At 43.1% G+C, this 72,089-nt stretch overlaps 2 protein-coding genes across 2 annotated transcripts; one reads left to right on the forward strand and one right to left on the reverse strand.

The window, feature by feature from the left end:
- Positions 1-21,849: 21,849 nt before the first annotated feature.
- On the reverse strand, positions 21,850-40,157 carry LOC122923613 (heme-binding protein 2-like). Its single transcript, XM_044274480.1, has 4 exons — positions 40,034-40,157; positions 33,532-33,661; positions 32,442-32,613; positions 21,850-22,078 (listed from the first exon to the last, which is right to left on the reverse strand). Exons 1-4 carry the CDS (start codon positions 40,115-40,117, stop codon positions 21,853-21,855), a joined length of 612 nt encoding a protein of 203 aa, XP_044130415.1. The 5' UTR covers positions 40,118-40,157; the 3' UTR covers positions 21,850-21,852.
- Positions 40,158-42,727: 2,570 nt separating this feature from the next.
- Positions 42,728-55,042, forward strand: LOC122923617 (heme-binding protein 2-like). Its single transcript, XM_044274484.1, has 4 exons — positions 42,728-42,874; positions 45,225-45,354; positions 51,952-52,123; positions 54,817-55,042. Exons 1-4 carry the CDS (start codon positions 42,728-42,730, stop codon positions 55,040-55,042), a joined length of 675 nt encoding a protein of 224 aa, XP_044130419.1.
- Positions 55,043-72,089: the final 17,047 nt, after the last annotated feature.

Below are 72,089 nucleotides of genomic sequence, written 5' to 3' on the forward strand. Positions count from 1 at the left end.
AGTAGGCCATTTAAAAAATAAAATAAAATTGTCATTTACATTTTTGGGGGAAATTCACCAATTTTTGGGTGTATAGTACCACTGCTATACCTAGTAGACCAGTAAAAAAATAAAATAAATTGGCAGTTAAATTTTCTGGTGAAATTCAGCAATTTTGGGGTGTGATGTACCACTGCTATACCCATTAGATCGGTAAAAAAAAAAAACATTTGTCAGTTACATTTTAGGGTCAAATTCGCCAATTTTTGTGTGTAATATACCCCTCCTCTACCTAGTTAACAGCTTAATAAATGTCAATCATTTTTATTTTACATTTTCGGGTGACAATAAACAATTGTTTTCTGTCATAGACCCCTGCTATACCAAGTTGACAGGTTAATACATTTCAGTAATTTTTCTGTTACATTCTTGGGTTGACATTATACAATTTTAGATGTGAATAAACCCCTGATCTGCATGGGTGACAGGGAATAAAATTTCTGAACTGCTTCTTTAATTGATGCGCGCCACCTTCTTTGATTCAATGCTTAAACCTAAACAAGTTGTACCACATTTGCGCTTCAATAATTTGTCCCACAATTCTGCTTTACTCTTTTGGCAAACATTTTTGCTTCAATAACTTTTCTCACAATTCCGCTTGACTCTTTTGGCCCACATTTGGGCTTCTGTAATTTGTCCCACATTTGAGCTTCAATAGCTTTTCCCACATTTCTGCTCCATCCCAAAATTGTTTTATAAATTTATCTCCCTTAAATTTGGTCTCTCTGACCTGGAACCCTGATTCCCCACGACCTGTGATCACCATGGTAGGCGCATAAAAGAACATCGAAAGTTGCTAGAGCAGATATCAAATTGGATCGTGAACATCACGGGGAAGTGGGGCAGTAAGTATACACACGCCTACACGAACTAACTGACAGGGGTGAGCCCCTGCAACTTCTGGGTCTCCAAATAGGGCACACGGCCTGAGCTTTCCCTTTACGCATTGGAGGTGCTGGGATGCCCTGCAGCCGGTGTATTGTCTGAACGTGTGTTTTGCACGACTGGAGGATTATATTTCCCAATGTTTTGGGGTGAAGCCTAATTTAAAAAAATAAAAATGTATTTAAAACCAAAAAGCAGTGTAGGCTACCTCCTCCTCCACCGCCACTTCTACCTACACCGCCACATCCACCGCCTCCTCAACCTCCTACTCCATATGGACCTGGTCTTTCTAGATTAAGATTATATTTTTTTTTTTACGTATTTTATGTTATTTTAAGTCATTTCCCTATCCACATTTGTTTGCAGAGCACTTGCCATGCTCTTAACCACATTTTGACGACATTTGCAGCCCTCTAGCCCTTTCCATGACATTTTTACAGCCATTTTAGTGCTCAAAAGTTCGGGTCCCCATTGACTTCAATGGGGTTTGGGTTCAGGTTCAAGTTCGGGTCCCGAACTCGAACTTTTTTCTGAAGTTAGGCCGAACCCGAACACCCGTGTCCGTTCAACTCTAGTCATGAACCCTGACGAGCTTTTCAAATTAGCTTTTGTACAGTATTACAACCTCTCTGAGGTTAATTTCATCGATGAAGAGACGGCCGTGGTCAATTGGCGCTATGTAAAAGAACGTTACACCCGCAACAAAAACACAAACATTTTTATTGCCTGTTTTACAACCGCCTATGCAAGACTCGAATTATACAATCTTCTAGACAGACTGCAAGAACGTTGTCTTTACCACGACACAGACTCCGTTGTATTCGTAAGTAGAGACGGAGATTGGACACCTCCCCTGGGTGATTTTCTCGGCGCTCTAACTAGCAAAATACCCGATGTCCTGTACATTACCGAGTTTGTATCCGCGGGTCCGAAGACGTACGGTTACAAACTCAACAACGGTAAAACTGTATTAAAGGTAAAGGGTATAAAGCTCAATATCGCTAACACCCGACTTGTTAATTTTGACAATTTAAAAGACCTTGTACTGGACTACTCACGCAACTCCGATCCCGAGACGCAGAAAACAATAAGTATCGAGCAAAACTGAATTTTCAGAAACAGAAAACGTTTGACCATAGAGACAAGACCGTTAAGTACCTTGCGGCGCTTGCGCCGCTGTTTTAAGTCAGCCAGTGTTGGTGTAGTTAGATCGATATTAGCCGGCGGTTTGTTCTCCTTTAGCTCGTCAGAATTGTTGGTGGTACTACCCGCCGCGCTTAAATACGTTGTTTTTCTCCACCGGTAATGCCGTTCAAGGTTCTTAGAATGTTATCAATGTGCTCGTCTATAACAAACATATGAAATATAACAAGCGCCGCTATAAACTATGTATATATATAATAAAAGATTATAACGGTTACGCTTAACGGCCTGTTGCAGCGACGTAGTCATGTAGTCAACGTCGTCAATTGAAATATGTTACTGCGCTAATGCCGGACCGGCAGGCGTCGCTGATGAAAGATTCATAAAAGTCTTCCTCCACTATAAGCATTTGAGCATCGGGGATGATATCATCGCCCTATAAAGTATCTTGGTATGCTGAAATCTAAAAACTATTTGAATATTGTAAATTATTGTATAAATAACAAAAATAATATACGGTCCAAATAAATGCGTGGTATATAGCGGTGCAATAATAGTTGTGAAATAACAAAATTATACATGTATATAAAAATAGTCGGGCGTTATAAGCAGTTAATACGCCCATATAGCTATTACATATTACAACCATTTTTCAGACTGTGTTAGATAGATAAAGTGGATAGATAGATAGATAGATATATACAGTAGATGGAAAGTTCTATAGATAGGCTAGATAGATACAATGCATGACACGACCCAACGTAATAATAGCAGAGAAATTTGTCAAATGTTGCGTGTTATATTGCATCAATAAAGAATTTAAAACAGGCATGTTAAAAATAGTAAAAAAGAAGGGTCATATGGTAATACTCTTACCTTGAAATAAGTTTTCTTGCAGAGCCTCAATGTCAAATGATTATGTCCTGTGGTGCTCTGCCCACATGTATATATACAGATCCTGCCTGGGTTTTCTTACCATTAGCATATGCAATAGGTGGTGGAGGTGATACAGACAATCACAATCATTTTGTTTCCATATAAAAATATGGATAGATACTGCTTAGTGTTTGCCGCAGCTGTTGCAACGATACCAATAGTTTTTGTGTTAACTCTGCTATAGACAGATCCTGAGTAGAGATTTTGCAAACATAAAATTTTCTGTTCGCGAACGGCGAACGCAAATTTCCGCAAATGTTCTCGAACGGGCGAACCGCCATAGACTTCAATAGACAGGCGAATTTTAAAACCCACAGGGACTCTTTCTGGCCACAATAGCGATGGAAAAGTTGTTTCAAGAGGACTAACACCTGGACTGTGGCATGCTGGAGGGGGATCCATGGCAAAACTCCCATGGAAAATTACGCAGTTGACGCAGAGTCTGGTTTTATTCCAAAAAGGGCATAAATCACCTAACATTCCTAAATTGTTTGGAATAACGTGCTTTAACCCCTTAAGGACTCAGCCCTATTTCACCTTAAGGACTTGGCCATTTTTTGCAAATCTGACCAGTGCCACTTTAAGTGCTGATAACTTTAAAATGCTTTGACTTATCCAGGCCATTCTGAGTTAGTTTTTCCGTCACATATTGTACTTCATGACACTGGTAAAATGAAGTAAAAAAAATACCTAATTTTGAAAAATTTGAAAATTTCAAAGTTTCAGTTTCTCTACTTCTGTAATACATAGTAATAACCCCAAAAATTGTGATGACTTTACATTCCCCATATGTCTATTTCATGTTTGAATTATTTGGGGAATGATATTTTATTTTTTGGGGATGTTACAAGGCTTAGACGTTTAGAAGCAAATATTGAAATTTTTCAGAAACTTACAAAAACCCAATTTTTATGGACCACTACAGGTCTGAAGTCAGTTTGCGAGTCTCACATAATAGAAACCACCCAAAAATGACCCCATTCTATAAACTACACCCCTCAAGGTATTCAAAACTGATTTTACAAACTTCGCTAACCCTTTAGGTGTTGCACAAGAGTTATTGGCAAATGGGGATGAAATTTGAGAATTAAAATCTTTTGCCTAATTTTCCATTTTAACCCATTTTTTCCACTAACAAAGCAAGGGTTAACAGCCAAACAAGACTGTATCTTTATTGCCCTGACTCTGCCGTTTACAGAAACTCCTCATATGTGGCCGTAAACTACTGTACGGCCACACAGCGGGGCGTAGAGTGAAAGGTGCGCCGTTTGGTTTTTGGAAGGCAGATTTTGCTGGACTGGTTTATTTACACCATGTCCCATTTGAAGCCCCCCTGATGCACCCCTAGAGTAGAAACTCTCTAAAAGTGACCCCATCTAAGAAACTACACCCCTCAAGGTATTCAAAACAGATTTTACAAACTTTGTTAACCCTTTAGGTGTTGCACAAGATTTAATGGAAAATAGACATACAATTTCAAAATTTCACTTTTTTGGCAGATTTTTCATTTTAATATTTTTTTTCCAGTTACAAAGCAAGGGTTAACAGCCAAACCAAACTCATTATTTATGGCCCTGATTCTGTAGTTTACATGATCGTAAACTGCTGTACAGGCACAGAAGGAAAGGAATGCCATACGGTTTCTGGAAGGCAGATTTTGCTGGACAGTTTTTTTTTTTTTTACACCATGTCCCATTTGAAGCCCCCCTGATGCACCCCTAGAGTAGAAACTCCCAAAAAGTGACCCCATTTTAGAAACTACGGGATAGGGTGGAAGTTTTGTTGGTACTAGTTTAGGGTACATATGATTTTTGGTTGCGCTATATTACACTTTTTGTAAGGCAAGGTAACAAGAAATAGCTTTTTTGTCACCGTTTTTTTTAATTTACAACATTCATCTGACAGGTTAGATCATGTGGTATTTTTATAGAGCAGGTTGTCACGGACGTGGGGATACCTAATATGTATAGAATTTTTTTATTTATGTAAGTTTTACACAATGATTTCATTTTTGAAACAAAATAAATCATGTTTTAGTGTCTCCATAGTCTGAGAGCCATAGTTTTTTCAGTTTTTGGGTGATTATCTTAGGTTAGGGTCTCATTTTTTGTGGGATGAGATGACGGTTTGATCGGCACTATTTTGGGGTGCATATGACTTTTTGATCGGTTGCTATTACACTTTTTGTGACATAAGATGACAAAAAATGGCTTTTTTTTTTTACCCCATTTTTATTTTTTTACGGTGTTTATCTGAGGGGTTAGGTCATGTGATATTTTCATAGAGCCGGTCGATACGGAGATACCTAATATGTATACTTTTTTTTTATTTATGTCAGTTTTACACAATGATTTTGAAAAAAATAAATAAATCATGTTTTACTGTTTCCATAGTCTAAGATCCATAGTTTTTTCAGTTTTTGGGCGATTATCTTGGGTAGAGTATGATTTTTGCGGGATGAGATGACGGTTTGATTGGTACTATTTTGGCGTACATGCAACTTTTTTCATCACTTTTATTACCTTTTTTGGGAAGTAAGGTGGGCAAAATTTCAATTTCCTCATAGTTTTTATTTTTTTATGGCGTTCACCTTGCGGGGAAAGTAACATGGCCATTTTATAGATCAGGTTGTTTTATCTTAACTTTTTTCACTTTTTTTTATATTTTCTTGACCCAGACCCACTTGGTTCTTGAAGATCCAGTGGGTCTGATGTCTGTATAATACAGTACAGTACACTATATAGGGTATTGTACTGTATTTTACTTACACTTTGTCTGAACAGATCTATGCCTTTACCACAGATCTGTTCAGCACCATGGACAGCAGGATGCCTGAGAAGGCGACCTGTTGCCATGGGAACCTTCCCCGTCTGCTCAGTTGTGGCCACAACTTCGCAGACAGGGAAGGGTAAGGAGGGGCCGAGGGGGGCTGTCTGGGGGATCCCTCCCTCTGTCACCCCATCCTGTTGAGGGGCTGCAAAGGCACAGCAGCCCCCCAACAGACCGCGGTATGGAAAGGGTTAAACGGCTGACATCGTGGCACAGATATCAGCCGTTTATACCAGAGTGTCAGCAATGTGCTGACACTCTGGTATAACCACTGGCCACCAATGATTATTCAAGAGGAGGCGGGGTTGTGCAACACCCCCCCTCCTGCACCACCCGCCGCCAGGGTGATCAGAATAGGCAGAAAGCGCAGCAAACCGCAGGTCTGAATTGACCTGCGGTTTGCTGCGATCGCCTATATGGGGGGTCACATGACCCCCCCCCCGGCGTTGTGACAGGATGCCGGCTGAATGATTTCAGCCGGCATCCTGTTCGGATTAACCCCCGGTACGTCATGGGTCCTTAAGGACTCGGGAAACATGCCGTACCGCTACGTCATGCATCCCTAAGGGTTTAAAACATCAGGTATGATGTTGTATCGATCATGTAGTGTAAGGGACAGTAGTGTAGTGTATGACAGACCAAACTCCCCGTTTAACGCACCGCAAACAACCGCAAACAGTCCATTTGCACAATCGCAAACTCCCCATTTGCACAAGGTTGGATACCAAGCTAGCCATGTCCCGTTCCTTGTCCTCACTGACGTCATTGAAGGTCTCTTCCTCCACCCAGCTACGTACAACACCAAGGGTCCCCAAAAGGTGACAACAAGCGCCCTGGGACGCCTGCTGTGGTTGGTCTTCCACCTCCTCAAAGCAACCGTCCTCCTCTGACTCCTCTTCTTCAGACTCCTCTCTCTGCGCTGCCGCAGGTCCAGCAATCGACGACGACGACAAGGCTGCTTCTGGTGGTGATGGTGACCACAACTCTTCCTCTTTATGCTCATCTACGGCCTGATCCAGCACTCTTCGCAGGGCACGCTCCAGAAAAAATGCATCTGGGATGAGGTTGATGATGTTGCCTTGGGTTTGACTGACCAGGTTTGTCACCTCCGCAAAAGGACGCATGAGCCTACAGCCATTGTGCATGAGCGTTCAGTAAAGCGGCCAAAAAATACCCAGCTCCGCAGAGGCTGTCCTCTTTTTTTTTAATTAAAAAAATCTGTTCTTACCAGTTTAATCTCTGTTTTGTCCCCTATCAGGGGCCGGTGTGTGGAATAGATTTTAGGAACCGGGAGATGGAAAAAGATGGTTGGTTGGTCCTCTTACTTCCAATTTGGGGCACTGCGTGTGCACCGTGCAATGTACTGTGCCACTCTATATGAGTGGTGTGTTAAGTAGTACTATTCCTATCAGTTTAATCCCTGTTACGTCCCCCATCAGGAGCCGGTGTATGGAATAGATTTAAGGAACTGGGAGATGGAAAAAGATGCTTGGTCGGTCCTCTTACTTCCAATTTGGGGCACTGCGCGTGCGCCGTGCAATGTACTGTGCTACCTGATCTGAGTGGTATGTTAAGTAGTACTATTCCTAACAGTTTAATCTCTGTTACGTCCCCTATCAGGGGCCGGTCTATGAAATAGATTTTAGGAACCGGGAGATGGAAAAAGATGCTTGGTTGGTCCTACTTCCAATTTGGGGCATGGCGCGTGCGCCGTGCAATGTACTGTGCCACCCCATATGAGTGGTGTGTTAAGTAGTACTATTCTTATCAGTTTAATCCCTGTTACGTCCCCTATCAGGGGACGTGTATAGAATAGATTTTAGACAACTGCAAAGAGTTGTCAATAGTTTACACACTCATGACATCAATTTTATTCCTCTATGCGTCAATCTTGGTGTAGTGATGACTGTGCTCGTGCGCACGTTTGGGAGATTGCAGGCGATGGCGGTTTTTCAAAGCCTATGGTCATGCTGAGGTAGTTAAGTGACCCAGAAAACAATGATTCTGCAGTGTGGGCCCATTGTTGGCCTAGTAGGCTTTAATGATCACCTTAGATAATCACAAAGAAAATTAATGTTTTTTCTATGCAAAATTATCCAGCCGATCGCTTTTGGTCTGTTCACAATAAAGCAACAACCTTTTCATCTGGGGTGTGCCAACATTGCCATTGCCAACACACTCATAGAGGTGATCGCTTCATTGTGATACGAAAGCCCCTTCACTACAACAAGTTAACGATCACGAAGGGGAATTGACACATGTATGTGCCTTTTGTTTTGTTTTGTTTTTGCAGCCACAGTGCAGCACCAGAGGCCAGAAAAATTAGGCATGTACACATGCCTGAAAAATTAGGTATTGTTGCAGCCGCTGCCTGTATGTTTTCCAGGCAGAAAGTGCACTAAAACATTGCGGCTTGAACCCTAGTTGGTGGCGGAGAAGTCACGCAAGTCATCCGGCATGCAGAGATTAAATACAGCAGCGTGTATTTCATCAGGCCTTTTTTAGTCGAATGTATCGCCCACTGTCAGTCCCTTCGGGATCCATGCCTTATTCATCTTAATAAAGGTGAGGTAATCTGAACATTTTTGACCTAGGCGACTTCTCTTCTCAGTGACAATACCTCCTGCTGTGCTGAAGGTCCTTTCTGACAGGACACTTGAAGCGGGGCAGGCCAGAAGTTCTATCGCAAATTGGGATAGCTCAGGCCACAGGTCAAGCCTGCACACCCAGAAGTCAAGGGGTTCATTGCTCCTCAGAGTGTCGATATCTGCAGTCAAGGCGAGGTAGTCTGCTACCTGTCGGTCGAGTCGTTCTCTGAGGGTGGACCCCGAAGGGCTGTGGCGATGCATAGGACTTAAAAAGCTCTGCATGTCCTCCATCAACAACACATCTGTAAAGCGTCCTGTCCTTGCCGGCGTGGTCGTGGTAGGAGGATTACTTTCACCTCTTCCCCTGTTACCCGTTGTGCTGTGACATCACCCTTATACACTGTGTAAAGCATACTTTTTAACTTGTTTTGGAACTACTGCATCCTTTCCGACTTCAGGTAATTCGGTAACATTTCAGCCACTTTCTGCTTATACCGGGGGTCTAGTAGCGTGGCCACCCAGTACAGGTCGTTCTCCTTCAGCCTTTTAATACGAGGATCCCTCAACAGGCATGACAGCATGAAAGACCCCATTTGCACAAGGTTGGATGCCGAGTTACTCATGTCCCGTTCCTCATCCTCACTGATCTCATTGAAGGTCTGTTCTTCGCCCCAGCCACGTACAACACCACGGGTACAAGATGGGTGACAACGAGCACCCTGGGATGCCTGCTGTGGTTGGTCTTCCTCCTCCTAAGAGCCACATTCCTCCTCTGACTCCTCTTCCTCAGACTCCTATTCCAGCGTTGCCGCAGGTCCAGCAAGCGATGCTGATAAGGCTGTTTCTGGTGGTGATGGTGACCACTCTCTTCCTCTTCCCGCTCATCTACGGCCTAATCCAGCACTCTTCGCAGGGCACGCTCCAGGAAGAAAACAAATGGGATGATGTCGCTGATGGTGCCTTCTGTGCCACTGACTAGGTTTGTCACCTCCTCAAAAGGACGCATGACAGGCATTGCGCATGAGCATCCAGTAACGTGGCAAAAAAATTCCCAGCTCTGCAGACGCTGTCCTAGCACCCCGGTCATACAAATACTCGTTGACGGCTTTTTCTTGTTGGAGCAGGCGGTCGAACATTAGGAGTGTTGAATTCCAACGTGTCGGGCTGTCGCAAATCAAGCGCCTCACTGGCATGTTGTTTCGCCGCTGAATATCTGAAAAGTGCGCTATGGCCGTGTAGGAATGCCTGAAATGGCCACACACCTTCCTGCCTTGCTTGAGGACGTCCTGTAAGCCTGGGTACTTATGCACAAAGCGTCGTACGATCAGATTCAACACCTGTGCCATGCACGGCACATGTGTCAACTTGCCCAAATTCAATGCCGCCAACAAACTTCTTCCGTTGTCACAAACCACTTTGCCGATCTCCAGTTGGTGCGGAGTCAGCCACTGATCCACCTGTGCATTCAGGGCGGACAGGAGTGCTGGTCCAGTGTGACTCTCTGCTTTCAGGCAAGTCAACCCCAAGACGGCGTGACACTGTCGTATCCGGGATGTGGAATAGCCCCTGGGGAGCTGGGGGGGGGGGGGTGCAGTTGATATGGAGCAAGACGCAGCAGCAGAAGAGGACTCAGCCGAGGAGGTTAGCGAAGAGCATGGAGTAGGAGGAGTAGAAGAGAGGGCAGCAGGCCTGCCTGCAAGTCGTGGCGGTGTCACCAACTCCTCTGTAGAGCCACGCATTCCATGCTTGGCAGCCATCAGCAGGTTTACCCAATGCGCAGTGCACGTGATATACCTGCCCTGACCGTGCTTTGCAGACCAGGTATTAGAGGTCAGATGGACCCTTGCCCCAACACTGTGTGCCAGACATGCCATGACTTCCTTTTCCACAATAGAGTACAGGTTGGGGATTGCCTTTTGTGAAAAAGAATTTCGGCCGGGTACCTTCCACTGCAGTGTCCCAATAGCTACAAATTTTTGGAAGGCCTCAGACTCCACCAGCTTGTATGGTAAAAGCTGGCGGGCTAAGAGTTCTGACAAGCAAGCTGTCAGATGCCGGGCAAGGGGGTGACTCTGTGACATTGGCTTCTTACGCTCAAACATTTCCTTGACAGACACCTGACTGAGGGCAGATGAGCAGGAACTGCTGAAGGTGACAGGCGGAGTGGCTGGTGGTTGAGAGGGGGCAAGGAGGACAGCAGTAGTTGACGTGGCTGAAGATGCTGGACCAGGAGGAGGATGGTGGCTTTGAGTTTGTGTGCTGCTTGTACTCATCATGTGTTGATCCCATAGGCGTTTGTGATGTTAGATCATGTGCCTTCGCAAAGCAGTTGTACCTAGGTGGGTGTTGGACTTCCCACGACTCAGTTTCTTTTGGCACAGGTTGCAAATGGCATCGCTGTTATCAGAGGCAGACACACAAAAAAAATTCCACACTGCTGAGCTTTGCAATGATGGCATTCTGGTGGTGTCCACAGCATGCGTTGATTGGCGTGCTGTCTGGCTGACCCCAGGTGCCGATACATGCTGTCTGACTGTGCCACACGCTCCTAGCGACCACCTCCCCCTGCTTCCAACTCGTCTCCTCCTCCTCTCTTTCTCCCCTTCTGAACTTTCCCCCTGTTCTTCTTCTCTTTGAGCGGGCACCCACCTGACATCCACGGACACATGGTCATCATCAACCACTTCACTTGTATCTGACAACTCAGCAAAGGAAGCAGTAGCGGGTACAACATCATCATCATCATCATCACACCGTACGTCCATGTGTGTAATGCTGCCTGACTGAGACATATCCCTGTTATCTACATCCTCTGGCAATAATGGTTGCGCATCACTAATTTCTTCCAACTGATGTGTAAATAACTCCTCTGACAGATCAAGTGAAGCGGCTGTGATGCTAGTGTTGGTGGTGGCGGCGGGCGGGCGAGTGGTAACTTGAGAGGTGCCCGAAGCTGAGCTGAAGAATGGTGCGTCAAGGTTCCGAGAGGAAGCTGTAGAAGATTGGGTGTCCTGTGTTAGCCAGTCAACTATGTCCTCAGAACTTTTTGAGTTCAGGGTACGTGGCATCTGAACACTGGGCATTATTCTAGGGCCAAAGGAAATCACAGAACCACGACGGCCCCTGCGGGGTGGTCTGCCTCTGCCTGTAATTTTTTTTTTTTAGATTAGTGGTACTATGCGTACAAGGTACTGTGCCACCCGATATGAGTGGTGGTGGGCAGTGGGCACAGTACACTCTGTGAGCCTGACACCCACTGGCAGGCAACTGCAATTATATTACAGAGAAAAAAATTGTATTGCTTTTTTATCTTCAAGGTACTGTGCCACCAGATATGAGTGGTGGGCACTGGCAGTGGGCACAGTACACTCTGTGGGCCTGACACACACTGGCAGGCAACTGCAATTATAGTACAGAAAAAAAATTGTATTGCTTTTTTATCTGCAAGGTACTGTGCCACCAAATATGAGTGGTGGGCACTGGCAGTGGGCACAGTACACTCTGTAGGACTGACACACACTGGCAGGCAACTGCAATTATATTACAGAGAAAAAAATGGTATTGCTTTTTTTGGTATTTGCTTTGCAAACCCTTTTGGCTCACTCAGGGATCCGTAGCTCCTTCTCCTCAGCTGTTCCTTGTCCAGCACTCCCAAACCTCCTTATATTCCTCTCTCACACTTCTCTGGTTGCCAGAGATAGAGCTTCCTGCCTGGACATCTATTCTGACCCACTGGAGCTGTGTTGCTGCGTTCTCGGATGGTTGTTTCAGAACGCTACCCTCCGGATCCCTGTTGGACCTTTGTGGACTGCTGTGGTCGCCCACCTGGGTGTTTGTGTTTGTTTGTATTTGTCTGTCCTCTCCCTGGTGTTTCCCTCTTAGTGCAGTGGTGCGGACTAGCGATCCCACCGGCCCGTTCACTATCTAGGGCTCATTTCAGGGAAAGCCAGGGTTTAGGCACGTGAACGCCGCACGGGTGAGGAACCCGTCTAGGGACGTCAGGGCAGTCAGGTGCCAGCCGCAAGGTGAGTTAGGGGTCACCACCTTTCCCTCTCCCTTGGGCAGGGCTTTCCCTGTTTTCCTCCCTGTGTGTGACGCCGGTCATTACAGGGAGGGAGGGTATGCTGATTGGCTGGAATGTGTCTGCTGACTGTGAGGTACAGGGTCAAAGTTTGCTCAATGATGACGTATAGGGAGTGGACCGAACATCGCATATGTTCGCCCGCCGCGGCGAACGCGAACAAGCGATGTTCGCCGGGAACTGTTTGCCGGCGAATAGTTCGGGACATCTCTAAACCTGAGAAAATTAACACATCTCAGTTTGTCACAGCTGCGACCTGAAACTCATGTGTGTGGTCTTGTAGGAAATAAAAAGTTTGATTTGGACCGTGAGTTTCAGGTAAGTTATTTCAGGTTTTTAATTCAAATGCAGGCACTCACAATGGAGGTAGATTGAACTTACTTTTCATAGACATGCATACACTGTAAGCTGTATATGAAAGGCTGCAGTTATAAGAGCGCTTTTAATTTACATGGTATAGCATTATAATTAAATTAATAAAACTTTTTAAAATGATTTCAATTTTGTCATCCCTGATGCAGCTGTTTTACATGGACGACAGGGCCTTGAAACAAAAGTTCTTGCCTCTCCGGGAGAATCCAAGAGTCTGCTAAGGAGAGTTTCCTCAACCAGGTGAACCAGGTTCTTCAGGGCCTTAATTTTTGGAGAAACCTTGGAAGGAGTCTTAGCGGAGAAAAAGCGTAGAGTAGCTGATTCGGCCAATGGAGGGAGAAGGCATCTATCCCCGTTGGCGAGTCTTTTGACCTGAGAGAAAAGAAAAGTTGGCATTTTCTGTTCTCCCTGGTTGCAAACAAATCTAGTTGCAGACGACCCCAGAGGAGAGTTATTTGGTTGAAGATTTTTTAATTCAGACACCATTCCCCCTGGTCCAGTGTGTTTTCCATTCCCTTTAGCTGTACCGCCTTGATAGACGGAACGCAAGGTATTACAAGAGAAAAAATGTCTGCGGCCAACATAAGACTTTCTGATTTGGTTCCTCCTTGTCTGTTCAAATAGGATACGACTGTGGCGCTGTCGAGAAAATCTTTAGAACTTTCCCCTGAAGGAAGAAATTATTTTAAGGTAAGAAGAACTGCTCTCAGTTCTCTCATGTTTTGAGAGTCTTGACTCCCCTCCTTTTTCCATACCCCTTGTCTTAAGTTTCCCTGACAATAGGCCCCCCAGCCGAAAGGACTTGCATCCGTGGTAAGGGTTACGAAATTCTGTTGATTCCAAGGGAGACCTTGGGACAGATTTAAAGGATTCAACCACCAGCGTAAAGATTGAATTACTTGAGGGGTGAGTGGGAGTGGTACATCTAGTGGAAAAAGGGCGCCCTGCCATTCTTTCAGGATTTGCCATTGGAAGGGTCTGACGTGAAGCTGACTCCAATTGACCGCCGGTATGGTGGAAGTCATTCTGCCCAACACCGCCATTGCCTGCCTGATAGTACGGTTCTTTGCCACTATCAGGGTTTAACTCCTGGTAATTTCTGTATCTTGTTCTGGGGAAGGATACAACAAGATTTCTCTGAGTCCAGGATCATTCCAAGAAAAACACATTTTTGGGAGGCTATTACATGCAATTTTTCCCAGTTTATCTGCCAACCGAGTTTTTCTAGGATCCGCACCACCTCTTTGAGATGCAAGTCCAGACGGTTCTTTGACTCTGCCACCACCAGAAGATCGTCTAGATACGGAATTACTAGAACGTCTCTTTCTCTTAGGTAGGCCATGACTTCTGCTATTACTTTTGTGAAGAGTCTGGGAGCCTGAGAAATTCCGAACGGAAGAGCTGTATATTGTAAGAGATTAATCTGATTCTCTATTGAAACTGCGACTCAGATATTTTTGATAGTCTGCGTGAATTGGGATGTGGTAATATACATCTCATATCTATTGTGGCCATGAAACAGCCCTTGAATAGTTGTTTTAAAACTGACTGAATTGACTTCATTCTGAACTTCTTGTAAGAGAGAAACTGATTTACATCTTTTATGTTTATAATTGTTCTGAACGTGCCATCTGGTTTGGGAACCAGAAAGAGGGAAGAATAGAAACCTTTTCCTTTCTCTGACTCTGGTACTGGAACCAGGACATTTTTCTCTAAAAGAGAAAGAATCTCCTGTTGCAAAGCTAGGATTTTTACAGAATTTCTTAAGATGTTTGTGACTTTGAATCTCTCCAGTGGGCGAGAGACAAACTCCAGACGAAAACCTTCCCTTATAATGCCAAAAATCCAGAGGCTTGAGGAGATTTCCTCCCAAGCGTGAAGGAAATGAGAGAGTCTGCCGCCCACTGGAGAGAAACCATCATTGTTGAGTGGGTCTGGAACCTGAGCAAGATTGGGAATTGAACAGGAAACCCTTGTCTTTCCTATTTTTATTTCCTGCTCCGAAATCCTTTCTTTGCCCCTTATAAAATTCCTTTTTGTTCTTCCGAAAAAAACAAAACAAAAAAAAAAAAAAACGCAGCTTTTTGGGGGGTCTGAAGACAGGGAATCCTTTTTTATTATCGGACACCTTATCCAAAAGGTCATCTAAAACAGACCCAAAAAGATAATCGCCCTGACAAGGTATAGCACAAATTTTATTTTTAGATCCTGTGTCTCCAGACCATCCTTTGAGCCAGATAGCTCTCCTTGCTGAGTTAGAGAGTGCAGCCTCTGCTGAGGCGTCTGAAATGAAATAGTGCAAAAAACAGCTAGCAATTGATCTCTCTGGGTTTTATTTTGGATTCCAATTCTTGTAGCCATAATTTTAAAGATCTGGCGGTAATATTCGGCTTGATGGCCTGAGCTAAGGTCTCCTAAACTTTTTTGAGGTAAAAGTCAGCTCGTCTATCCATGGGATCCTTAAGTGTGCCAAGGTCCTCAAATGGTAAGGCCGACTTTTGAGATTTTAGCAACTGGTGCATCCAGTTTAGGAGGCCTGTCCCAATTGGTAGAGTCCGCCTCATCAAAAGGATATTTCCTTTTTACATTTTTTGAAACAAAACATTTTTTATCAGGTTTTTTCTACTCCTTTTGGATCAGAAACTGTTTTCATTTACGGGAAAAACTCTGTATTTTTTCTGTCCTAAATCACCAAACATAATATCCTGAACGGAATTCGGATCTCTGGATTCATCAACTTTCATCGTAGCACGGATTGCTTTTAGTAAAGCCTCCGTATCAACCAGGTGAAAAAAGTGGACTGCCAGTGGATTCCTCATCCTGCGATGAGTCTGAACTATCTAAGATTTCCCCTAGCTCACTTTCTTCTGACAAATCCAAATCTGACGTTTTAGTAGCCATGCCTTGTTTGCCTGAGATTACGGAAGGGAGGCTCTTTTTAAATACTTTCATGGAATCAGATACTTCCGATTTACCCATATCTCTAATATTGTGAAGTAGGGATGGGGACTCCTCTTCCACTACTTTGTCGACACAATGTTAACATAACATCTTTGGCCAAGAGGGGGCAAGCTTCTTTTTACACATAGCGCATTCTTTCCCTCTGGTCTTTAAGATAGCCTTTCTAGGCCCCTCTTTTATTGTCTAAACATCAAGACGAGAAAAAGAATGCCTTAGCATAACAGAGAAAAATAAAAAAGACTGGGGAATTATCCCACCAGGAGTACCGGTCTGACTTCATAACCCTCCTGCAGCTCAGCACGCTGGCCACTCTCATCCTCCATAGCAGATACAGGATAGAGCTTTTTCCAGAGGAGAATCCAGGAACTCTGTAGGCAGGCTGGCTGGCTTGCTCCTGACCGCGCACTATAGGGAGTATGGAATCCCTCGGTCGGGTCCCTGTTGGTGCTTGTTCCGGCCTTTTAGTAGGGAATTCACTTCCGGAACGCACGCTGCGTGCGTTCCAAACACCGGAAGTTACATTGGGCATATCTGGTTCTCGCCTGTCGCGCAAGATTTTCAGCCCTCTCGGATGCCAGTACCGCTTAGGATGAAGGAGAGGGAGGGCCCCCCTGAACACTGCCAGGAAGCGCCAGCGTGTCGGACGCACCTCAGTGCGACCGGGACTGCAGCATAGCACCAGCGCAACAAATTCCAGGACCCCAGAAGCCAGCACCAGACTTACTCCAGCGGCTCCTAGAGGAGGCTGACCAGGTAACCCCTCTCCACCACAATACAGGGGCCCTGCAGACTAAATCCTTTGCTCTCCCCAAGGCCGTCCTATCCCTAGGACAGGAAACAGGAACTGGTGGTCTAGGGGCCATGCTCCTCCTCAAGAGCTCTCCACGAAAGTTCCTGTTTCCTGTCCTGGATAGAGGCGGTCTCTCAAGGGTGCTGTCATGGGCGTAAGGGAAAAGCAGTTTCCGATTTTAGGAGTGGGACACAATTTATAATATCTTCCCTGGGGGTCTTATTTTTTTAGATGTTCCTCCAATTCTGATAACCAGAAATACATAGCTCTGGCTACAGATGTAGCAGCAATGTTAGTCTTGACGCCAAACATTGCAGCTTCCCAAATTTTCCTTAGGAGGGAGTCTGCTTTGCGTTCCATCAGATCGCTAAGTTGCAAGGAATCCTCAAACGGTAGTGCAGTCTTTTTTACTACCTTAGCCACCTGAATATCGATCTTGGGAATGTAAAATATTTTACATTGTCACATCAAATCTTAATCTACTCCTAAATTCTCTTGATACTCCTAGCCTTTTTTCTGTCTCGATTCATTCATCCATAATCATGTCCTTAATGTTTTCATTGATACTTTAGATTTTTTCACTTTTAGACCTCCAAACATCTTATCCTGTACGTGGTTTGGGAGTATCTTCTATACCCTTAGTGGAGGAGAAGTAGTATTTTTTTTATCCTCCACAATTTCTCACTCAGACAAGAGATCCTCTTCAAAGATTCGTCTGGAGGAAGAGGCATCCTCGTCAATGTCCTCTGGCTCAGTCTGGTTTTTTTGGGATTTGGAGTGGGACTACCTGTTCTCAGCGACACCATGGAAGATCTGATCTCTTAAATAAAAGATTTCATATCAGAATAGATGGCTGCTCTTTTACGATGTCCAAAATGCAGACTTTACATACTTTCTTTTTTTGTAGTTATCAGGCAGTCTCTTGGCACAAGTAGCTCACTTTAGGGGCCTTGCTCTAGATTTAGATTCTCTTGCTCCCTAAGGAACAGAGAAGAGCAACCAAGTATCATACATTGGGTTAAGGAAAAATACACAAATGCAAAAATCATACTCCCATAGGGGAACTCACGGGAGGTATAGCCAGAGAGGGATCAGAACGGGGTGCAGGAGCATCAAGTGCAGACATGTTGTATAAGTGAGCGGCTTTCAAATACAGGCGTCAAATGTGTGCCTTGCATGGTACGCTATAGCTCCGCCTCCCTCCGCTTCTGGTATGTGAAGCCGGAGGTGCGCATCACAAGCATTGCACACGTGTCCCAGGTTTCAACAATCGTACCCTTTAGAAGAAGGATAGCAATCTGGATAGAACTCAGGCCCCAGCATGAACCGGAGCGAGCGTCCCATGACCTAAAGTATCCGAGGTCTGCTTCCTACATGTAGGGCAAGGAAGACCCAGACATGGATGGAGCGAGCATCCATGTTGCTCCCGCTGCCTAGCCTTAGCTCCTGCCACAGGAAGGTAGCGGGAGATCTGAAAGTAAAAAATTTGAAGTCTTCAGACTCTTCACCTCTCTCTGTATCAGGGGCGTTGATAGGTTAAAATATCACGGCCTGGGCTCCTGATGTTTTGTCCCAGGCCCCGAATGTCCTGCCTGTGAGATAGATACAACTGTATTGCTGTCCTGTATCTGCTACATGAGGAGAGGTAAGTGAAAGGTGAGGCAGAGCAATGCTGGGAGTTGTGGTTATTTAACTGGGACTGTTAGGGCTGAAGGGAGGGAAGTTTTTTTTTACATTGGAATGCATGTTGGAGGTTGTAAGGGCAGGGTGATGTTATATAAATGGGACTATATGTTGAAGGCAGCTGTGGAAGGGAGTGATTTACACAGGACTGAATGTTAAGGGGTAATGTTATTTACATGGGACACTATGTTAAAGGGGGTGATGCCATTTATGTGGGACTGTATATTGGGAGGGGCAGGAGAGATGTGTGATGTTATTTACATAGAACTGTATTTTGGAGGGGGCTGTAGGTAGATAGGGATGTTATTTACATGAGACTGAGGACACTACAAGAGGCAATATTAATGTGGGGGCATTTTAATTCCAGGGGACATTAGGCATTCTTATTACTACTGGGGGCTCTATTGGAGGGACATAGATCTGCATTATTTCTACTAATACCACTGTGGGGGCCTTATTACTACTGGGGGAACAGTTAGGGGCCTTTTGTCTACTTGGGGCTCTGTAAGGGCATTAATAATGGAGGGCTCTTATACTAATGGAGGCACTCTTGGTGAGCACTATACCTAATGAGGGCATTCTAGAAGGGAATTCCTATTGGTGGGGCTATGAGGAGGATTATGTCTGGCACTTATTTTTCTTCAGAACAGTATTTGGGGATATAGAAAAGTGAGGAACCCAAGATGTCCGCGTGTCACTCTGCAGAGACAAGGCGGCTGAGATCAGTTGTCCGGAACAAATGGAGAAGATGACAGAAGATCTACATGAGAGGAGACACTGGATATGAGAGGTATAGCAAGTACAGTAAAATGTCTTCAGTGCTAGTTTGAGGTGGTTGGTTGACTTAGAGAACTGGTCAATATGCATTGTGGCTTCGGCCCCAGATCTTTTGGGACCCTAGCAACACCCATGCTCTGTATATGGCAGTCATAATGAATGGAAAATAAGTTATGGCTTTCAGAAAATGGAGACAAACATGATTGGTTTCAAAAATTCTATTGTTAAACCAACTACAAGACAAATTTAGTATTGCCACACCCATAACAACCTGCTATATCAAAATTGTGATAAAAAGAAAAAAAAAAAAAAAAAAAAAAAAAAAAAAAAAAAATAGTATGTACTCCAAAATAGTACCAATCAGTCACCTCATTCCACAAAACTGAGCCCCTACATAAGAAAAAATAAATAAAAATATGGCTTTCAGAAAAGGAGAAAAAAAAAAAATTTACTATGTAAGGCTACTTTCACACTTATGGCAGGACGGATCTGACAGGCTGTTCACCCCGTCGGATCCGTCCTGCCGCTATGTCCCCATTGACAATGGGGACGGGGCGGAGCTCCGGCGCAGGATGGCAAAAGGCTGCCAGACTAAAAGTCCTACATGTCTGACGACCTCTCACCGTGAACTGCCGTGCTGCGCCCCATCCCCATTATAGTCAATGGGGACAGACCGGCGGTCTGGCAAAATGGTGGAAGGACGGATCCGTCAGGGTGAACAGCATATCAGATCCGTCCTGCTGCAAGTGTGAAAGTAGCCTTAACTGAAACTGAAACTAAAATATAAAATTATATATATATATATATATATATATATATATATATATATAATTTTAGTAGACATATTTGGTATTGTTGTGTCCATAACCTGCTCTATAAAAATAGCAGATGATCTAACCTTTCAGGTGAACACCAAAAAAGAAATTCATTTTACCTTGCCTCACAAAACACGTAATGTAGGGTCATATATACACAAAAATTGTACCAATAAGAGTGTCACCTTATCCTATCATTTTCAAAATGATCTTTTCACTTTTTGGGAGTTTCTACTCTAGGGGTGCATCAGGGGTCATTATTGTCATGGCAAATTATCCCAGTGAAATCTGCAGTCCAAAAAACCCCAACAGCGCTCCTTTCCTTCTGCACCCTGTCATGTGCCTGTACAGCAGTTTATGACTACATGTGGGGTGTTTCTGTAAACTGCAGAATCAGGGATTTTATTTGTCTGTTAACCCTTGATGTGTTATAGAAAAAAAAAAATAGACAGACAATTTGCAAAAAAGTTAAATTTAAAACAATTTCCTTGTGGAACACCTAAAGTGTTAAGTTTGTAAAATCATTTTTGGATAACTTGAGGGGTGTAGTTTCTACAATGGGGTCATTTATGGGCGATTTACACTATTTAAGCCCCACAAAGCCACTCTAGAATTGAATCTAGTGGTCCAGAAGGCGGGTTTCAGAAATTCTTAAAAATTTGCTTCTAAAATTCTAAGACCTCATGCACACAAATACATTTCTTTCCGTGTCTTATTATATTTTTTTTAGGGATAATATATGGAACCATTTGTTTCAAAAGGAAAAAAAAAAAAAAAAAAGTGCGCATTGCATTGCAAAATACGAACATGTTTTATTATTGTCCACATTATGGACAAGGATAAAACTTTTCTATTACGGGCCAGCTGTTCTGCAAAATATGGAATGCACATGGACATCTGTATTTTTGGGGACTGCAAAATACATGTCATGTGAGGCCTAAGCCTTATAAGATCCTAAAAAATAAAATGTATAAAGTTATGCGAACATGAAAGTGGACATATGGGGAATGTAAGGTAATAACTCATGATGTACCACCATCTGCCTGAAAAGCAGTTTTGAAAATTCCCAATTTTTCAGTAAGTTTTGGATTTAATAAGGCGAATTATATCAACAAAAATTTTTCACCATCATGAAGTACAATGAGGCAAGAAAACAATTACAGAATTGCTTGGATAAGTAAAAGCAATCTGAAGTTATTACCACATAAAGTGACACGTCAAGTTTCCAAAACAATCCTAATCCTTAAGGTGCAAAATGGCAGGGTTTTAAAGATTTTCCAAGACTAAATTATGACCTATCCTCAATAGGTCATCAGTATCTGATCACAGGGGTCCAACACCTGGGACCCCCCACTGATCAGCTGTTTGTGGTGCTCACAGAAGCCTTTGTGCCTGCTCATCCACATTCTATAGGGCTGAGCTGTGGCTAGGCCACATGACTGATGGATGTGTCATTACTGGCTTAGAGAAGGTTGTGGCATTACTGCAAGCGCTGCAGCCTTCTCAAACAGATGATTAGTGGGGTCCCCAGGTGTCAGCCTCCCACTGGTCAGAAAGTCTTGGAAAACTCCCTTTATGTCTGTCACAAAGACTTCTGAGGAAGTGCCAAACTTGCATAAGGGCTTTTGACTACACAACTTGTGCTTCTTCCAGCAGAACAGTGGGAGTTGAGACCATCTTGGAAAACACTGGTCTTAATAAAATGTCCCCCTGCTAGCATATATACGACCCCACATTGATTTGTCACATTTCATCCGCCAGGGGCTATTATGTACAAAGAAAATCCCCTCAAGTATATAAACCAAGAAAAGCCACAGTATACAAATATTTTATTGCTGCAAAATCAGTTACAAAACAGCACATACAGAACACTTACAAGGCAATGCTGACGATGTAACAGCCATACTATTTTGCACGTTTGGATCTGAGCTGTATAGAGAGAAGGCATGAGGATCACAGCCAGGGCTGAGCAGCAGAAAGATCAAGAAATTCCCACTGCTGAGGGGACTTTGCCATGTACCACACTTCATTGTGGCGGCCGAAAAAGTCTAAAGGAGAATTGTAGCCAGCACGTACGAAGTATGTATAATCAAACTGCAGACCAAGGGCAGCCAGGTTCTGTGCTAGGGCTTTAGCTTGCTCGACATACATCGCGTTAGAGGCGTATCCTCCAAAAGTCCTGGAAGGGGAGGAAGAGAAAAAAAAAAAAAAAAGTGAATATCACGAACATTCAGCAGAGAAGAAACAGTATATAATTACATGTCATGTTCTAACACACACACACACACACAACCTCCTTTACCCAAAGAATCCACAGATGTAGTAACAAAGACTTCACATCCAGAATCATTAAGTGATTGACCATGGGGAAAAGGTTAATGGACAGATTTACTATTGAAGTTACACCAGTTTGGAGGGCTTAGCTCTGTCTGAGATGGCTGCACTTGAGGAGCTCCTCACAGCTACAAGCAACCATACATGCAGCTCCAGGCCTCCAAACAGGACAACTTGTCCTCAGAAGACCTTCCAACCTGAAACTGATTTATGCCAGTCAAGTCAAACCAAAGACTTACAGTCCATTCCCAAGGATCCATGACAACCGTAAGCCATTAACACAAAATGACTATTAAAGTATTCTCCTTAAATGTCAAAGGACTTAATCATCCATATAAACTGGTTCCTACATCGCCCTGAACATTGTAGGCTTAGGTCAAGCCCAGGAGAAGCAGTTCTGTTAGTGTTAAGGACCCATCTGCAGAAGCCACCTTGATGCCTGGTAGATGGGCCTGACATTTGATCAAAAATGTGCACAAAGCTTCTATTTTTCCCTCATTTACAGTAGGTATTGTTGTGGTAAAAATATTAATAGTTGTAATCAGCTCGCATCAAAGTTGTGCAAGGAAAAAGGCAAGTCCATCCTCCATCAGCTACAGCCAGAGAACCACCCAAATGCTACCATCTTGATTCAATTCTCCTGAGCATCTCCTCCCTCATTGCCCAGTGCGTCCTTTATTGACTAAAACAAAGGTGTAAAAGGGGCTGGCCCAAGACAAGGATACAGGAAGTGATGACATATCAAAGGACAGGGAGGGGCAGCCAATGGACACACCCCATACAAACACATGTATACAATAATCTACCATTACCACTGAGAGACATGATGACAATCTATAAAACACACACTAAGATAAAATGTCCGCATAATAAAATTTCCACAACAGTATAATACCACAATAAGTATAATCCCCATTTCCCAGTTTTATTGTTTGTCTGAAATGTTGTGCTGCCATACTGGTTTGTTTGCTTCCTGCATGCTAGCTTTTTGGATGTGCCCCTGCAACTGAATGTCCTAGTCTAATTTTCTTGTAGTCATCCATATAAATGCCATTCTCTGGAAGAAAAACAATGGAGCAGACATTATCTGCATTCAAGAATCCCATCTACTGCTAGGAGATGCCTCTCGAATGAAGCATAAAAAAGTTTCCACCATACTTACCGCTCATGCACACACCAGCCTTTTTGGTGGTTTGAGCATTACAATTTAAGACCACGTAGCATTTGAGAATATGTCTATTGAAAGATAACAGGGGAAGGGTTGTCATGCAAGCTGAATAATATAACATACAATATGTATGTTATGGCCCCAATGCTTTAGATTTTTTAAATAAATTTGCCAAAAATTAGCAGCAGTTCAAGAGGATCATCTAGTAATATTTAGCAACCTGAAACATTATAGCTAATCCAGCATTAGACACTACTAGCCAGAACATGAGACCTACCTCAGAGATATATTCTCTATCAGGTATGGCCAACCTGATGTTCTCCAGCTGTTGCAAAACTACAGCATGCTCAGACTGCCTACAGCCATCAGCAGGGCAAGGTGGGAGTTGTAGTACAACAGCTGGAGAGCCACAGGTTGGCCATGCCTGAATATATATTCTACACACAATAGATTACCGTTTAGCTAATAGACCAGGGATGGCCAACCTGCGGCTCTCCGGCTGTTGCTAAACTACAACTTCCAGCATGCAAAGACTGCCTACAGCTATCAGTCTACAGCAGGGCATGGTGGGAATTGTAGTTTTACAACAGCTGGAGAGCCGCAGGTTGGTAATCCCTGCAATAGACCTTCAAATATCTAACTCCCATAGGACAAATCACATGGTCAGACCCTGCCCCTCCAAATCACTAGTATAGAAAACATACCCAAGCCAGAATACATTTGCCATATTAATTACCCGATTGCCAATAAAGAATGTGTAAATTAGAAAGCTCTTCAGGAATATTTCCAGACCAATGACCTGAGACTAACAAGTCTACTCTCTGGAATACCTACAAGGCTCACACCAGGGGGTTTGGGTTCAGTATGGGGGGGGTTTCCTACAGAAACAATGCAAGCAACTAATTGCAATCCCAATCCCAAGCCCGACAGGGACCTCTCATTATTAACCAACTATTGCCCAATTTCTTATTAATTCAGATGCAAAGAGAGACACAAAAATAACCTAAGATTAGAAAATATCATCCTTCTTGTAAAACCAGATCGGGTTGGGTTTGTCACCAGAAGGCAAGTCCCGAGAGCACATGTAGATTTCTAAATATCTAGAATTGATAGAAGTTTAAAGAATGCCTTCTCTGCTTTTATCTTTGGATGCAGAGAAGGCATTTGACAATACATTGGAATGATATGGTCAACATGCTTAAAAACTTGGTTTTACTGGCCCCATCCCTAAAAAAAAAAAAAAAAAAAAAAGCTTTATACCTCAATCCTACAGCTAGAGTTTAACATAGATTATCCAATATTATAATCTATCAAACCTAAATATGTTCTAGTTGGCCATCTTTATTTCATCTAATCTCACCTACCAGTTCATGTTTTCTCTACACCTTTGACCACATGAAGCATGCACCAAGTAGAAGGTCGCTTCATTGAAGCATAATTGGATGATGCTTTACATAAAAGGAATGTTCTGATTATACTGGAGTTTCTCCTTTGAGGACTTTATTATAATGGTATTCTGATTTACACTATCAAACGTAACAGTTAGAAATTAAAAACACTACTGAAACAGAAAATACATCAGTTCTGGAACAATCGGCACTTAGTGTTGTCTAACCCGTTTTAGGTCTTGTCCATCAGGTGTGGTTTATTGGAAATGTGCATAGGTTTGTAGTAGGGATCGACCGATTATCGGATTTACCGATATGATCGGCCGATATTCAGGATTTTGAACGCCATAGGTATCGGCATTTATTTTGCCGATATTCCGATAGCGTATTGGGAACACAGATCGCGCTGCTCAGTGTTCCCTCAGCAGCAGCACAGGGGAGAAGGAAGCAGTGTCTCCTCCCCCTGTGCTGCTGCCGCCAATGAGAGGGCAGGGGACAAGAGGGGAGGAGCTATGGCCACTGCGCCACCAATGAAGCTTAATCTCATTTATTCATATACAGGAGGCGGGAGCTGCAGAATCATAGCCGGCTCCCGACCTCTATGAGCTGTAGCTGCTCAGGTGCCGCGGATCACAGCTACTTGTCATAGAGGTCGGGAGCCGGCTATGTGATCCTGCAGCTCCCGCCTCCTGTATATGAATAAATGAGATTAAGCTTCATTGGTGGCGCAGTGCGCCCCCTCCCCCCCAGTATTAAGCAGTGGTGGCGCATAGGGCCCCCCACCCCAGTCGCAGTGCGCCCCCCCCCCCCCCCACAGGATCCCCTCTCCCCTGCTCCTCCGATCGGAGCCCCAGCAGTGTAATGCTGGGGCTCCGATCGGTTACCATGGCAGCCAGGATGCTATTGAAGCCCTGGCTGCCATGATAAGCTCCATGCTGCTGTGTGCACAAAGCACACAGCAGCAGGGACAGTGTGAGCTCCTATTCACCCTGATAGAGATCTATCAGGCTGAATAGGACAAGGGTTCTAGTCCCTAAGGGGGCTAAAAGTAAAAAAAAAAAAAAGAAGTTAATAAAAGCATCAAAAAATTAAATATAAATGAAAAAGAAAGATTTACAAAAAAAAAAAAAAAAACGACATTAACAATAAACATAAATTTTCAGCAGATGTGGGATTTTTTTTATTTTTCTTCAAAAATGAAAATTCCCAGAATAGCGGTATAAATTATCGGCTATCAGCCTGAAAGTTCACAAATTATCGGTTCTAAAAAAAAAAAAAAAAAATTTATATCGGTCGATCCCTAGTTTGTAGGAAAGTGTGCGGTTTAACCACCTCCGGACCGCCAAACGCACATGTGCGTTCGAGGTGGCAGCGCTGCGCACAGTCACGCATATACGCGTCATCTCGCGAGACGACGCGACTATGCGTTCGCGCCGGTATTTAGTCAGCAACCTGCCAGCCAATGATCGTGGCTGGCAGGTTGCTGATTTTTTAAAAATCCAATCAAAGTGCCAGATAGCAGATCATATTAGTAAATATGATCTGTTATATGGCTGCCTGCTCCTCTGCTGGTTCTTTTCGTCGGTTGGATCCAGCAGAGGAGCAGGCTTCACAGTGAGTACACCAAACACTACACTATAGCCCCTGATCACCCCCCTGAACCCCAATTAACCCTTTGATCACCCCTTTGATCACCCCTGTCAATCACAAGTCAAAAGAAAAAAAGTGATCAGTGCAAACTGTCACTTTTTTTTCACTGTTATTGACCGTTAGGTTTTAGGTATAGTTTAGGTCCCTTGGTTAGGTAGTTAGCGATCAGTTAGCGCCCAGCAGTCCGTTATTCGCTGATTAGCATATCGCTAATCAGCATTTGTACTTTTATAGTATCTGGAAGTGATCAAAACTGATCACGGTCAGATCTATAATAGTACTAGTGTCACTTTAGTTCGCCCTCCACCCAAAACGCAGTGTTTGCCCGATCAGGCCTGATCGGTCGCCCACACGTGCGTTCGCCCACGCCCGCCCCACCGCAGTGACAAAAAAAAAAAATCACTGCACATTCACTTTACACGCACTGCGGCGATAAAAAAAAAAAAAAAATCAGTTTTGATATTTTTTATCAACCGCAGCGGCCTCCGGTACTTCGCTAGCCTCCCCTTTGTAAGACAGGCTTGCTTTTTTTTTCTTGGGTAGTCTCAGGGAATACCCCTAAATTTAGTTGCCCACATGTCTAACAGGGGGTATTCCTCTGAAGAGGCCTACAGGCTTCTGACCCAGTCGGATGAGGAGTGGGAACCCTCATCTGATGAATCCAGCGCGTCAGAATACGAACCTGTAGAAAGCAGTGGCTCTCTGACCCAAAGTTCGGACGAGGAGGCTGAGGTCCCTGATACCACCAGGCGTACCCGGCCCCGTGTCGCTAGACCGCAGGTTGCGCAGGATCCGCTTCAAGAGCAGCAGAGTGGGACTGGTGCTGTCGGATTACGTGGTGCTGTCGGATTACTTAGTACCAGCACTGCCGTACAACCTGGTGAAGTAGCGAGCACCAGAAGGGCAGTTGAAGCTGGTACGGTGGAACGTGCAGTAGTGACCCCGTCGCAGCCACCGCAAAGACGTGCCCGTAGAGCCCCTAGAATCCCAGAGGTGCTGGCAAACCCTGATTGGCAGTCCCCAACTTCAGCCGCACCTGTAGTTTTCCCTTTCACTGCCCAGTCTGGAGTTCGGGTTGAGACGGCTCAGATCGGTTCGGCCCTGGGATTTTTTGAGCTGTTCTTGACTGCGGAGCTTTTAGACATAGTTGTGGCCGAAACAAACAGGTATGCCACACAATTTATCACCGCTAACCCGGGAAGCTTTTATGCCCAGCCTTTCCGGTGGAAACAAGTCCAAGTTTCCGAACTTAAAACTTTTCTGGGCCTCCTCCTCAACATAGGCCTGACAAAAAAGCATGAATTGCGGTCATATTGGTCCACGAACCCGATTCATCACATGCCCATGTTCTCTGCTGCCATGTCCAGGGCACGTTTAGAGGCCATCCTGCGGTTCCTGCACTTTAGTGACAACACCGCCTCCCGTCCCAGGGGCCACCCTGCTTTTGACCGGCTCCACAAAATTCGGCCCCTCAGACCATTTCAACCAGAAATTTGCAGATATTTATACCCCAGAGCAAAACATCTGCATAGACGAGTCCCTGATACATTTTACCGGGCGCCTTGGCTTCAAACAATACATCCCAAGCAAGCGTGCCCGGTATGGGGTCAAATTGTATAAGCTCTGTGAAAGGGCCACAGGCTATACCCACAAATTTCGGGTCTATGAGGGAAAAGATCAGACCCTGGAGCCGGTCGGTTGCCCTGACTACCTGGGGAGCAGTGGGAAGACAGTTTGGGACTTGGTGTCACCCTTATTCGGCAAGGGGTACCATCTTTATGTGGACAATTTTTACACAAGTGTGGCCCTCTTTAGGCATTTGTTTCTAGAACGGATTGGCGCCTGTGGTACCGCGTGAACTAGTCGCGCGGGCTTCCCCCAACAGCTCGTTACCACCCGTCTTGCAAGGGGGCAGAGGGCCGCACTGTGTAACGAAGAACTGCTCGCGGTGAAATGGAGAGACAAGCGTGACGTTTACATGCTCTCCTCCATTCACGCAGACACGACAATACAAATTGAGCGAGCAACCCGTGTCATTGAAAAGCCCCTCTCAGTCCACGACTAACCTCCACATGGGAGGGGTTGACTTCAATGACCAGATGTTGTCTCCGTATTTAGTTTCCCGACGCTGGTATAAGAAGGTGTCTGTATATTTAATTCAATTGGCTCTGTACAATAGTTTTGTTCTCTACAGTAAGGCTGGGAGAACTGGATCCTTCCTCAAATTTCAGGAAGAGATCATCGAGAACCTCCTGTATCCAGGAGGTTCCGTGGCCCCAACCACCAGTGTAGTTAGCCATCTACACGAGCGACATTTCCCCAATGTCGTTCCTGGTACCTCAACCCAACCGTCACCCCGAAAAAGATGTTGTGTCTGTAGCAGGAGTGGAATAAGGCGTGACACCCGCTATTTCTGTCCTGACTGTCCGGACCACCCTGCCCTATGCTTTGGAGAGTGTTTCCGGAAGTACCACACACAGGTACACCTAGCATAGGGATCATCTCACCAGGATAGGCACACAGGGCTATTAGGGCCCATTCACTCACTGCTGCTGCAAACGTCTCCTTTCACATGGGACAAAGTGCATAACGCACTTCGCCACATCTTTGGGCGATTTGCGCTTTGCACATTGACCCATGGGGAAGGAGAGGTTTGTTCTATAAAAGGTAAAAAAAAAAAAAAAAAAAAAAAAAAACACAAACACACCAGTAAGCAAACACGTTAATGTTCAGGTAAAAAAGTTAAAGTTTATATGTTCTGTTGCAAAATTAATAAAATTATTGCGTTGTGGCCTGGTTCTCTTTTTTTACCTTCCAGGTGGACCAACCGATTGACCAGCTGCAGCACCGATGTGCATTCTGACAGAAGCATTGCGCTGCTGTCAGATTACACGCAAGTCAGTGTATGCGGCGCTGCAAGACGGGATTTTCTCCTCTGCAGTGACAGATACGTTTGCCAAGGCATACGAGCTGAGGAGGAGGCGGCGTTCCTATGCTTTGGCAAGCACATTATATATATATATATATATATATATATATATATATATATATATATATATATATATATATATATATATATATATATATATATATATATATATATATATATATATATATATATATATATATCCCGGCAATGATTTATTCATCCACATCGATCGATGCGAATGAAGAAATCTGTGCCGTTCATTTTTTTTTTCTTTCAGCCCAGAGGCTGAACGGAAAAAAAAAAATCTCATTACCTGTATGCTCAATATAAGGAGAATAGCAGAAACTCCTAATGCTGGCCATACATGTGATGATTGCGGATACCCTCAAATGCCAGGGCAGTACAAACACCCCACAACTGACCCCATTTTGGAAAGAAGACACCCCAAGGTATTTGCTGAGGGGCATATTGAGTCCATGAAAGATTGAAATTTTTGTCCTAAGTTAGCGGAAAGTGAGACTTTGAGAAAAAAAAAAACCAATTTCCGCTAACTTATGCAAAAAAAATAAAAAAAATTCTATGAACTTGCCAGGCCCCTCATTGGATACCTTGGGGTGTCTTCTTTCCAAAGTGGGGTCACATGTGGGGTATTTATACTGCCCTTGCATGTTAGGGGCCCTAAAGCGTGAGAAGAAGTCTGGGATCCAAATGTCTAAAAATGCCCTCCTAAAAGGAATTTGGGCACCTTTGCGCATCTAGGCTGCAAAAAAGTGTCACACATCTGGTATCGCCGTATTCAGGAGAAGCTGGGGAATGTGTTTTGGGGTGTCATTTTACATATACCCATGCTGGGTGAGAAAAATATCTTGGTCAAATGCCAACTTTGTATAAAAAAAGGGAAAAGTTGTCTTTTGCCAAGATATTTCTCTCACCCAGCATGGGTATATGTAAAATGACACCCCAAAACACATTCCCCAACTTCTCCTGAGTACGGCGATACCAGATGTGTGACACTTTTTTGATGCCAAGGTGGGCAAAGGGGCACACATTCCAAAGTGCACCTTTCGGATTTCACCAGTCATTTTTTACAGATTTTGATTGCAAAGTTCTTCTCACACATATGGGCCCCTAAATTGCCAGGGCAGTATAACTACGCCACAAGTGACCTTATTTTGGAAAGAAGACACCCCAAGGTATTCCGTGAGGGGCATGGCGAGTTCCTAGAATTTTTTTTTTTTGTCGCAAGTTAGTGGAATATGAGACTTTGTAAGAAAAAATAAAAAAAATAAAATCATCATCATTTTCCGCTAACTTGTGACAAAAAATAAAAAGTTCTATGAACTCACTATGCCCATCAGCGAATACCTTAGGGTGTCTACTTTCCGAAATGGGGTCATTTGTGGGGGTTTTCTATTGTTTGGGCATTGTAGAACCTCAGGAATCATGACAGGTGCTCAGAAAGTCAGAGCTGTTTCAAAAAGCGGAAATTCACATTTTTGTACCATAGTTTGTAAATGCTATAACTTTTACCCAAACCATTTTTTTTTTGCCCAAACATTTTTTTTTTATCAAAGACATGTAGAACAATAAATTTGGTGAAAAATTTTATATATGGATGTCATTTTTTTGCAAAATTTTACAGCTGAAAGTGAAAAATGTCATTTGTTTGCAAAAAAATAGTTACATTTTGATTAATAACAAAAAAAGTAAATGCCAGCAGCAATGAAATACCACCAAATGAAAGCTCTATTAGTGAGAAGAAAAGGAGGTAAAATTCATTTGTATGTCAAGTTGCATGACCGAGCGATAAACGGTGAAAGTAGTGTAGTGCCGAAGTGTAAAAAGTGCTCTGGTCATGAAGGGGGTTTCACCTAGCGGGGCTGAAGTAGTTAAGTAAACCGATATAACAAAAGCAATGACAGGTGCACTTTGCGGTCTCACTAACCCTCATACTGGTGTAAAGTTGAGATTAGCCAACATATGTCCTCCAAGTAGGGTATGTTGGCTAATCTCAGTTTTACACCAGTATGAGGGTTAGTGAGACCGCAGAGTGCGCCTGTCTTTGCTTTTGTTACGTTATTTTTACTGTTAAATCACATCCACACATTTGCTATCCTGTGTAGGATGTCCATTGTGGTCCGCTACAGGCATCCTCCATTCTAGCAGCGGACCACAAATGCAGGAACTGCCCCCCGTATAGATTCACCACTGCATGTGGGGTTGAGCACTTCCTGCTCATCAATACCATGCCAATCTGTAGTTTAAGTAGACTGCTCCAATATTGGAACTTTTTGCAGCAAACCCAGGTCAGTGTATAGACTATGTAAACTTACAGTAGACCGAGTTTAACCAGCATCAACCATAAATCTGGTGCTGTTGAAAACAAAGTTTACACTGTTATTTAAACATTAGCAAATCTGCCCCATGGTTTCAAAAAAGCCAAATTAAAGATTAGGCAAAGGGTGACTTTTGGAGTAATATGCCACACGTGTGTAGGGGCCCTTATACTGTACAGCAGATCACCTGACACGTTCAGCTGGTTGTGAGGTCTGAGAAATGAGACCCTCTATGGTCAGTTGCTCGATGTGCCTGTATAAGGTCTCATTCACACAGCCCACAGAACAGAAACCGACTGTGTGACCACCACAAATCCATTAACTTCAATGGGTCCTTGCACTGCATGTTGTGACAACGTCTAGAGCTTGTCCCATCTTGCTGCATGGTTACAGAAGCCCTTCCACATCCAAGCAAGATATGACAAGTCCTGTGCTTCACCACAACATGTACAAACCCATTTAAAAAAAGGGGTTGTCCGGGATCAGCTCTGAACCCGGACAACCCCCTTTAAGTCATGGGTCAGCACCGTGATGCTGTGTGCATACTGTCAGTAACTTGTGGCTCTGTGTTTGGCAGACCACAAAACATGGTTGTGTAAATGGGGCCTAAGAAATGTTTAGGCATAAACCGTATATTCACCCTTGTCATGCAATGTCTGTGCCATAGTTTTAGGTTTTTCTTTACATGTTGCTACAACAGAACAAATGGACCACGATGTGAACTGGCAGCGACTTACTTCACATATAGAGAAACTGCAGGATATGTATCCAGGTAAACTTCAGGGTCTGTAGGCGTCGGAGGTTTCTTCACTTCATGTGACACAAAGAAGGACATAGTGGCACTGCCAGCAAGGGGTTGCTTTAATGGCATGTATACCATCACCGGTACTGTCATATTCATCTTCAGCCCTATATAGGAAACAGATTATCAGTATGGATTATACAACATATTGATGCCATATTGTCTACAAAGCCTCCGAAACACCTCACTGGATAGCTAAACCTCAATACCTCTTGTATCAGGGCCAACACCTCGTTCTGCAAGTCAACTACAGAACTACTTAAAAAAAAAAAGAAAGTGAAGTATGTGAATTAAAGACACCAAGTTTGGGTGAAGTCCAAAGGCAATTTTCATTTATATGACTGGTGTTAATACACATCTTCATGGGTTTGGACGTCTCCACATTGTAGGCCAGATGCATACCTTTATATGGGAAAATTCCTACATCACCATACGTTAGCGTTAAAATACAGAATCTCCATATTATGCCATGGTTTGAAGCTCTAGACACAAGGATGCTCCATTGTTGCCTCATCTCAGGCAATGGAGGCATATCGCTAGGATATGCCCCCATTGTCTTACAGGTGTGGGTGCCCCCGCTGGAAGCTGCACCTATAGCGAGAACAGAGCCACACAAAGTGGTGGCTGGATGAATCCAGTCACAAAAAACACTCAGCCCACAGTAGAGAATGGGAGCGCTCCATGCATGACCAGCCACCGCTCCCATTCACTTCTATGGGCCTGACGGAAGCAGCCGAGCCAGCGCTCAGCTATTTTTGGTGGCCACATAGAAATAAATGGATGGTGGCTGCGCATGCACAGTGTGCCCTCACAGCTCCGTTTGATATATCCATCGATATGCGTCCATTATCTGAGATGAGAACCCCTTTAAAGCTTTGTATTCCATTTTATTCTTTACCATTATTGTTCTGGTGCAGTGCCAGACAGTACTGTTGGCATTTACTTATGATTGAAACCCCTGACAGAACCAATCATTTTGATAGCAAGAATAGCACAAGATGGCCTTATCTAAGAACACAACCTACCTTCAGCATTCTTCCCATTGATATACCTAAACAGACGACTGAAGCTAGTCACCATCCCTATGTTAAAAGAGTCCTGTTTTAGTGAAGTTGTGACCCAATGAGTTTCCTCATAGCGACGAAGTTCAAAGTCCTGAAAATGTAAACATCCAATTAGAACACAATTAAACCGTCAGCAGCTAGGCTAGGGTGACCAGTTAAAAGTAAAACTAGGTCTTGCGACTCATGCACACGATTATCCAATGAAAACAAATTGGATAGTTCAATGTGTGATATTCCACAAAGACTCAAGTCTACAAGAGCACACCTAAATATCATAGTTTATTAGTCAATTATTCATACAAAACATAATATCTTTAAAAATAAGGAGTAGTGCATGAAGTACTGTAGCAGCATGTACCCCCTCAGAGTTCACTGGATCATGTACTGTAAGCTCGGAGATGTTATATCCATTGGGGTCCGACAATTGACCTCACAAAATGGACAAATATCCACAACCCTGTACAAGGCCTTGCATAAAACAATGACTCATTACCAAAGTATGGTGGTCACACGGCCAGTGCCCAGAGAATTATTCCCAGTTAGACCTAAAAGCATAAACCATACTGAACCAAACAAAACCAGAAGAAACTACTGCAAGGTAAACAGTCACAAGGGACCTGGAGGAGATGCCAATCCCTGGCATCTCTAGGTCCCTGGTTAGTACTTATAACAGGTTCCCTGATCAGTGACATCCATGAAATAACCTGAAGCCTCAAGCAGGCTTTGGAGCTTATTTCAGGACTATACCAATAAAGGCCACTAGGTGGCGGCATTGTATTGGTATAGTGCATATGAAGTCTTCAATGATGGCCAAGTAGCCAACAACGAACACAGTGGGCAATCTAATTTGCCAGTTATTGTCACCCATGGGGACTTAAAGTAAAAAGCTTACAAATAAAAAATAAATAAAAATAAGCCTAAAAGTTTAAGTCACCTCCTAAAAAGGAGTCAATTGTATGCGAAAATGCCCATACAGTTAATATAACCGTATTAAAGGGATTCTGTAATCAGATTTAACCCCCCCCCCCTCTAACCTAAACATACTCTCATGTCCAGACTAAGAAGAATTCTAAGCTGGCCTTCTTAAACCTCACTGTGGCTCTATTTGCCCAAAAAACTGTTTTTTATAACCCGTCAATCACTAAGGTGTCACATCACACATTTCAAGGGGCTGCAAAGAAAAAAATAAAATCACTGCTTGTTTGCATCAGCCCATTACACAAGCTAATGCAAAGTGACTGGGGAGGAATGATCACTACCACAGTCATTCCTCCCATCGATTATCGGCAGCACATTCCTGATTACACGGCGAGATGTAACAGGGGCTTAGAGATTTCCAGGTAAAAAATAAAAATTAACACGTTTCGTGGGCCTGAGAAAGAAGATTCATACTTTCCTGCTCCCGCTGTCTCCATCTTCTGGGTCTGGCGCTGTTCACATCCAGTTGGATATGGGCACAATCACTTGTACCGCTCCAGCCAATGACTGGCCTCAGTGGTGATGTGGCCACAAGCAGCGTTTCACTGCTGAAGCCAGTCATTTGCTGGAGAGGTGCTCCGGGACCGGAAGATTGAGATGGCGAGACCAGCATGGAGCAGGAAATTAGGAATTTTCTGTATAAGGAACAAGTAACGTTATTTTAACTAGGAAACTCCTTAAGTGGCGACATTTCCTTCCTGCCTCCTATTCACAAATGAGCGCTTTACTTCACTGCAGAGGACGGCGCTCACTGGTTCATACCACCTTCTGCACCCCTGATATACTGTAGGTGCCCTGCACTAACCAGTAAGCACTTTCCCTGAAGGCTTACGCACACAGTCCGCATATGAGACTTGTGGCTTGGACGTGGACCTAGTGACTTCAATGGGACTGCAAAAGATGCAGATAGAACTCCATTTGCTGTCCCCCTCCATTACTCTGTCAGGCATAGTTATATCTGCACATTAAGGTCTGACAATATTAGAACCAAAATGGAGATTCACATTACCTTTAAGAGGCCAAACTGTTGGAATAAGCCAAAAAAAGGTCAGGATAAGTTTAACAGGTACGGAAAATCACTGGCATGCAATGTATATTGTTTTAAAAGTTATGGCCAACAGATGTGGCATCTTAAAGAATATAATGGTCTCATGTAAACTATCTTAAGTACCGGGTCAAGAGAGGTTATTGCTTAAGACACTGGTAGGCAGCGTTATGCCATATAATCACCAGTATAAAGTATATTCACATGTGATTGCATATAATTTTGTATATTTTAACCAATGATATATAATGTTTGTATAATTATGCATCATTGTATCCGTTTATATATGTATCAATGAGAGTATATTCTGTAGAAGCATATAAGCTGGTTTTCTACTAAGAGGATCTTCTTTTAGTGAAGAGCTTAATTATCTTAGATGACAATTAATCAGTCATTTGGATGGCCAAGATACACAAACTGGGTAAAACTTTCTAAAGGACCATTATACTCTTATCTGCCCCATAAATTCAGGGATTAGGGAAACTTCTAATACCGCCAGTCAGTCTGAGCAAAGTGTCAGAAAGAGTACCTCCTAATTGATTTAAGGTGGAAAAGGTCAACGTTTAAGTGGTGTAATGAAGATATATACTTAAAATATTTAAAATTGTTATATATGATACAACAGTGCCATCATGTGGTAGATGGGCAGAAGTTTCTAAGGAATGCCAATGAAGTGACATGATTACCATACGTTACACCCACCTTATCTAATTGGAAATCCCTAATCTAGAAGGGGATGAGTTTTTAGATAACATGGGGTATAAAGTAGGCATGTAAGAGGTTAGACAGGACTTAAAACGGAAAAAAAAAAAAAAAAAAAAAAAAAAAAAAAAAAAAAACCACAGGTAAAACTTCTGCAAGTAAAAGGACTTCAACAACTAAAATACAACAAGAAAATCTTGCTACAAAGAAACATTGGCCATAAGAAGGATTTATCACAAAAGAAACTTGGATTAATTTTTGCATACTGGAAAAGTTTTGAGAACTGATCACATCCAAAAACTCAGTTCATCCTTGACCCAGTAATGTATATTTATACTTACTGATTGTGGTATTAATAAGATATTCCTCTCAGCATATAGTCAGGAGTTCCCATACTGAGGGCACATATAGTGTTAAACACCTCTAAATGCTAGTTGTCCTCTTAGCAAAGATGCATATTGCTAATGGGAGATTAGACATTGTCTGAGTGGAGGTAAAACTCGGGAAAATTATATTTCCATAGTCTGATTGCCAAACAGGGTAATATATATATATATCTTTGATTGGTCATAAGGACACAGTGGATCAGTTATTCTTCCTGTATTAATCAGTGTTTATCCTTTATCTTCAATTTTGATATTGTCCTTGTATTAATTTGTATGCCATTTTACTGCATTTATTTGTAATAAAATTTTATATAATTAATTGCACCCCGTTTTGTTATCTGCACAAATTAACTTTAGATCATCAATAAAAGAACTGGCATTTATATGTCTGCCAATTAAATTTTTCATAATATGAAATCATATTTTTTATGATTTCATATCTTATATGAAATAAATACCCGACAACTCCTTTCTGCAAAATGCAGAATACACATGGCTGGTGTCCTGCGGACCAAAAGAAAAAGGTACGGTCATGTGTATGAGGCCTTACTTACCTGGGAAAGCACTGATTTGTTAACCCTTTAATAACCAGGCCTGAAAAGGCCTTAATGACTAGTCACTTTTATATGATTTATCACACGTGGGTCAAACACTCGTAGCTTTTTAATTTTTTGGACTACCAAAATAACTTTTACAGCTTTTTATTACACAGGGCTTTAATAAAAAAAAAATTAGTTTTATTAGTGGGAAACTACAATTTTTTCCATTTCATTTTTATTCAAATATGCAAATTAATTTCCTATATGTGTTAGATCGCTTTATTATACAAAATGTATAGTTTTACATGAATGAGGTAATAAATGTAATTTTGGTTGGTAGGAGCAATTTTTTTACTTTGATGTATTTTACCATTTTATAATATATAAATATATTTCTGCTACAAAAAGACTTTTTGGGGACCGCCTTTTTTTGCACTATTTCCACTGCAACTGGAGAATCCAAAGGAGACCCAGTTACAGGGAAAACCAGCCTCCTGGTGAGGCTTTGTACAGGGCAGAGCTGGTGAGGCCGGGTCTAAACTGTACAGCGCGCCACTCACCTGTGTGAGGAGAAGGCAGAAGCTCTGATACACTGCTCCTGCCTTCTCCTCGGCTCCCCCGCTGTCTGACAGCCGGGGACCCGTCCTGCTACAGTGTGGGAGCAGGAGCTGTAATGCAGTCAGAACACAGAGAATCACATAATCAGCTGCGTTTCTGCCCAGCAGGATGGGGGCACACACCATTGCTCTGGGGGCCACATGCGGCCCTCAGGTTGTGCACCCCTGATCTATACAGTGGCACTATGTTTTTGGCATTTATGTCATGCCCTTATATCTGATGTATTATGTATAGGGGTCCTGTGGGCATTTTTTCCAGTGAATGTAATGCTGCTAATACATATGCATTTTTATTTTTGCAAATTATTAGTCTAATAAAATCTGTTTTTTTCTTTTCCACTATATATCTGCTGCTGTTTCTTTGGGGGGGGGGGGGGGGGGGTAATTGATAATGTCTCCAGATATGTGCAAAAAAAAAGTTGCACTTCACCACTAAAAACATATAAAGTACAACAACCCTGGGGTGACATAGAAATGGGTTTTGTGACAAATTCAGGGGAACCTACATAAATAGGTTGGGGGGGGGGAATAAACCTGAATTAAGCTACATTCACACAATCGTATGTACTTTACAAAAATATGGGTGTCCTATTGCGGATCCATTGTAGCTATGCCTATCCTTATCTACAAAACAGACAATAGGACATGCGCTGTATTTTTTGCAGGGCTGTGGAACGCTTTTTTTTTTTGCGGACCCACTGAAATGAATGGGTCCTAATCCAAACCACAAAAAAAAAAAATTAATAAATTGGGGCACAATTTCACTAGTCAATGTGTAAAAAAAATAAATAAAATATGTGACCTTAAAACTAAAAACACTTTAGTATATGTGCCCCACTAAAGTTTTTGCAGACTATGTGGAACCATTCATTCCAATGGGTCTGCAAAATCTATAACATGTCCTATTATCACATTACTGACAATGAGAGGACTGTTTCATTAGGCGCCCAGCTGTTCCATTCCACAAAACACAGGGATATATGTATTTTGAGGATCTGGTTTTTGCAGACCACGAAATACAGTTCTGCGCTTTTTTTTTTTATTGTGCACAAAAAACACACAATACTGAATTTTTTTTCCATTGCGGAGCACTCATTAGACTCTTTACATCGGAAACCCACAAAAAAATATATTTTTCCTTTTTTTTTTTTCACACACACTTTCTTGTTGGGAAAGGTGGCAACCCTACAGCCAGTACCAAAGCCCACTAAGGAGTCCTACCTCAAAGCATTTAGAATTATCATGGTAATTCCCTAAGGGCTGTTTCACATGAGCGGATGCCGTGCGTGGCATCCGCTCCATGAAAGAGTGCCAAGACTCGATGCAGACTGCAGAGGCATGGAGCATTAACATGACTGATGAGATCACAGAGAGGCACGGAGCATTATCAGTCATGTTAATGCTCCGTGCCTCTGCAGTCTGCATCGGGTCTTGGCTGTCATTCACAGAGCAGATGCCACGCACGGCATCCGCTCGTGTGAAACAGCCCTAAGAATCACAACTACGGGCAATATGAAGTTTGCCTACATGGAGACAATACATTTAACACTGTATAGAAACAGCAGTAAAAACTAAGTGAGAATCATCAAACTGGTGTAAAGTAGAACTGGCTTAGTTGCCAATAGCAACCAGATTCCACCTTTCATAGCTCCTTTGGAAAAGAGATGGAATCTGGTTGCTAGGGGCAATTAAGCCAGTTCTATTTTACACCAGTTTGATAAATGACCCCATATGTTTTTGAAGGAGTCAACTTTGGATCTATGATCCAAAGCTCAAGTCACTCAAGCCTAGCCCTGACCGATTTACAATCTTCACAGCTGGAAGTGGGTATAAGAAGGAGAACTATTCCAGTCAAGGGCCTGAGTAGTTTTCACTCCAAGAGAGGTGCACCCAATGAGCACCAGTTACAGATACATAGACTAGGACAGCACAGGAGGTTCTACCAGTTGACAGAAGAGAACTGATCATTTTAGAACAGTAGGTGAAAATAGTAACTAATAAGTGAATCCACAACTAGAAAACATGACGACTCCACCACCCCTCCCCCACACTTACAGCATATTCTGTCACCAGCCGGTACTTTGGACAGTCATAGTTGTGACAAAATGGAGGCAGCTTATTCTGACTGGAGACATCAGAAGCTTGTACTGCAATCCCCAGTACAGAGAGCAGCCCCAGCAGAAGTCTTCTCCTCACCTCCATGTCTGGATGTGTGTGAGGGGAGCTCAGCTGCTGATATAGGAGGTGGATATGGGTGGAGCAGAGAACGTTCCCAATCATCAGGTTAGAGCCTGGAGTTATGTCCGATCACCGTCACCTGGAGACAACACAGGAGCACATTAAGGCTAGGTCTACACGACGACATTTGTAGTGCAACATTTTGTTGCACCAATGTCGCACAACAATTTTTATAATGGCAGTTTATGGTGTTGCACTGCAACATGCTGCGACTGCGACACAACAGTCGCAGAAAAATCCATCCAAGTTGTATTTTTATGTGACACTGTTGACTATCATTATAAAATATTACTACTTATTGTTGCCTTAGGCTAGGGCTACACAGCGACAATAAGGGTACAACTACACTGCTACGTGTTTTTGTAATGATAGTCAATGCCGTCGCACCGCAACATGCTGCAACTGCAATGTGACAGTCTGCTGCGCGTTGCCGTGATGCCACATGATGACCACATTTGCGGATCCACAATACACAGGCGCCGTTCAGTTCAGTGGGCATTCCACGGATGCGGACCCATTCACTTCAATAGGTCCGCAAATCCGGAGATGCAGAATGGTGCTGAACGGAACCCTTCGGAAGCAAAGCACTACGAGTGCTTCCATGGGGTTTCGTCCGGTATTTCCGTTCCGCAAAAAGATAGAACATGTCCTATCTATTTGCGCATCGGCCGGATCGCAGACACATAAAAGTGAATAGGTCTGCAATCCGCTGCGGCTGCCCCACGATCGGTGTTCGTGCATTGCGGGTCGCAGAACGGTGACAGGGCGCACACGTTTGTGTGCAGGAGGCCTTACACAACTTTTCTGCAACACATGTCGCCGTGTAGCCCTAGCCTTAGAGCTTGTTCACATCACTGTTATGAATTCCGGTTTTTTTTCTATTATAACATGGTTACGGAATCCATAAGACGGAAGTCAAAACAGTAGACCTTCAATAGGCATTCCATTTTGATCCTCCATAATACAAGTCTATGGGCAGCATAACGGATTCGTCCTGGTTTCCATAATGCAGGAGTCCAGTCGTGCATAACGGAAACCAGGATGGATCCGTTATGCTGCGCATAGACTTGTATTATGACGGAATGCAAAACGAAAGCCTTTAAAAGACACTGCCCGTAAGCTTTCTGTCATAATACAAGTCTATGGGAATCATAACGGATCCGTCTGGTTTCCTATCGACAGGACTTTGTTTTCCGTCTTGCATAACGGGAACTAGACAGATCCGTTATGCTTCCCCATAGACTTCTATTATGACGGATCAAAACGGCGTGCCACTTAAAGGCTTCCGTTTTGACATCCGTCTTATGGATTCAGTTATTTTCCGGTATAACCATGTTAGCATAGGACATGTTCTATCTTTTCTGCAGAGCCGCGGTACGGAATAACGGATGCGGACAGCACACAGTATGCTGTCAGCATCTTTTGAGGGCCCATAGAAATGAATGGATCCGCAGACCTTCCGCGAAAGTGCGGAACGGGTACGGATCCGGTTATATGGCCGTGTGAACGAGCCCTAAGGGCTTGTTCACACGAATGTAATGGCTCCGTGCTCATGCTGTGGAACGCAAATTGCGGTCCGCAATGCACGGGCACCGACTGTGGGGCCGTCGCATGCGGATCGCAGACTCATTCACTTGAATGGGGTTCACGATCCGTCCATTACGCAAAAAGATAGAACAAGTTCAACCTTTTTGCGGAACGGAACACCACAGAAGCACTCCGTCGTGCTTCGTTCCGTGGTTCCGTTCCGCATCTCCGGATTTGCGGACCCGTTGAAGTAAACGGCTCTGCATCCGTGATGCGGAATGCCCACAGAACGGCGCCCGTATAATAAGGCAACGGGCAGCACACGTTCGTGTGCAGGAGGCCTTACAAAAAAGGTACAACTACACTGCAACGTTTTTTGTAATGAATGTCAATGGTGTCGCACCGCAACACGCTGTTACTGTGACGCGACAAGTTGGATTTTTGTGCGACTGTCGCATTGCAGTTGCAGCATGTTGTGTTGCGCCGGCATTGACTATCATTACAAAAACACGTAGCAGTGTAGTTGTACCCTTATTGTCGCTGTGTAGCCCTAGCCTAAGGCAACAATAAGTTGTGCAACAAAATGTCACGCAACATATTTTATAATGATAGTCAATGGTGTCACACAAAATACAACTTGGATGGATTTTTTTTTGCAACTGTCGGGTCTATCATTATAAAAAATGTCACATGACTTTTTGGCAACAAGAATTCGCTGTGTAGCCCTACAGTAGCTTAAGGCTAGGTCTACACGATGAGATGTGTTGTGCGACAGATTGGGCACAACTACACTGCAAAATTTGTCACACAACAACATTTATAATGATAGTCTATGGTGTCGCAATGCGACATGCTGCGACGCGACAGTTGCAGAAAAAAGCATTTTGAATGGATCTTTTGCGACTGTCGTGTTGCACGTCGCAATGTAACACCATAAACTATCATTATAAAAGTTGCCGTGCGACAAAATAGTAGACCTAGCCTAAATGTGCTCCCGTGTTGTCTCCAGGTGACGGTGATCGGACATAACTCCAGGCTTTAACCTGTTGATGGGGAACGTTCTCTGCTCCACCCATATCCACCTCCTATATCAGCAGCTGAGCTCCCCCTCAGACACATCCAGACATGGAGGTGAGGAGAAGACTTCTGCTGGGGCTGCTCTCTGTACTGGGGATTGCAGTACAAGCGTCTGATGTCTCCAGTCAGAACCAGTTGCCTCCATTTTGTCACAACTATGACTGTCCGAAGTACTGGCTGGTGAAACAATATGCTGTAAGTGTGGGGGAGGGGTGGTGGAGCCGTCATGTCTTCTAGTTGTGGATTCTCTTATTAGTTACCATTTTCACCCAATGTTCTAAAATGATCAGTTCTCTTCTGTCAATTGGTAGAACCTCCTGTGCTGTCCTAGTCTATGTATCTGGTGCTCATTGGGTGCACCTCTCGCGGCCTGTGCTCTTGGAGTGAAAACTACTCTGGCCCTTGACTGGAATAGTCCCCCTTCTTATGCCCACTTCCAGCTGTAGATCAGTCAGGGCTAGGCTTGAGTAAATTGAGCTTTGGATCATAGATCCAAAGTTGACTCCTTCAAAAAAAACATGGAGTCATTTATCAAACTGGTGTAAAATAGAACTGACTTAATTGCCCCTAGCAACCAATCAGATTCCACCTGTTTCCCAAAGGAGCTATGAAAGGTGGAATCTGGTTGCTATTGGCAACTAAGCCAGTTCTACTTTACACCAGTTAGGTAACTCTTCCTTAGTTTTTACTGCTGTTTCTATACAGTGTTAAAATGTATTGTATCCGTGAAGGCAAACGTCATATTGCCCATAGTTGTGTGAGACTTAGGAATATTGTGGTAATTCCGTATCTGCATATATTAAAAGACTTTAAAGAGGACCTTTCACCTGGAAAAACATTGTGAACTAAGTATCCTGCCATATAGAGCGGCGCCCAGGGATCTCACTGCACTTACTATTATCCCTGGGCACCGCTCTGTTCTCCCGTTATGTCCTCCGGTATGTTTGGGGACTTGGTTATAGTAGGTGGCGTCTGCCCTTGTTCTGCTGGGTGTCTCCTGCCAGGCTGTGAGCTCTGTGATTGGCCAGCGCTACAGCCTAGGAGAAGGAGATGGGCAGACACCGCCTACTATAACAAAGTCCCCGAACTTTCCGGGAGAACAGAGCGGTGCCCAGGGATAATGGCTGTATCTGTTGGGATACTTAGTTTACAATGTTTTTCCAGGTGAAAGGTCCTCTTTAAAGTAGGAATCCTTAGTGGGCTTTGGTACTGGCTGTAGGGTTGCCACCTTTCCCAACAAAAAAAACTGCCCATGTTAAGTTACACCCCAAATGGGGTGTGGCTTAACCCAGGGTGTTAAGTTGCTATCATACTGTGGCTCCAAATATTAATGCCCTCATTAGTGCACCCCAGAATGAATGCCCCCAGTAAGAGTAATAGGCTCATTAGTGCCCCTCCAGCATTACCTTAAAGCAGCCCGCAGTATGTTCCTAAAGATCCTTCTCTTCCTCCATCTAGAGATACTCAAAAATCTTGAAACACAAACTTTAATCCCCTGCACGCGCTATGTAACAGCAGAGTTTGAAATCAAGGGGGGCAGCAGCTTCCTCCCTTTAAGTCAAAATAACCACGCCCCTTTGCTTTTGATTGACAGCTGATGGCTTTCGGCTGTTCAGCAACGCCGGCAGAAAGTGTGCGGCTGTCAGAGGCGAAGGGGCAGTGAAAGGGGGTGTGGTTATCCTGACTTCAAGTGAGGAGGCCGCTGCCCCTTGACTTCAAACTCTGCTGTTACATAGCGCGTGCAGGGGATTAAAGTTTAGGATTTTTGTGCATCTGGCCGGAGGAAGAGAAGTCTCTTTAGGAACATACTGCTGGCTACTTTAAGGTAATGCTGGTGGTTTGGGAGGTGTTTTTTGGGTGACAGGTTCCCTTTAAACATGGCACATCCACAGTGCCCCAGTGACCTGCATAGGGTTCGGCCTCTGTGGCTGATGGCTATGCTGAGACTCCTACACTGGGCTGTCTCTCATAGAAGCATGTACACTCAAAAGATGTCCGGGTTCTGGTGCATGTTAAGGACTGGTAAACTGCTCAGTCTGTAGGGAAGCTGGATCTCCTCTGAGGTGTTCTCTCCTCAGCTGGCAGCCACAAACTCCAGAATCTTCCTCCTAGAGAGTAAGGGTGGAACCAGCCCTGACTAGCCTCATGGGACCTCCCACTTCCTATACAACCTTATGGGATTTGTGGGTCATGCACGTAATACATGAAATACATTACCCCTCCTTCTGTGAGCAGGCAGTCTGGGTTCACTATTCAGGTCAGTGACCAGGTTTGATAACTGGAGGAAGCATGTTACCTTTTTGTATTTGCTTGTACTCTTCATTTGAGTAGAAAAGTTGCTCTTCAAGGGCTCATGACTGTTCTGCGGTCTGCAAATTGTGGATCTGGATATCAGCTGGCCCATAATGTGGACAATAGGACTTTTGTAAAAAAAAAAAAAAACACAACAGACAATACAATCGTCTGAAGACCTAGTTTTACTTTTAACTGGTCATCCTAGCTGCTGACAGTTTACTTGTGTTCTAATTGGATGTTTGCGTTTCAGGATTTTGAACTTCGTCGCTATGAGGAAACTCAATGGGTGACAACTTCACTAAAACAAGATGCTTTTAACATAGGGATGGTGACTAGCTTCAGTCGTCTGTTTAGGTATATCAATGGGAAGAATGCTGAAGGTAGGTTGTGTTCTTGGATAAGGCCATATTGTGCAGTTCTCTGTTCTGGAGTACTATTCTTGCCATCAAAATGATTGAAACCCTGACAGAACCAATTATAAGTGTAGTGTCCCACTAGGTAAATGTGGGCACTACACAAGGGTCAATCGGGCCACGTTGTTCTCCAACTCCTGAGGAACAGTGGCATTGTATTTTACATTACAGTTTTATGTGTATTTCCCCTGTTATTTATCAGGTCTGTTAGGGTGTAGTTCCTCCTCCTAGACAGTAGAGGGAGCTAGGGAACCCCTAATAAATATGTATGTCTGGTCCTGTTCAGGGAAAGGGGTGTGTAGAGCCAGAAGAGTGTGCACTTTAGCCAGAGAGGAGCTGAAGGCCACCTCCTGACATGCAGCTAGACAGCCCAGGTTTTTAGTTGCCACCAGGGCAAGAAGTTACCTCCTGAGAAACCTGAAGTTCCTATAACCAGTGCAGAGCAAAAGTGTCTTCAGCCAACCAGAGGGCTGAAGGGCAGAAGGATATATTGAAAGCAAGGAGATGTATACCTGAGGAAGTTTCCCTTAACCAAGGATAAAGCGAGCAATAGGGCATACGGGCCTTGGGATAAAGACAGACAGGATTCTGAGGAAAAGTGCAGCCTGATCTGTAAGTGTTTAACCCTCTGAGTATCTTGTAAGAACATTGTGCCTGCCATTTGTATAAGCCTGCTTGTGACTGCTGCTGACATAGAACTTTGCCAAAAGACTGTAAATAGTTAATTGTTCCAGTAAAAGGAAGCTTTTGTTCACCACATCGTGTTCCTCCATTATTACTACCATCTATCGGTGTGCCACCGTTACCGGCGTCACAAATTTAAAGGGATCTTGCCACCGGCACATTAAACAAACCTGCAACATCCAGGGCACCTCACCTACCATCAGGCCTGGTCCCTATACAGAGTGCCCCAAAGGTCCCATGTGCCAGCCTCTCCATCACTGCTGTACATCTGCCCAGGGTATATACCAGACTGAGTACTATACCCACCCCTGTGACGTCACCATTCACCTCACCCTGCAAGTCGGCGTACTGCATAAGTAAATGCCAACAGTACTGTCTGGCATTGCACCAGAACAATAATGGCAAAGAATAAAATGCAATTTAAAGGGGTTCTCAGATAACAGATGCCTATCGATGGATATATCGAACAGAGCCCTGAAAGTGGTGAGGGCACATGCGCAGCCGCCCTCCATTTATTTCTATGTGGCCACCAAAAATAGCTGAGCGCTGGCTCAGCTACTTCCATCAGGCCCATAGAAGTGAATGGGAGCTGTGGCCGGTAATACATGAAGTGCTCCTATTCTCTTCTGTGGGCGTGTTTTCCGTGTGTTTTGGCTCTGTTCTCACTATAGGTGCAGCTTCCAGCGGTGGGACCCGCACCTGTAAGACAATGGAGGCATATACTACTGATATGCCCCCACTGTCTGAGATGAGGCAACAATGAATCATCCTTGTGTCTAGAGCTTCAAACCATGGCATAATATGGAGAGATTTTGTGTTTTAACGTTAACATATGATGATGTAGGAATTTTCCCCGGCGCCTCCACAACAGCATTCACAGGAGGGTGTCCCTGCCTCCAGGACGGGAAACAACGAGTAAGCACAGCATTTAAGGAGCCTCCTCCCCTTACCTTACCAGTCGTTTCCTGTCCTCGGACGTGCGTGGAAGCCACTCCTGGGGTTATCCAGGAATTTGAATACCGCACCGGCCTGGTCCTTTCCCTGTCGTTCAGGAGGGCTGGTGCAGGGATTGGGGACGCATTGCCTCCCTTCCTCGATCCTGCGGAGTAAGTCCTGATCTCGGGCTTGCGAGCCCGCTGGAACTCGCGCGGGATCAGGCGTGGTGACGTCAGCGGAGCGAGATCTCCTTGGGCAAGAGATTCTCGTGGGACGGTTCCTGCGCGCGGCGGGAGATTTAAAAAGAAGCTCACATCCGCCGCCGGTGATCTGCAGAGATGCCTTCCAGCGACAAAGTCGTCCAAGCGCTCCGGTGATCCCGCTGTTTCGGCCCTCAGCCCGGTAAGCCTCCTCCCGGGGGGGAGTTATCCCTATTCTTTTATGTTTTCCACATAGGTATATAGGGTTAAGGAGTCCTGCACCTCTCCTCCCCCTGCACGCTGGCTGTCCGTAATTTTACTATACTGACCCCTCACCACCCTTACTTCGGGTCCCTCCTTTGTCCTATACAAAGTTTGTTTTATTCCTTTTTAGGACAGTGAGTCCAGAAAGCTTAAAACCAAAGGGGATTCGGGGCGCAGGAAGTGTGGTGGTTGCCGTAAAGGCTTGGTGTCGGATCCAAAAAAGACCCTTTGCCCTAGATGTATTGAAAGGGTTATCGCTGAAGAATCCCCTTTCTTCGTGGAGTCCATGCAAACCCTCATTAGAGAAGAGATTAAGGCTGCGGCTGATTCTAGACAATTGGCGCCTTCCCGTTCCCTAAATCTGGAAATATCAGACCAAGTGGATCTGGATGAAGGGGAGTTACTGGATGATCAGGTCTCCTTATCCTCTGAGGAGGCTGCAGGGAGGCCTATGTGCTTTCCCGAAGAAACGCAATCCCTACTGAAGGATATTAAATCTACCCTAAAATTGGAAGATGTAAAAGACTCAGTCCCTTCACGATCAAATTTTTCAGGGGTTGGGAGAAAAGAGATCCTTCCCCATCCACAATAATATTAAAGCCCTTATTTCCAGGGAATAGAGGGATCCTGATAAAAGGTGGACTGTATCAGCCGCCTTTAAGCGCAAATACCCCTTTTCAGAGTCTGACTCTGATTTGTGGGATAAAACTCCCAAAATAGATGCTCCGGTGGCCCGTATTTCAAAGAAATCCTCGCTGCCCTTTGAGGATATGGGTCTCCTAAAAGACCCGATGGACAAAAAATGCGAAAATCTATTAAGGAAATCCTGGGAGACAAATACAGCGATGTTGCGCCCCAGCATAGCGTCCACTTGTACGGCCAGAACCCTCTCGGTGTGGCTAGATCAGCTAGAGAGCAATCTGTCAGGGGGTAGGTCCAGAGAAGAAATCTTAAACTCCCTTCCCACCCTAAAGAGAGCATCCAATTTTCTAGCGGACGCCTCGGCCGACTTGGTTAAACTCTCTGCAAGAAGCAGTGCTTTAGCCAATGCGACCCGTAGGGCGGTATGGCTCCATTCATGGACGGGGGACGCAGGCTCTAAGAACCGCCTGTGCTCCATCCCATGTGAGGGAGATAGATTATTTGGCTCCGCTCTTGATGACATTCTGGAGAAGGCCTCCGATAGGAAAAAAGGTTTCCCCTCTGATAACTGTTACTACCAACAGAGACGTTCCTTTAAAAATCAAGAGGTCAAGAGCAGATCAGAGTAAAAGGGACGGCTCAAAAAGATGGCAACCTTCTAGAGGAAGGGTATACCTTTTTAAGCCAGAAGCCTCTACCCGCCCTACCCAGTGACACGCTAACCCAGGTAGGAGGCAGACTAAAACAATTCTCCTCCGCCTGGCAAGAAATTCATGCCTCCCCTTGGGTCACTCGTACCATAAGAAGGCCTAAAGCTAGAATTTGTTTCCCCACCCCCAAAACATTTTTTTTATCAACCAAAGGCAGCAGCCCGACAAACAGGCATCCCTAGAGTCAGATGACTACATTAATCCTCAAATGAGTCCTCAAAGGATTCGGGGCGCAGGAAGTGTGGTGGTTGCCGTAAAGGCTTGGTGTCGGATCCAAAAAAGACCCTTTGCCCTAGATGTATTGAAAGGGTTATTGCTTTCCGGCAAAGGATTCTATTCCCCTATATTTTTTATAAAAAAAACTAACGGCTCCTTTCGCCTAACAATAAATTTAAAGTCCTTAAACAAATCCATCATTTACAAGAGATTCAAAATGGAGACCATAAAATCTACCACAGATCCTTCCGTAGGACTGCTTTATGGCTACCGTCAACCTTCAGGACGCTTACTACCACGTCCCAATATACCACAGGCATCAGTGTTTTCTAAGGAATGCAATTTATTATCAAGGAAAATTGTCCCATTTTCAGTTCACAGCCCTTCCTTTCGGCCTATTCTCTGCCCCCAGAGTTTTTTCAAAAATGTCAGAAGTCACAAAATTTCTTCACCTTCAGGGGGTACAGATCGTTCCATACCTGGACAACTCTCTGGTGTTTGCGGAGTCGTGCCAACTTCTACAATCACGCCTCAAGCAAATCCAGGACTGTCTTACAACTCTAGGGTGGATAATAAATCCCAAAAAAACAGACCTTCTCCCCAATCAGGAAAAGGTGTTTTTATGGGTGCTGTTGGACTCAAGGCATCTAATGTATTTCCTTCCTCAAGACCAACAATCTCACTTAATCCAAACAGTGTCTCATTTTTCCAGCAGGGATCGGTCCTCGATAAGAGACATCATGGCTGTACTGGGACTGCTAACAGCCGCAATCCCGTCAGTAAGGTGGGCCCAGAGTCACACGAGTCCTTCAGGCCTTTCTTCTATCCTCATGGGACGGAAAGAACTCATCTCTAGACAGAAAGGTTCACTTTCCCAGACAGGTAAAACAGTCACTAACTTGGTGGAGAATAAAGGGAAATCTGAGCGTAGGGGTTCACTGGCGCCCAAGAGATGTTATGGTCATTACAACAGACGCCAGCAACTCGGGGTGGGGAGGTCATTCTTCAGGATCAGTAGTTCAGGGATCCTGGGAGAAAGACATGCAGGACGCCTCCTCAAATTTAAAAGAACTGTCAGCAGTCCACAAGGTTCTCCTTTCCCTCTACAAGGCTTCCTCTCCAAAACACGTAAAAATATTGACTGACAACACTACAGTTGTGGTGTACGTAAACAAACAAGGGGGAACCAAAAGTCGCACACTGGCGGAAGTATCAAAAAAAAATTTTTTGTTGGGCAGAAAGAAGCCTTCTGTCCCTTTCGGCGGTGCATATCAAGGGGGGGAAAAACCGTGGTGGCCGATTATCTCAGTCGACATGGTCCCTAAATCACCACGTTTTCAGACAGATCTGCCAAATGTGGGGGACCCCAGTGTTAGATCTGTTTGCCACCAAAAGCAACAGGCAGGTCAGAAAGTTCTGTTCCCTCTCGCAAAAGGATCATCCGGTATGGCTAGACACACTCTCCCGGCCGTGGCCAAAACGGCTCCTTTATGCCTTCCCTCCATTCAGCCTCATTCCAAGAGTCCTGGTAAAAGCTCAGGAAGAGAGGGTCCATGTAATTATGGTGGCCCCCTTCTGGCTAAGAAGGGCTTGGTTTCCACTCCTGCTCAAACTATCAGCCGGTGTTTATTGGACACTGCCGTCAAACCCAGACCTACTCCACCAGGGACTAATAAATCATCCCAGTGTAAAGCAACTCAGTTTGACGGCCTGGAATCTGAACGCCTCCTGCTAAAATGGAAGGGCCTGTCAGATGCGGTTATTTCCACAATGCTCAAAAGCCGGAAACCCGTAACTTCCCGGATCTACCTGAGAACCTGGAATGCCTTTTTGTCCTTCTTGGGAAGTGTAGATTTTCCTGATGTTCCTCAGGTCCTCCAGTTCCTGCAAGCTGGGTTGGAAAAAGGCCTCCGCCCGTCAACTCTAAAGGTACAGATCTCAGCGCCTTCCTGGACGTAAAATTGGCAGATTCCCCTCTGATCAAACGTTTTTTGAAGGGGGCAGTAAGAACTTCTTTCTTCCCTCGTCCGGTGATTCCTCCCTGGGACTTGGGCCTAGTTTTTTCTGCTCCCACTACTCCTCCGTTTGAGCCAATTGATAATATTCCTCTAAGGCTCCTCACCATGAAGACTTGTTTTTTTTTTTTTTTGCAACGTTCAGCTGAAAGGGTTAAATCAAGCACTGTTTTTATAGAGCAGGTTGTTACAGACGCAATGATATCAAATATGTCTAGTTTGTTTTACATAATAAAGTGTTTTTGAAAATAGTTTCTCCATAGTCTGAGAACCATGGCTTTTTTTTTTTTTTTTTTTTTTTTTTTTTTGTTCACCCAAGGGTATTAGGTCATGTGATATTTTTATAGAGCTGGTTATTACAGATGTGATACCAAATATATATTTTATGGTGTTTATCAGACTGGGTGGATCATGTGATATATTTATAGAGCCACCATCATGGAGGCTGCAATATCAAATGTCTTATTTTTAAACATGACCGCATAGCGCTTCCTGATCTGTACACACAGAGCTCGTTTAACACTGTGTATACAGTGATGTAAAGGCAGGGACACCTGGGAACTGTTCCTGCCTTATCTCTGGGTTGCCCTGCTTTCACCGACAGCAGGCAACCCGCTCTGCAGCTGTATGATTAGTGTGCAGCTGCCATCTCTGGACATTCAGAAACGTCCTTTCTGAGATGGAGATCCACCTCCCCGGACGTTTAGTTAACGGGCAGAAGGGAGGTGGTAAAGTAGGTGCATATTAAGTGGTTCTATACTTGACTTGCAGAACGAGGTGTTGGCCCTGATACAAGAGGTACTAAGATTTAGCTATCCAGTGAGGTGTTTTGGAGGCCGTGTAGACAATATGGCATCAATATGTTGTATAATCTATACTGATCTGCTTCCTTTATAGGGCTGAAGATGAATATGACAGTACCGGTGATGGTATACATGCCATTAAAGCAACCCCTTGCTGGCAGTGCCACGATGTCCTTCTTTGTGTCACATGAAGTGAAGAAACCTCCGACGCCTACAGACCCTGAAGTTTACCTGGATACATATCCTGCAGTTTCTCTATATGTGAAGTAAGTCGCTGCCGGTTCAGATCGTGGTCCATTTGTTCTGTTGTAGCAACATGTAAAGAGAAATCTAAAACTATGGCACAGACATTGCATGACAAGGGTGAATATACTGTTTATGCCTAAACATTTCTTGGGTACCATTTACACAACCATGTTTTGTGGTCTGCAAAACACAGATCCACAAGTTACTGACAATATGCACACAGCATCATGGTGCCGACCCATGACTTAAAGGGGGTTGTCCGGGTTCATAGCTGACTCCGGACAACTCCTTTAAATCGGTTTGTACATGTTGTGGTGAAGCACAGGACTTGTCATATCTTGCTTGGATGTGGAAGGACTTCTGTAACCATGCAGCAAGATGGGACAAGCTCTAGACGTTGTCACAACATGTGGCGCAAGGACCCATTGAAGTTAATGGATTTGTGGTGGGCACACAGCCGGGTTCTGTTCTGTGGGCTGTGTGAATGAGACCTTATACAGGCACATCGAGCAACTGACCATAGAGGGTCTCATTTCTCAGACCTCACAACCAGCTGAACGTGTCAGGTGAACTGCTGTACAGTATAAGGACCACTACACGTGTGGCATATTACTACTAAAGTCACCCTTTGCCTAATCTGTAATTTTGCTTTTTTTTTTTGGAACCATGGGGCAGATAAACAGCACCAGATTTATTTATAAAATCTGTTTATAGGCTGTCCACTAAGTTTACATCACCTATACATTGACTTGGTTTTGCTGCAAACCAATGCACATTTCCAATAAACCACACCTGATGGACAAGACCTAAAAAAGATTAGAAAACACTAAGTGCCGATTGTTCCAGAACTGATGTATTTTCTATTTCGGTAGTGTTTTTTTTTTTTTTGTTTTATTTCAAACTGTTACAGTACCTTAGTTTGATTTGTTAGTGTAAAGCGGAATAACAGTATAATCAGGTTATCGAAGGAGAACAAATTCCAATAAAATCAGATAACATTTCTTTAATGTAAGGCATCATCAATTATGATTCAATGAAGCGACCATTTTGGTGCATGCTTCATGTGGTCAGAAAGGTGTAGAAGATAAATGAACTGGTAGGTGAGGCTAGAGATGAAATAAACAAGATGGCTAACTAGAGAACTCCATGATTTATAATATAATTTTTTTATTTTTCCTTCCCTCCAGAATGGCATTTATATGGATGACTACAAGAAAATTAGACTAGGACATTCATAGTCACAGGTGCACATCCAAAAAAGCTAGCATGCAGGAAGCAATAAAACTGGGAAATGGATATTCTACTTATTAAAGGAGTATTATACCTACTATAAATTAAAAAAATAGAAGCCTTTTGTGCCAATTTTGATCTAATATGGCTTGGGCCCATCTACCAGGCATCAAGGTGGCTTCTGCAGATGGGTCCCTAACACTAACAGAACTGCCTCTCCTGGGCTTGACCTCAGCCTACAATGTTCAGGGCAGTATAGGAACCATATTATATGGATTAAGTCAGTTTATTAAAGTATTCTCCTTAAATGTAGTCTTTTTGTGTTGTGAATAGCTTACAGTCCAGTCCCAAGAAACTGACAACCGCAAGTCCTTGGCTTGACTGGCATAAATCAGTTTCAGGTTGGAAGGTCTTCTGAGGATGAGTGGTTGTCATGTAATGTTGGTTGCAATAAGGACCTAAAAAGAAACGTGGCAAAAACTGAAACCAAAATCCTATTCCTTGCAGAATTGGAGTTAGTGTTGTCTGGGTTATCAAGTGTATAGGGACAGTCATTGTGGACTTGTTCACCTCATGTGGTGAGGTTCAGGCCTCCTAATAGGCAGGGAGCCATTCCTTCTGAATATTCCTCTTTTCCTGCTTTCCTCAGGTTCTGTTATTTGGTTTTGGTGTTTTGTAGAACAAATGTAAAGTTATGCATCTTGGTGGTAGTCTGTGCTTCATATGTCCTAGGTGATGTAGCACTGGGAGAGTCACTCATATACAAGGATTTGGCTGCCCTTGTGGATGGTAGATTAAACTACAGCATACAATGTCAATCAGCTGCTTCTAAGGCCACCAGGATATTGTCATGCATGGACTCGCGGGGCAGGGATGAAATATTACCACTTTACAAAGCACTGGTGTGCCCTCTTCTGGCATATGCGGTTCAGTTCTGGGCACCAGTCCATAGAAAGGATGCACTGCAGCCAGAAAAAGTACAGAGGAGAGCGACTAAACTGATAAGGGGCATGGAGGCTCTTGTCTCTTCTGAAGACTAAATAAATTAAATTTTTAATCTTTCTTCATAACCATCTAAGGTGGGACATGATTAATCTATACAAATATATAAATGGGCCATACAAAAAATACCATGAAAAGCTGTTCCATGTAAAATGTGCTCAAGACAAGGGGCACTGCATCCGACTGGAGAGGAAAAAGTTCAGTCTCCGGAAGCGTCAAAGCTTCACTGCAATAACTGTGGAATAGACTTCCTCAGGACGTGGTCACAGCAGGAACAGTGGACAGTTTCAAAAAGGGTTCAGACGAATTTTTAAAAGTGAAAACCATGTAGAAATCTGAGTCTCCCTTTTGGGATTCACATCCCCCCCCCCCACCTATCCCTTGGATGAACTTGATGGACATATGTCTAACTATGTAACCTGATGTGTAATTATATACTGATCTCTGCTGGATTAATTTATTTATTTTTTTTCTCTTCCAGAACTTTTGGAGGATACGCCTCTACCGCTATGTATGTCGAGCAAGCTAAAGCCCTAGCACAGAACCTGGCTGCCCTTGGTCTGCAGTTTGATTATACATACTTCGTACGTGCTGGCTACTATTCTCCTTTAGACTTTTTCGGCCGCCACAATGAAGTGTGGTACATGGCAAAGTCCCCTCAGCAGTGGGAATTTCTTGATCTTTCTGCTGCTCAGCCCTGGCTGTGATCCTCATGCCTTCTCTTTATACAGCTCGGAGGCCAATGTGCAAAATAGTATGGCTGTTACATCTTCAGCATTGCCTTGTAAGTGTGTTATGTATGTGATGTTTTGTAACTGATTTTGCAGCATTAAAATATCTGCATAATGTGGCTTTTCTTGGTTTATATACTCAGTGGATTTTCTTTGTGTACATAACTCCTGGTGGATGAAATGTGAAAAATATCATTGTGGGGTCATATATATGCCAGCAGAGGGACATTTATTAAGACCAGTGTTCTCCAAGACAGTATTAACTCCCACTGTTCTGCTGGAAGAAGTAAAAGTTGTGTAGTCAAAAGCCCCTTTAAGTTTGGCACTTACTCTAACAGTCTTTGTGACAGACTTAAGGGGAGTTTTCCAAGACTTTCTGACCAGTGGGAGGCTGACGCCTGGGGACCCCACTAATCATCTGTTTGAGAAGGCTGCAGCGCTTGCAGTAATGCCACAACCTTCTCTAAGCCAGTAATGACACATCCATCAGTCATGTGGCCTAGCCGCAGCTCGGCCCTATAGAATGTGGATAAGAAGGCACAAAGGCTTCTGTGAGCACCACAAACAGCTGATCAGTGGGGGGTCCCAGGTGTTGGAACCCTATGGTCAGATACTGATGACCTATTGAGGATGGGTCATAATTTAGTCTTGGAAAACCTTAACACCCTGTCATTTTTCACCTTAAGGACCAGGATGTTTTTGGAAACGATGTGGTAGTAACTTCAGATTGCTTTTACTTATCCAAGCGATTCTAAAATTGTTTCCCAACAAAACACTGTACTTTATGATGGTGAAAAATTGTAGTTGATAGAATTTGCCTTTTTTATTAAATCCAAAATGTACAGAATAAGGAATTTTCTAAACTCTGCTTTTCATGCAGATACTAGTACATGAGTTATTACCTTACATTCCCCATATGTCCACTTTCATGTTTGCATCATTTTGTAAATGTAACTTTATATTTTAGGATCTTATAAGGCTTAGGCCTCATGCACATGACATATGTATTTTGCAGTCCACAAAAAATACAGGTGACGTCCATGTGCATTCTGTGGAACAGCTGGCCCCTAATAAAACAGTACTATTTTTCATAATGTGGATGATAATGGGACATGTTCGTATTTTGCGAAACGGAATGCACACTGAGTAACTTTATTTTTTCAGACCAATTGAAATGAATGGTTCCATATATTGTCCACAAAACTGACACTGGGAAAAATGCATTTACGTGCATGAAGCCTTGGCATTTTAGAGGCAAATTTAAAATTTTCTGAAACCCACCTTTTTAAGGACCACTTCAATTCTAGTGGGGCTCATAGTGGAAACCACCGATAAATGACCCATTATAGAAACTACACCCCTCAAGTTATTCAAAACAGGGTTTTACAAACTTAGTAAACCCTTTAGGTGTTCCACAAGAATTAAAGGAAAAGATTACATTTGTAAATTTCACTTTATGGCAGATTTTCTTTTTTGTTGTAACACAAGGGTTAACAAATAAAATATTTATTACGCCAATTCTGCAGTTTACAGAAACTCCCCCACATGTGGTCATAAACTGTCGTACATGGCAGGGTGCAGAAGGAAAGGAGCGCTGTTGGGTTTTTGGACAGCAATTTCACTGGGATAATCTTAAATTGCCATGACATTAACCCCTTCACGTCTGCAATCTGTATATATACGTGATAGCTGCACATACCCCGTGCAGCTACCACGTATATAAACGTTCTGGCAGCTCTTTAATCCAAGCGCTGCAAAGCGCTTGGATTAAAGCTTCTGCTACTGCCGTCACGGACAGCATACAGTGCAGAAATGCCGGCAAGGGACCAATCAGAGTGGTCCCTTGCCGGCAATTGATCCGATTGGTTAGTCTGTGCAGACTAACCAATCGGATCGCGGCAGTGTTAAAATGCCGGTTTCAGGCTCTGATCTGCGCTCTGCAGATCAGAGCCTGAAATCGGTAATGTGTCCTGAAGCCCCCGATCTGTGCCCCCTTGAAGCCCCCGATCTGTGCTCCTTGTTCTTGATCTGCCCCCCGATGCGGTCCGCCCCATCTGTAAGTAAAATGCTGTCCCCCTATCCCCGTTTCCAGCGCTCTCCGCTGTCCCCTGCCCCCGATGCGGTCCCCCTTGTGTGTGTGTGTGATGGCGGCGGCTCCATTCCTGAGCCGCCGCCATCAGCAGCATGTCAGCTCTATGCTGACACTGCTGTAACCCCATAGATGCCGCAGTAGCGGCATCCATGAGGTTAATAGAGGGAGGGGGCTCCCTCTCTCTCAACCATCAGGGCTGCTGCGATCGCAGCGCCCAATGGTTGCCATGGCAACCGGATGCTTTGCAAAGGCATCCGGTTGCCATGGTATAGGTGTCCAGTGCTGCCACCTACAGGCATCTGATTGTATTATGCAAGAGCATTGCAAAGTATAGTACAACCATCAGCCTCAATGGATCTTCAAGATCCAAGAGGGAACTGAAAAAATGTGAAATTAATAAAAGTAAAAAAATAAAAATGTAAAAAAAAAAATTTACTTTTCCTATAAAAAAAAAAAAAACCACACATTAGGTGTCACCGCGTCCGTTACGGACGCGGTGACACCTAATGTGTGGTTTTTTTTTTTTTTTATAGGAAAAGTAAATTTTTTTTTTTACATTTTTATTTTTTTACTTTTATTAATTTCACATTTTTTCAGTTCCCTCTTGGACCATCTCTATAAATATATCACATCATCCCCGTCCAATAAACACCATAAAAAATAAAAACGGTGTAAGGTGACAAAAAATGGCTTATTTTTTACATCACAAAAAGTGCAACACCAAGCGATCAAAAAAGATGACTATACCCCAAAATAGTACCAATCAAACCGTTACCTCATCCCGCAAAAAATGAGCCCATATTTAAGACAATCACCCAAAAAATAAAAAAGCTATGGCTCTCAGACTATGGAGACACTAAAACATCATTTTTTGGAGTTTCAGAAATGCTATTGTGTAAAAATTAAATAAATAAGAAAAAGTATACATATTGGGTATTGCCACGTCCGTAACGATCTGCTCTATAAAACTGTCACATGACCTAACCCCTCAGATGAACGCTGTAAAAAAACAAACAAAAAAAACCTGTTCCAAAACAGCCAATTTTTTGGCCACCTTGTCCCATAAAGTGTAATAATGAATGATCAAAAAATCGTATGTACCCAAAAATGGTACCAATAGAAACTTCAACTCTTTCTGCAAAAAATGAGCCAATGCGCAAGACGATCGGTATAAAAATAAAAAACATATGGCGTTCAGAAAACCAATCCAGCAAAATCTGCCTTCCAAAAACCATACAGTGTTCCTTTCCTTCTGCGCCCTGCCGTGTGCCCTTACATCAGTTTACGACCACATGTGGGGTGTGTCTGTAAACCGCAGAATCAGAGTAATAAATATTGAGTTTTGTTTGGCTGTTAACCCTTAATGTGTTAAAGAAAAAAATGTAATAAAATAGAAAATCTGCTAAAGTGAGATTTAGAAATTTCATCTCCATTTTCCTTTAATTCTTGTGGAACACCTAAAGGGTTAATAACGTTTGTAAAATTGGTTTTTAAGTAACTTGAGGGGTGTAGTTTCTACAATGGGGTCATTTATGGGGGGTTTCCACTATGTAAGCCCCACAAAGTGACTTCAGACCTGCACTGGTCCTTAAAAAGTGGGTTTTGGAAATTTTCTTAATGTTAAGAATTGCTTCTAAACCTTGTAATGTCCTAAAAAATTTAAATAACGTTTCCAAAATGATGCCAACATAAAGTAGACATGTGGGGAATGTTATGTAATAAATTTTTTATGAGGTAACACTTTGTTTTAGAAGCAGAGAAATTGAAATTTAGAAAATTGCTAATTTTTACAATTTTTTGGGTAAATTTGGGATTTTTTCCAAAAAAGGAGATATATATTGACTCAAATTTATGACTGTCATGAAGTACAATGTGTCACGAGAAAACAATCTCAGAATGGCGTGGATAAGTAAGTGTTCCAAAGCTATTACCACTTAAAGTGACGCATGTCAGATTTGTAAATTTTGACCTGGACACTGGGGCATCAATGACCTTTGGTCATGAAAGGGTTAAAGACCCTCTGATGCACCCCTAGAGTAAGTCCCAAAAAGTGACCCCATTTTGGAAATTATCGGATAAGGTGACACTTTTATTGGTACTGTTTTGTGTTATGACTTGACTGCGCTATATATTAGGCTTTTTGTGAGGCAAGGTAACCAAAGAGTGCCTGTTCTGGCAGTTTGTATTTTACAGTGTTCACCTGACAGGCTAGATCGTGCTATTTTTATAGAGCAGTTTGTTTATGGACACAACACCACTTTTTTTTTTTTTTTGTCTTTTCTAAAGCCTTATTTATTCGGGCGAGTTTCTTATGTAGGATTTCTTTTTGTGGCATGAGGTGATGGTCTGGTACTATTTTGGGGTACATACTACTTGATCGTTTTGATGTATGGTGACAACATTTTTGGGGCAGTTTTATTTTTTGCAAAATGTTGCATGATATTTTTATAGAGCAGGTTGTTACGGACACAGCGATACCTAATTTGCCTTATTTTGGTTTTACACAATAGTTTCAAAAATTCTAGCATGTTTGTGTCTCCATTTTCTGAAAGCCATATCTCTATAGTTTCCTTTTGATGCTTTGTCTTGGTCTCTTATTTACAGGATGAGATTGGTAATTTTGGGTACATATGGTTTTGATCACTTGGCATTACACTTGATGAAAGGTGACAACTTCAGCAGTTTTTATGGTGTTCACCAGACAGATTAGGTCGTGATATTTTTATTCAGCAGGTTGTTGCGCAAACAGCGATGCCTAATTGAACCTTTAATTATATTTATTTAACACTTTTACTTCACTTTATTTTTGTCCCACTGTGGGACTTCAACATTACAGGGTCCCATCCCTGTTTCAATGCAGTACAATATCAGTGGCCCTAGGCCTCCGTAGCTGCCAGGCCCCAAGGCCTTTAATGGCTTGAGGCTGCCATAGCAACCATTGGATCCACGCCACTGCAGCACAGGGAGCTGATGGCTCAGGAGAGGGAGTGCAAACCTCCCATATGCTGTGACATGAGGGGGTTAATCCACCAGCATTGTTGATGCTGGCGGATGAAGCAGGGATCCAGCTGTCAGTAACAGCTGAATCCTTGCTGCTGATCACTGCACATGGGGGTGTTAAGGACCGCTGGATGAGAATGCTTGTCCTGGGCCCTTAAGGGGTTAACCCTACCCCAGCAAGGGGGCTGGTGTAGATTTAAAGGCTATGGACACTTAATCTTTTTGAGCTTATTTTGTGGAGAAAATCATTTCTCCAAATATTTTATTTTTTGGTTCTACAGCCAACTGTGCGTTCTATGCTGCATTCGTAAGAACATGATCTATAAAAGGATCATGTTTTAACCCCCCCCCCCCCCCAGAGGCTGGTACCATTGATATCTCAGCCCCCAAATAGAGACACCACTACAGATTTCACTGGTTGAGATGTACTGGATGTAAACCACTCCACTGTTAGGCTACAGCGATCTACCACTATCATTAGAGATGAGCAAAGTTATTAAAACTTCAATTTGACTGCTTTGCCCAATTTCCCCAAAAAAATTATAAAATATTTGATTCGTGATGAACTACTCACAGAGCGCATATATTTGTAAGTAGCGGGCTCATGGCCCCTTTGTCATTGAACCCCTGGGATGTTGTGTTTATTGCATCTGAGATGAAAAATGAGGGCTCTCAGGGGTTTAAAATAACATTCACCTGTTTGTTTGAGCACAGAGTCTTCTGCAGCCATCTTGAATGAAGACCCGCCGTGAAATCTTGCGCGATGTGTGAGGATGTCATTGTGCTGCCTGAAATTTGATGGTTTACCATGAAGCACAAGGAAATTTGGTTTCGCTGCAAATAGAATTTTCCTTAATTCAGATCGAAGTCCACTTTGAATACTTTGATTCACTCAACACCAATTATCATACTTCATAACAGTCCCAGATTTGGCAGCTGTCCCAGGAGGGCTAAGGAATGTTCTCATTTCAGCTGTATCTGCTTCCTGAGGACAAAAATCCAGTTGAATGCAATAGTGAAACACGGAGCTGTAAGCTCTCTGCTCCACCAGTCCCCTGCTGGTGTCCTTCCCAGTAGCAGGCACAATGAAGTGGTGTCATCGCTCCTGCTGAGCTGAAGACTAGTGATGAGCGCCAGGGGTCATATTCGAATTCGCAATATTTCGTGAATATTTTTTAGAATATTCGTCGAATATTCGCGGGTTTTTTTCTTGAAAAAAATCGGCAAGGTAATGGTGTAATATGCGAATTTTCGTAATTAACTTTTCGGATTCTAATTTTTATTGCGAATTTTTCAATTTACAACTATTAGACAAAGAAGATTATAGCACTATATTAGCTAAATTGCTCTATAGTCGATATTTTGAATATTCGCTATATTGCTATAACAGTTTTTTCGAATATTCGTAATATATAGCAATATAGCGAATATTCGAAAAAAAAACGAATATAGAGAAATTTAGCTAATATAGTGCTATTATTTTTTTTTTTTATAGTTGTAATTTTTTTCCAATCTGAACTTCAGATGAGAAGAAAATTACAACTATTAGACAAAGATTATAGCACTATATTAGCTAAATTGCTCTATTCGTTTTTTTCGAATATTCGCTATATTGCTATAACTTCGTTTTTTCGAATATTTGTAATATTCTAAAACAAGAATATATAGCAATATAGCGAATATTCGATAAAACAAATATAGAGCAATTTAGCTAATATAGTGCTATAATCTTCTTTGTCTAAAAGTTGAAAAATTCGCAATAAAAAATTCCAATCTGAAAATTCGAATTACGAAAATTCTCATATTACACAATCATTACCTTGCCGATTTTTTCAAGAAAAAAAAATCGTGCATTTTCGAATATCACCCCTGCTGCTCATCACTACTCCTAAAGTCAAGTATATTGCAGCCTTCTTATTGGCCCACAAGCTAGAAGCAGGAAGGGATCATGTGTACTGATTTAAAAAAATAAAATAAAATCGGAAAGAAAAAAAATCGGTAAAAAATCTGAAGAAAAATCGAATATTCGAAATTGCGAATATATATAACTATATTCGAAATATTTGCGAAGTACCTATATTCGCGATAAAAATTCGAATATTCGTGATCAACACTACTGAAGACTAGAGAGCACATATGGAGACCCTCATCTAGTTTATGTACTCTTTTCTCATGCCCATTGCCCACCAAGCTGTTGGTGAGAGCATGATATTTTATGGTCTGTTTATTGGAGGCATGTGGCTAGGTGAGTATTGCTTATTTGAAAAGTACATGGGCAGCACTAGTGTGAATGAGGCATTACAGATCAGTGTTTTGGTCAGTGATTTTCAGCCAAAACCAGGTATGGCTCTATAAACAGAACAGGTGCTGATCTTTCCCTTTTATACCTTATGTCTGTGGAGGCTCCAATCACTGATGGAAATCCCTGACCAAAATAATGACATGTGAATGAGGCTTAAGGGGGCATAACTACTCTGTGGGGTGACTAAGGGGCATATCTACTATGTGGGGGGCACAAAGGGACTACACCATTGTAAGTGGGCACTAAGGGGGTAGCATTGTTGTGAGGGAGGCATACTGTGTGGGTGCACTAAGGGAACATAACTATTCTGTGCGGTCACTAAGGGAGCACTCTACCTTGTGGGGCACTACGGAGGTATCATTACTATGTGGGGGTCACGAAGGATGAATACCTACTGTGTCAATTTTTCTCCACGCATAGTGTTGTGTGTTTCTTCCAAACAACTCAACTTTGGTTTCATCTGTCCACAGAATACTTTGCCAGTACTGCTGCGGAACATCCAGGTGCTCTTGTGCAAACTGTAAACGTGCAGCAATGTTTTTTTGGACAGCAGTGGCTTCCTCTGTGGTATCCTCCCATGAAATCCATTCTTACTTAGTGTTTTATGTATTGTAGATTCGCTAACAGGGATGTTAGCATATGCCAGAGACTTTTATAAGCCTTTAGCTGACACTCTAGGATTCTTCTTCACCTCATTGAGCAGTCTGCGCTGTGCTATTGCAGTCATCTTTACAGGACGGCCACTCCTAGGGAGAGTAGCAGCAGTGCTGAACTTTCTCCATTTATAGACAATTTGTCTTACCGTGGACTGATGAACAGCAAGGCATTTGGAGATACTTTTATAACCCTTTCCAGCTTTATGCAAGTCAACAATTCTTAATTGTAGGTCTTCTGAGAGCTCTTCTGTGTGAGACCTCATTCGCATCAGGCAATAGGGCAGGGAAGCTGTAACCAACACCTCCAATCTCATCTCATTGACTGGACTCCAGTTGACTGACACCTCACTCCAATTAGCTCTTGGAGATGTCATTAGTCTAGGGGTTCACATACTTTTCCACCTGCACTGTGAATGTTTACATGGTGTGCTCAATAAAAACATGGTAACATTTAATTCTTTGTGTGTTATTAGTTTAAGCAGACTGTGATTGTCTATTGTTGTGACTTAGATGAAGATCAGATCACATTTTATGACCAAATCCATATCATTCCAAAGGGTTCGCATACTTTTTCTTGCAACTGCATATTGGCATTGGTTGGAGTTTTAGGTATGGCTTAGTGTTCCTTTAGGCCTTAGAAAAGTTGGGGGGTATGGTCACTATCATTTTGTGACCAAGCACTGGACCAAAGTAGTAAATGCTTCTGTTATTTTTCCATTGACCCCCTCCCCCCCCAAATCACTGAAATCAATAGATCATGTGCTGCTTATGGAGAACATGGACAGCACATGTCTGTCATGGTAACACAAGTCCCATATTCTCCCAACATAATGAATACTGATAAAATACACACAATAGACAGCAATTTGGCTGCAATCCACCCAGCCCAGGGATGCTTTTTTTTATTTACCAGTAGGGTCATGGGTAAGGAATATCCCATTAGATCTTTCATAAAATGAAGCACAAAAGGGGTTATTTATAAATTTATCTGTGTGTAGCCTAGAATATATTGGCAAGACGACCCAAAAACTACATAGGCGAATTGGCGAAAATCTGACTTAAGGCATAACAACAAATACCCCTCTTGCACAACATATTGAAGGGGAACATGGGGGAGACTCCTCCAAACGCTGATTCATGGGTATTGAGGCTGTTCAGCCTCTTAAGAGAGGAGGAGATTGGGATAAAAAAAAAAACTTTTGCAGAGAGAAACCTGGTGGATTTTTTAACTCAAAACAGTCCATCCAAGGGGACTAAATGAACAACTACTCTTTGGTTGTTATATTTGACACACCACCATTATATAACTTTGCTCGTTTACCATTCTTCCATTGCTATTTGCCCAGGGCCTTGGGCACCTCGAGTGGTCTAGTAGATCTACCTTTTGTAGGTCATATTTCTGCATATGTATACAAATACCCTTGGGTACAGGCTGTGGACCCTATTGTCTTATTCCCTTTCTCCCTATGGACATGTATTCATGAGCTCTTTCATGGCTCTCTTTGGCTTCTGCCCCACATAGTATTTTCAATCCTTACCCATAGTGTCTCTTTTTTCCCTCTGTCATACTTTTGGAAGTGTGCATGTTTTTATGGGTTATTTCTACATGTGGAAATATGCTTACTAGGTACCATTGAGCCACCTCGGAGTAACTTTTATGTTATCCTAAGCCATTGAGTATATATTGTTACCGGTGATTGAAACTAGTACCTGCCAGTAAAACCCATTCTGCCTTGAGCGCATAGGTACAGTATTGTTGCGCTCGGCATACCATATCTCTAACATACTGACGGGCAGTCTGTGGGAGGCGAATTAAGGCCAGCCGCTTCCCACATCCCTGCCCATTTCTCCACGTAGCTCTGACACCAGGTCGGGGGTGGCTCCACATCTTAAGGAGGCGCTCCCAGGCCGGTCTCGTCCGATCACGTGGCGGTTTTGGTCATCTGACTCGTCACGTGATCGGCTACCATGTGCTGCCACATGCAGGACACTAGATGAAGACTACAGCTGAAACATGAGGGGCTACTATTGGACAGCTAAGTAAATGGTGTTTCGCTTTGTAAACACTGCAAAGATTATTGCAAATATGTTCCTTCAGCATTATAAGAGTACCCTGTAGACCTCAATTAAGATCATCTTCCAGTCCAGAACGTACTTGGATTGGGATGGAATGTAGAGAATGACAAGTTCTTCTTTAAAGTATCTATTGAAGAGAAAATTGCAACTAGACGTACTATTCTTTCCACAGTGGCGTCTATATTTGATCCATTGGGATTCTTGGCCCCAGTAATCCTCAGAGCAAAAGAAATACTACAAGACTTATGCAGACAGAAGTTGGGATGGGACGAGCCCATACTGGAAAATTTGAGGCCTAAGTTGGAAGAGTTGGATAAGAGACTTGCAAAACTTGAGAGTGATAGAAGACACTTGGAAGTGATGGAAAATTCTTCAAATTTATATTTAAGTCCTACCACTAGGAACATAAAATTATAGATAATTTTGGTGGGAGTGTGGCTGGCCAGCAAAGACCTGTCCTAGGTTGCTAACCTAGCTTATATGTTTATACAGCTAAACCTGCCAATAACCTTAATATAGTTCCTATGTTTGTGTGTTAAAGACAAGAGCAGAGTTATTTACAGTGATCTCATGTTTAGATGTCATATAATAGTTAGATTTTGTGTCCGCAGAAAAAGATAATGTGCCATTAAGATTCATTATATAATGTAGTAAGGTAAGCTCAATGACACAGCAGACACAACAGAAAGCAAAGAGTTAAACTGTTGTTGCTAGGCAGGAGTATTGACCAATCCTAGCTAGCCTTACACAGCCCAGGAGTTTGGATCAGTTACAGCCAGCCTCACACACAGCTTGTGTGGGAAATTCCCCTAGCAGGAGCTTCTGGAATCATTATTCACCAGGGAGAGGAGCTGGACAGACACACACTCCACTAAGAGCTCTGTTTTATGGAAGCAAGAGGCCAAAATAGGTATTTAAAACAGTTATATAATGTTCCAACTGTTAATATAGTGATTAGAACTGTATACTGTTTTGTTTTAAAATTGTTTTTACAACATAAGGATCATACAATTGTTGATATGCCCTAACAGGGCGCAAATGAGAGGAATACAGTTGATACCGTACAATCAGGTTGGTAACAATCAAATTATAAAAAATAGTAATAATAAAATAGTAATAATGAAATCAAAATTATAGGAACATAGAATAAGGGGGAGGGGGGAAGGAAGGTCCAAGGGAGAGAAAGGGAGGGGGTGTTGGCGCCATTTTTGATGCAAAATGACAGTACTTGGATACGGATAGTTACTTGAACTATATCAAACGTGTTCACTAGCAATATACTTAACCCCTTCCCGACCTATGACGTGTATACTCGTCATGGAGCACTGCTAGTTAGTGCTCCATGACGAGTATAAACGTCATGGCATTAAACTGTCACCATGTCTGCAGACATGGTGACTGCGCTGAGTGCCGGCTGTTACACACAGCCAGGCACCCAGGGTCAATGCCGAGGGGGGTCCTGTGACCCCCCCGTATCGGCGATCGCTTCAAACCGCAGGTCAATTTAGACCTGCGGTTTTTTTAGCGCTTTATGTAGTTTCTGATCCCTGCGGTCCCTGACCGCAGGGATCAGAAACTTTAAAATTCCCAAAATAACGTTTTTTTACCCCCCCCCTGCACCCCTGAACGGTATTATGCGGGCGGGCGGTGCGGCAGGCGGGATCGCGATCCCCCGCCCACCTCCCCTTTAATAATCGTTGGTTTCTAGTGGGTATACCAGGGTGCCAGTACATTGCTAGCACCCTGGTATAAACGGCTGACATCGTTGATGCAATGTCAGCTGTTTAACCCTTTCCATACAGTGGTCCGTACGGACCGCTGTATGGAAAAGGTTAACAGCGCAGGGAGCTTCCTCCCTCTCCGATCGGGGGGCTGCTGTACCTTTGCAGCCCCCCGATGGGAGAGAGCCCCCAGACAGCCCCCCGACACCCCAGTCCTCACCCTTCCCAGTCTGCGCAGTTGTGACAGACGGGGAAGGTTCCCATGGCAACAGGCGTCCTGCTGTCCATGGTGCTGAACAGATCTGTGCTGAAAGCATAGATCTGTTCAGGCAAACTGTAAGTAAAATACAGTACTGTATAGTATATAGTACTGTACTGTATTATACAGACATCAGACCCACTGGATCTTCAAGAACCAAGTGGGTCTGGGTCAAAAAAAGTAAAAAAAAAAGTGAAAAAAGATAAAAGAAAAACATTTATCACTGAATAAAAATTAAAAAAATTTAAAACACTACACATATTAGGTATCGCTGCGTCCGTAACGACCTGATCTATAAAACAATCATGTTACTTTCCCCGCACGGTGAACGCCATAAAAATAAAAACTATGAGGAAATAAAAATTTTGCCCACCTTACTTCCCAAAAAAAGATAATAAAAGTGATCAAAAAAGTCGCATATACGCCAAAATAGTGCCAATCAAACCGTCACCTCATCCCGCAAAAAATGAGCCCCTACATGAGACAATCGCCTAAAAACTGAAAAAACTATGGCTCTCAGACTATGGAGACACTAAAACAAGATTTTTTTTGTTTCAAAAATGATATTATTGTGTAAAACCTAGATAAATTAAAAAAGGTAGACATATTAGGTATTGCCACGTCCGTAGGAACCTGCTCTATAACAATAGCACATAATTGTACCTGTCAGATGAACGTTGCAAATAATAAAAAATAAAAACAGTGCCAAAACAGCTATTTTTGGGGAAATTTTCCATTTTAATCCATTTTTTCCCGTAACAAAGCAAGGGTTAACAGCCAAATAAAACTCAATATTTATAGACCTGATTCTGTAGTTTATATAAATGCCCCATATTTGGTCGTAAACTGCTGTATGGCCACACGGCAGGGCACAGAAGGAAAGGAATGCCATATGGTTTTTGGAAGGCAGTTTTTGCTGGACTGGTATTTTTGACACCATGTCCCATTGAAAGCCCCCCTGATGCACCCCTAGAGTAGAAACTACAAAAAGTGACCCCATTTTGGAAACTACACCCCTCAAGGTATTCAAAACTGATTTTACAAAATTTGTTAACCCTTTAAGTGTTCCACAAGAGTTAGTGGCAAATGGAGATAACATTTCAGAATTTCTATTTTTTTGTTACTTTGCCTCACAAAAAGTGTAATATAGAGCAACCAAAAATCATACAGGTCCTTCTCAAATAATTAGCATATTGTGTTAAAGTTCATTATTTTCTGTAATGTACTGATAAACATTAGACTTTCATATATTTTAGATTCATTACACACCAACTGAAGTAGTTCAAGCCTTTTATTGTTTTAATATTGATGATTTTGGCATACAGCTCATGAAAACCCCAAATTCCTATCTCAAAAAATTAGCATATCATGAAAAGGTTCTCTAAACGAGCTATTAACCTAATCATCTGAATCAACTAATTAACTCTAAACACCTGCAAAAGATTCCTGAGGCTTTTAAAAACTCCCAGCCTGGTTCATTACTCAAAACCGCAATCATGGGTAAGACTGCCGACCTGACTGCTGTCCAGAAGGCCATCATTGACACCCTCAAGCAAGAGGGTAAGACACAGAAAGAAATTTCTGAACGAATAGGCTGTTCCCAGAGTGCTGTATCAAAGCACCTCAGTGGGAAGTCTGTGGGAAGGAAAAAGTGTGGCAGAAAACGCTGCACAACGAGAAGAGGTGACCGGACCCTGAGGAAGATTGTGGAGAAGGACCGATTCCATACCTTGGGGGACCTGCGGAAGCAGTGGACTGAGTCTGGAGTAGAAACATCCAGAGCCACCGTGTACAGGCGTGTGCAGGAAATGGGCTACAGGTGCCGCATTCCCCAGAAACAGCGGCAGAAGCGCCTGACCTGGGCTACAGAGAAGCAGCACTGGACCGTTGCATGTCATTCGGAAATCAAGGTGCCAGAGTCTGGAGGAAGACTGGGGAGAGGGAAATGCCAAAATGCCTGAAGTCCAGTGTCAAGTACCCACAGTCAGTGATGGTCTGGGGTGCCATGTCAGCTGCTGGTGTTGGTCCACTGTGTTTTATCAAGGGCAGGGTCAATGCAGCTAGCTATCAGGAGATTTTGGAGCACTTCATGCTTCCATCTGCTGAAAAGCTTTATGGAGATGAAGATTTCATTTTTCAGCACGACCTGGCACCTGCTCACAGCGCCAAAACCACTGGTAAATGGTTTACTGACCATGGTATTACTGTGCTCAATTGGCCTGCCAACTCTCCTGACCTGAACCCCATAGAGAATCTGTGGGATATTGGGAAGAGAAAGTTGAGAGACGCAAGACCCAACACTCTGGATGAGCTTAAGGCCGCTATCGAAGCATCCTGGGCCTCCATAACACCTCAGCAGTGCCACAGGCTGATTGCCTCCATGCCACACCGCATTGAAGCAGTGATTTCTGCAAAAGGATTCCCAACCAAGTATTGAGTGCATAACTGAACATAATTATTTGAAGGTTGACTTTTTTTGTATTAAAAACACTTTTCTATTATTGGTCGGATGAAATATGCTAATTTTTTGAGATAGGAATTTTGGGTTTTCATGAGCTGTATGCCAAAATCATCAATATTAAAACAATAAAAGGCTTGAACTACTTCAGTTGGTGTGTAATGAATCTAAAATATATGAAAGTCTAATGTTTATCAGTACATTACAGAAAATAATGAACTTTATCACAATATGCTAATTTTTTTAGAAGGACCTGTATATACCCTAAAATAGTACCAACAAAACTGCCACCTTATCCCATAGTTTCCAAAATGGGGTCACTCTTTTGGAGTTTCTAACCTAGGGGTGCATCAGGGGGGCTTCAAATGGGACATAGTGCCCAAAAAAACTGTCTAGCAAAATCTGCCTTCCAAAAACCGTATGGCATCCCTTTCCTTCTGCGCCCTGCCGTGTGCCCATACAGCGGTTTGCGACCACATATGGGGTGTTTCTGTAAACTACAGAATCAGGGCCATAAATAATGAGTTTTGTTTGGCTGTTAAACTTTGCTTTGTAACTGGAAAAAAAATAGTAAAATGGAAAATTTGCCCAAAAATTGAAATTCTGAAATTTCATCTCTATTTGCCAATAACTCTTGTGGAACACCTAAAGGGTTAACAACGTTTGTAAAATCAGTTTTGAATACCTTGAGGGGTCTAGTTTCTTAGATGGGGTCACTTTTATAGAGTTTCTACTCTAGGGGTGCATCAGGGGGGCTTCAAATGGGACATGGTGTCTAAAAACCAGTCCAGCAAAATCTGCCTTCCAGAAACCATATGGCGCACCTTTTCTTTCTGCGCCCTGCTGTGTGCTCGTACAGCAGTTTACAACCCCATATGGGGTGTTTCTGTAAACTACAGAATCAGGACCATAAATAATGAGTTTTGTTTGGCTGTTAACCCTTGGTTTGTTACTTGAAAAAAAATATTAAAATGGAAAATCTGCCAAAAAAGTGAAATTTTGAAATTGTATCTTTATTTTCCATTAAATCTTGTGCAACACCTAAAGGGTTAACAAAGTTTGTAAAATCAGTTTTGAATACCTTGAGGGGTGTAGTTTCTTAGATGGGGTCACTTTTAGGGAGTTTCTACTCTAGGGGTGCATCAGGGGGCTTCAAATGGGACATGGTGTCAAAAAAACTGTCCAGCAAAATCTGGCTTCCAAAAACCATACGGCGCACCTTTCACTCTATGCCCTACTGTGTGCCCGTACAGTAGTTTACGGCCACATATGGGGTGTTTCTGTAAACGGCAGAGTCAGGGCAATAAAGATACAGTCTTGTTTGGCTGTTAACCCTTGCTTTGTTAGTGGAAAAAAATGGGTTAAAATGGAAAATTAGGCAAAATAAATAAATTCTCAAATTTCATCCCCATTTGCCAATAACTCTTGTGCAACACCTAAAGGGTTAACGAAGTTTGTAAAATCAGTTTTGAATACCTTGAGGGGTGTAGTTTATAGAATGGGGTCATTTTTGGGTGGTTTCAATTATGTAAGCCTCACAAAGTGACTTCAGACCTGAATGGGTTTTGGAAATTTTCCGAAAAATGCTTCTAAACTTCTAAGCCTTGTAACGTCCCCAAAAAATAAAATGTAATTCCCAAAATGATCCAAACATGAAGTAGACATATGGGGAATGTAAAGTCATCACAATTTTTGGGGGTATTACTATGTATTACAGGAGTAGAGAAACTGAAACTTTTAAATTTGCAAATTTTTCCAAATTTTGGGTAAATTAGGTATTATTTTGTGCAAAAAAAATAATTTTTTTTTACTTCATTTTACCAGTGTCATGAAGTACAATATGGGACGAAAAAACAATCTCAGAACGGCCTGGATAAGTAAAAGTGTTTTACAGTTATTCATACATAAACTGACACTGGTCAGATTTGCAAAAAATAGCCTGGTCCTTAAGGTAAAAAATGGCTTGGTCCTGAAAGGGTTAAGATTATCACTTCGTAAAACCCCTAAAATCTTTCCAAGGTTTCCAAATAGCTTCAAATCTGTGTGGTGTTTGGGCCTCCCAGTGAGCCATCTGTTCAAGGCGATGCAATTGGTCACATCTTTGAATCCAATGTTTTAGTGGGGGTGTCTCAACTTTTTTCCAGTATACTGCAATAAGTAATCTGGCTGCTGCCAATAAAATCTGACCCAATTTTTGTGTGTCTAGAACATCTGAGATCCCCGAACACCCCAAAGAGGCACATTTTAGGAGAAACCGGAAAGCTTATTTTACACACGTCAGAAATTACTTTACATATCTTTTGCCAGTAGGAAGCAATTTTAGAGCAGTTCCACCATATATGGCTGTGATTGCCTAATTCCGACTTACACCTCCAGCAGTACGGGCTGCTTTCAGGAAACATACGGTTAATTCTTTGTGGAGTGTAATACCATTGAGATAGCACTTTATAGCTATTCTC

This window comes from Bufo gargarizans, unplaced genomic scaffold (assembly GCF_014858855.1).
Source record: "Bufo gargarizans isolate SCDJY-AF-19 unplaced genomic scaffold, ASM1485885v1 original_scaffold_1775_pilon, whole genome shotgun sequence".
Classification (NCBI taxonomy): domain Eukaryota; kingdom Metazoa; phylum Chordata; class Amphibia; order Anura; family Bufonidae; genus Bufo; species Bufo gargarizans.

Excerpts from the sequence above, each read along its gene's own strand:
- LOC122923613 (XM_044274480.1), bottom strand. The coding sequence starts at position 40,117 with ATGATTGGGAACGTTCTCTGCTCCACCCATATCCACCTCCTATATCAG. Across the intron at positions 32,614-33,531 it reads CAATGGGAAGAATGCTGAAG|GGCTGAAGATGAATATGACA; the intron begins GTAGGTTGTGTT and ends TTTCCTATATAG. Across the intron at positions 22,079-32,441 it reads GCAGTTTCTCTATATGTGAA|GACTTTTGGAGGATACGCCT; the intron begins GTAAGTCGCTGC and ends CTCCCCTTCCAG.
- LOC122923617 (XM_044274484.1), top strand. The coding sequence starts at position 42,728 with ATGGAGGTGAGGAGAAGACTTCTGCTGGGGCTGCTCTCTGTACTGGGG. Across the intron at positions 42,875-45,224 it reads GGCTGGTGAAACAATATGCT|GATTTTGAACTTCGTCGCTA; the intron begins GTAAGTGTGGGG and ends TTTGCGTTTCAG. Across the intron at positions 52,124-54,816 it reads GCAGTTTCTCTATATGTGAA|AACTTTTGGAGGATACGCCT; the intron begins GTAAGTCGCTGC and ends TTTCTCTTCCAG.